The 71,941-nt window shown below is 37.3% G+C and overlaps 3 protein-coding genes across 3 annotated transcripts; 1 reads left to right on the top strand and 2 right to left on the bottom strand.

Annotated features, from left to right (window-relative positions):
• The first annotated feature begins 18,217 nt into the window (after positions 1–18,217).
• B4GALT6 (beta-1,4-galactosyltransferase 6) lies at positions 18,218–49,161 on the top strand. The gene is made up of 9 exons (XM_036378580.2): positions 18,218–18,836; positions 34,541–34,657; positions 35,013–35,126; positions 39,299–39,423; positions 39,917–40,033; positions 40,850–41,037; positions 43,265–43,387; positions 44,224–44,325; positions 45,583–49,161. Exons 1-9 carry the CDS (start codon positions 18,722–18,724, stop codon positions 45,728–45,730), a joined length of 1,149 nt encoding a protein of 382 aa, XP_036234473.1. The 5' UTR covers positions 18,218–18,721; the 3' UTR covers positions 45,731–49,161.
• Positions 49,162–50,312: 1,151 nt separating this feature from the next.
• On the bottom strand, positions 50,313–56,764 carry LOC118683943 (transthyretin-like). The gene is made up of 4 exons (XM_036378583.1): positions 56,679–56,764; positions 54,902–55,032; positions 52,202–52,337; positions 50,313–50,513 (listed from the first exon to the last, which is right to left on the bottom strand). Exons 1-4 carry the CDS (start codon positions 56,745–56,747, stop codon positions 50,406–50,408), a joined length of 444 nt encoding a protein of 147 aa, XP_036234476.1. The 5' UTR covers positions 56,748–56,764; the 3' UTR covers positions 50,313–50,405.
• A 1,998-nt stretch (positions 56,765–58,762) lies between these two features.
• Positions 58,763–66,716, bottom strand: LOC118683942 (transthyretin). Its single transcript, XM_036378581.2, has 4 exons — positions 66,604–66,716; positions 65,689–65,828; positions 61,016–61,151; positions 58,763–59,040 (listed from the first exon to the last, which is right to left on the bottom strand). The coding sequence occupies exons 1-4, from the start codon at positions 66,670–66,672 to the stop codon at positions 58,933–58,935; spliced, it is 453 nt and encodes a 150-aa protein (XP_036234474.1). The 5' UTR covers positions 66,673–66,716; the 3' UTR covers positions 58,763–58,932.
• Between the last annotated feature and the right edge of the window lie 5,225 nt (positions 66,717–71,941).

Below are 71,941 nucleotides of genomic sequence, written 5' to 3'. Positions count from 1 at the left end.
TTTGTCAGTTAAAAAAATTAATTTTCTGTTTTATTTCAAGGCTACAGTTGATCAGCCTTTGATGTGATTTTCCTCTTCCTAATACATAAGGGTGTGTTTGTCCATATACCATTCAGCTTGTGCAATACTTCCTCTTCATTCCGTGTGTGGCCTAATTGCTCACTGGCCACTGACTGAAGAAAGAAGGAAGATTGTGCAAGCAAGGTAACAGAACCTGGTTCCCTTCCCAAAGTCAGCTGAAAGAGACTTTCCTTCAGAGGTTAAATATATCCACTTCACATGGAGGGAGTTATTACTTCTCCACAGCTCCTTTTGCTGATTTACACTTGGAAATTACGAAAGAGTAGGAATATATCATTTTATTGTACCTAATTCTGTATCTATTTCAGGAATTTGGAAATACCCTCAAGCAAGCATGTTAAAAAACCCTAATTCTCCTAATGCCCCAGTTGTGCAACCAGTGCTATCTTTTGCTATGTGCAATACCTTTGCAAAAATGTTTTCAACGAGTGGCTGACAAGTCCCTTTATAAGTAATGCTCAATCTTCTAAGCAGACAGAATAATTTTTTTGTTCTTCCTGAATTTGCAGAAAGGGTAACCAAATTAAACACACATGACTGAGAAATAGTATTTCTGTTCTTCTCAGAGTTTCCATGGATGATTAGAGGAGAATTATCTGATCCCTTTCACGGCTGGAAAATGCTAGAAATGCTAGTGTTACATATTTTTTACAGGGTTAATCTGAATAACTAGTTTAACTGAGTGAAAAACAGGTTTATGACCTCAGTGATCTTCTGAACTATCCACAGACTCACCCACCCCCTTGCCTGGGGCAATACTGGGGACCCTGAACCTGAAGGAGTTTATGGATTGTTTTGGAGGACTGTTGGCTCCTCACAAATTCTACACCTTCAAAACAGGCAACACTCTTAACTTTGAACCTGGGGAACCCAGGTAGTCTAAAACAGAAGCTTTTCAGTGCCCAATAGCCAAGTTTTGGACAACATGCAAGTAACATCCCAGATTAACTTCCTAGACAAGAAAGGTATTAGTACATTTGGCACCGTGCCTTAAAACCACAGAGGGATTTTCTCAATTACTGGAATTGCCACTGGAACATTAATTGCACATTCCATTTTCATATAATAACCAGTGTTTTTGCTGTTCATTACCTTGGCCATCAAACTTTATGTGCCATTTTGAAATCTCCACTCTTGTACCCTTTGTGTTACACACTTCAGTAGTGCTGGGGCTCAGGTTGAACATTGCACCCTCACTACCTTTCAACAGCTTCATTTAACAACAAAGGTCTGAAAAAAACACATTGCACCTACTTGAGCCAGTGCTTTTCTCCATCTGTAGTCCCAATGCCACAGGTGAATTTTTTTCACAGGAATTCACCTGCCAAACAAAGTGTCCAGAGCTTTTTGCCACACTTTCCACATTTAGGCATGCATCTTGCCTACTTTTAAATTAAAACTTTACCTGTGTCCTCTTTGAAGCTGAGATAAACTCAATCCCTGTCAAACTCAAGCATGCAGCAACTTAAAAAAAAAAAAAAGTCTCACCTTTCAGAAAATTATAACCATTACCTGAAAAGTAGGGAATTCATTTTTAGTACTATCGCTTTTACACTTAAAGAGCTCACACTCAACATGGACATCTTTGTTTTAGAGCAATCAAATCCAGAAATAAATTATCAGATAATCAAATTATTTATATTTAGGGAATTTCCTCCAATCTAATTTTTAGGAAAAAGGAGCAAGACTCATTTATTTGAAAAGGATATTGTACAGCACTGAGAACAATATACTTTGTCAGTTGGTAGCATTTTTTTAAAGCAACAAAAAGGAAGAATGTACTTATGTGTGGGTACTTTTTGAATACTTTATATACTTCTGATCTGCTCTGCCTTTTCTATTTGTAAAATAAAAAAACCATTGCTTTGGTTTTCAGCTGTTTACAATGGTGTTTTCTTCATGACAGGATTTTGCTGAACAATTACTGGGAGATTTTCCTCCCTCTGAATGCTGCAGAAAAGGGTTTTTTTCAAAAAAATCAAAAGACAAGAGAAAACACAGTACAGTATTGTATCGTTCTTTTCTGAAAGGAAAAAGAAGGTTACAATATTTGGGACTTACTTAACTTCCTTTTGACACTAAAAGGCATCAATAAGGTCCTTCACATTACGCAAAAACTTATTCAAGACAAATTCCATTTCCTGAATTGCATATGAAAATGACTATTTCGATGAGAATTCAATTTTCTTTTAATAATAACGTAATAAATATGATAAGCCTGAGAAATTGGTCTTCTACTTCCTTAACATTGTGAAGTACAAAAAACCAGACTTGTAGATTTGGGGCTAACCTAGGGAATTTTATCACTTGCTTACTCCTCAGTGTACACAGTATCTCCAGTTACTTTCTTGATTTTTGCTAAAAATAAATATACATGTGGGTGAATGTAGAAGCACATTTTAATTCAATGATAACCCAGCAGCAAATAAGGTAGGTGTTCTAAAAGTTGCATAAGGATACATGGAGTTAGGATTAGCAATGTGATTCTAATAAATATTTATGAGGTATAATTTTTCATTCAGCCTACAAGGCAACCTGCATCATTCTTTTGTAATTGAATTCAAATGACATCCTTTCCTACTGTCTTAGAAATGACAATATTTCAAAGGACTCTAACCATCCAAACCATGTATTTGAGTTTTTTAAAGAAAAAAATCTGGCCTATATCTTATTTAATAAAATAAGGAAAAATACGGTCCTGCAATTTTAACCAATGATTTATCCATTATCTCTTGATAATTTTCCTTTGGGGCTTTTTTCTTTTTCCTATGGATTATAATGAGGACAGACTAGAAAAGGATATTTGACATACAACTAAAGTAGATGGTCCAAACTTTTAGGTCAGTTATGTGTTATTGGATTAATAGTTAATTTTTTTTGGTTGGTTTATTACTCACAGCACCACCTTTATAGTTAAAGACTGAAATTTCTGTTTTAGCAAGAGTAATTAAAGTTAGTTACCTAGGTTACAATGGTTCATTAATACGTGGAATCAAAGTGACATTTTGTGTTGAGTCATTAACAACTTGCTGCAGATAACTGCCATGGAGTGCTCTAAGTGTGTCTTTTATGCTTTAGTCATCTTGTAGTTTATTAAGGAGTGTGTTGAGGCTGTGAAGAGTGGCCTGTGACAATGAGCTCAATGTTCTTTCACAGGATTTCTGCAACATTAAATTGAAATGGAACCAAATACATGTGGCAAACAAAACATGCTTTTAGAAATGATTCTGCAGTATGGGAATAGGTGGCAAATGCCATCTGAAAGCAGACAGTGCAGATGTTGGGATCAGAAGAAGATGCTGTGAAAGAAAATCCTATTGATCATTCTACGATAGGACTGGCTCTACAATGAACTTCAGTCATTGTGCAGCCATTGCCAACTATTACACATAGAAGTTATTTTGGCCAATTTCAGTTTCCTTTCATCCTTACTTTGGTGATTCAGAAGGCTCTGATATTCTCTGGCCATTTATTAGAAAAGTAAATATTTCAGATGTAAAAATCTTAAACTCTGAAGATACAATTAAATTCCTAATGTTTCAATAAGTTGTCTGGGCTTTGCAGTGTGCAGAAAGACAGAGAGAGAAAAAACTCCAAAACATTTCTTGAAGACTACTTATTCATTCGAAGTTAGATATTTAAAATATTTCAAGATTCTAAACTGAGAAATATGAAACTTCATTTCCCTGTTCATGGAAGAGGCAAATAACATATCTATGATTTGCATTTATGCAAGCTGAATGAAAATAATTAAATTCAATACTTCTTTCTCTGTCTGTCTCTCCTGTTGACCTACATGGTGTAAGGTAGTGGAGACAAACTGCTGGTTTCACATTGATTATTCACTACTAAATAATTTCTAGCTTTAGCTTTAGCATCCTGGAGAAATGAGGGACTTCTCTCTCCTTCTATTCTATTTTCAGCTCTCCAGTAAAAAGAAGGCTTTATATTCTATATTTTTTCTGGTTGAGTTCTTATCACACAATATCTCAATCTAAGAACACAGTTTCTTTCCAGAGATTGAAAGCTGGATATCATATTTATCTTTGTGGGTAAATGCTCTTTTTATCTCTGCTGGAAAGTACAGCAGTATGTTAACAAGTTGCTATTTCAGAATTCACCCTCATTTTGCTCCACAATACCTTCTTTTTTCCTTTTCTCTTCCTAAAATATCTAGTCTCTATCATAGGTTTTGTTCTTTCTCACTGGGAAGCATTCTGTAATAAAGATTATTAATTTTGCTCCTACCCTGTTTTTATTTTAAAAGTTTATTCCCTTCTGTTCAGACCCTACGACATTTTATTATTTTACAAACTGAGGCAATAGCAAATATTGACCCCTGCTAAAGAGTGAATTCCTGTTTGTCTTCTATAATCTGCTGAATAGGCTGATTGATCTTTGTGTTACTGGAACTCTGACACTGCACAGCAGGCAAGAAATTTTCAACAGTGGTTTCTGGTTTCCTGTCAGGAAAGTTAAAGCCATATGTCTAGGAAATGTCCCAAAATGCAATGTTTTCAGAAAAAATTTCAACACTTAGCATATAATTTAGGAAATGCCAGTTAAACAGCATCTAATAAAGCTTTTAGAAATGTAACTTAATGCTGTGCCCATCTCCCTGTGTGTTACAGCAATGAAATTATATTAATTTTGCAGGCCAGAATCTGGTGGCCTGCAAAAGGACCCAGTGAAGGCTAAATTACCCATTCAAGGATTAACTAATTACCCTATAATTAGTGTCTGAGGAACAGATTGAAAGCTTTGTTGAATCATGAAGAAGTGATGGTTGTAATTCAAACTTTGATTTTCACAGTTCCACAGCACTTCAGGTTTACTTATTGGGAGCACAAGTTCAGATTTCATTGCTTTTTAACAGAAAAAAATCATAGTTGAATTCTGCCTGGGATTTATTTTAATAAAATCAAAAGAAAAATCTTGGTTAGTTTTTGACTTTTTTGTGGGACGGTGGTGAAATCATTAAAGGGAAACCCTTAAGCCCTTCTTAGCTTTGAAAATTTTTATGACTAAGAATTAAAGGATAACTTTTAGAAGTAGTAGCCTCTCTGAGTTCACTATAAGATAGTGAACTGATAAGACTGCATTCCTGGAAGAAAAAAGTTGACTGGGGAGTAGGACTTAAAAGGAAAAAGATAATAATCTGAGATCAATATTTTTGTTTCTTCTGCTCTCACATGTGCTTTTTAATGACAGGAATATAATCTTGTCAGAGAACAAAAAACTGGATCTGAGAGACTGAGATGTTTGTAGACATTTCAACCATTATCTGAGACCTAAAGTCTGTCCACTCTAAAGAAAATGGACTGAATGAGCACTCATTATCATCTAACTGCTCCAATTTTTGCAGCAACAAAAATTGTTTCCAGGAAAAAGAAAATTCAGAAAGCAAAAGCACATGCAGGAAGAACTCTGTTCTCTTTCTACTTCCCACCACTGAAATGTCTGAGGCCATCTGTCCTTCTCTTGCCTGGACAGGCCATCTGGAGCAGAATAGATGAGACTTAAATCACCAGCAAGGCTGACAGGCTCACTTTGTACCCTTGTAAGGAAATCAAATGCATTACAAGTGAAAATTGAGGGCTGAGAATTCCAAAAATTATAAAAAACCCTCTCTTTTTGTCAGTTTATTTCAGTGACAACATTTTCATTTCCCCATTAGTGTAATGTAGTCCTGTTTTTAAAGAGGGATAGCAGTATATAGAAGTTTTCATAGCAATAGATATCTTAATAAAGGCTTGGAAACATGGTCAAGACTAATAAATAAGCAGGATAGGTTCAGAGAGAGTAAAGGGGAGGAAGGTCTCTTGTCTTTGGTTGTGGTGCTGGTAGAGCAACCACATTACAGCACACTGTTCTAACCATATCTATCCTAAGCACAAACAAAAACATACTATCAAAAGAGTCAGAATTAATTCTCATGAATTAAAAAGTAGGGATTGAAAAACTATTAATTTTAAATTTAATTTTAAATTTTAATAATGTAACTATTTAATGTCACTGTATCATTGGCATTTCTGTATCGGGTACACGAAGTTCCTCTCTTATTTTATGGAAGTTTTAGAAAACTAACTGCAGTTTTGTCTGAAAAGTCATTGTACTTCCTCAGACTCAGGCAAAAGATGATTGCATCTACAGCAGTTTAGCAGAATTGATACCTAGATGCTGTAAATGCCTGCATGCTATTACTGTGCATGGCTCTCACTAAGGTGATTGAGCAGACCTGCAAATCTATGGAAAGAATTGTTAGAGTGTCAAGAAACTGTATTAATTGAAGAGACAGGTCTAAACATCAGGGTTTTTTTCATAATAGACAAAAGAAGAGAATTGAAAGTGAAGAGGGACAAACTCTTTTGTGACAGGGATTTGGAGGTTTTCTTCTGCTGCTCCCCATTCCTTAAAAAAAACAGACACCACTTTTCTTTCTCTGCATCACTCTGCCAGGCAGACTTGGGCATACCCACAGACTTGGAAGAAGGGGCAGTCGTTTGACACAAAGACAACCCAAGACTAACTGGTTAATCATGAATTTGAACTTTTGCACCTAAACCAATTTCTAAACAATAAAATGTGCTGACATTGCTGGGATTTTTTTCAGCTGTAAAACCATGAGGACTGCAAGCCTAAACTTTAGCCACAGCTTCCCTTTCTAAGATGCTCTTTCACAAACAACCTCATCATTTAAAGTGATTGTTTAGGCATTGTTTGGTTGTGTTTGCTGAACATAATTGCTCAATCTGAACTGTAGTCTTTAACCTCTATTTAAATTCAGTAAAACTGTAATAATTATAACCTTGGGTAAAACAGATTATTAGTTGCTGATCCTTTCAAATAAAAATATTTAAAAATGAGCATGATCCAATCACAGAAGTCACAGCATGGCTGATGGATTCCAAGAGCATAAATAATACTGGGTAAAAATTCTGTGAGTTATTTAGTCCTGCTTCAAAATGTAGAACTTCATTCCTATTTTTGTGCTCCTGGGAGCAGGTTCTCTGATAACTTCCACTGAAATTTGGGCTTTCCATATTCCAGATCTGTGTGGCAGACTCATGACATAGCTCCTCTATGTGGAAAGATCTCTATTATGCCCAAGCCAGTAAATATTTCACAGATTTTGGTTCAGAGCTAAAACATTGTGAAAGTCTATTCCATTAACTGAGTGTTTATTTGCTTGATTATCTTGCTGTGGTTATTTAGGCTAAAAAATGTTGAAATGCCCTAAATGGCCTAGCATACTGCACTGTCCCAGACACAGAAGTTATTTCAAGAGGTGGGTGGATACATTTCCTTTTCCGTGACTCAGTTTCTGTGATCAGCAGGCTAGGAGTTACTAGAACCAGAAATTCAGATTAAACCATTGAATCTATCAGTAATTATTAAATGTATCTCCTCTGGCTCTGATTAATTTTTCTCAAAATTTAATTTTTAAATGCATGAAAATATGCTTCTTTTTGTGTGCTTTAAACTTGCAGTCTGATCAGTTGTTTGAAGGATTCCCAGTTTCTGCATTTGGAGAAAAAAAAAAGGAATAATCACACAGTAACTGCCTTCTCCTAGCTGTTAGTTTCCAAAATGAAATATCCTGACCCATTTAGTTTCCTTCACACAAAAGCCACCCACAGAGCTGCCAATCTTTATTTCACTTCTTGTTGTACTTTTTCAAACTATACTTTTTGAAGGTGCAATTATCAGAACTGCAACCATGAACTTATCTTTTAAAAAAGGGGTCTTTTTATGAAACACTTAAAAAGTATATTTCTGACTTAATTCCTGATCTATCAAGGAAACCTGTGTGCACACAAACAACATAAATTCACTGCAGGACTGCAACAGGAATGCAAATATATTTTCTGGATATTTTCATATCCCCTTTCTGCAAATCCCCTATGCCTCTAGGAAAAAGAGAACAGCCCTGGAAATTTGATAGCTTAGTGTTGACTCTTAAAGCATTTGGGTCATTTAAACTCTTTCTAGACTTAGCTGAACATAAGGAGCTCTAAAATCATCAGCTAAGAATTTTGAACTAGGCCAAACCAAATGCAGGAATAACTAAAATGATCATATGATTTTCAGGAAATTAAAGCAAGAAAGTATTTTCTGTTGAACCACAAACAGTATAAATTAATCATTTTATTTTTGTTACAGGACTATATACTTTCAAATGTTTTTTCTTCTTTCACCTATTTTTTACAACCGTCCATATTTACTAAAAAGACAATATAGGAAAAATAAAGAAGAAACAAAGAAAAGAGAAAGCACTAGACATTTAAGTCATTAACAGGCTGTGTAAATATTGGGTAATTGTGTCAGTATTGGTTGGTCACTTTTGCACAGTTTCTCCAATATAAACTTTTTTCTGTGAATTTTCATTTGCTTTCCACAGAAGTTGAGTTGCAATTTTTTTTCCCTTTGTCACCTTTATTTTTGCTTTATTTCAGTGACAAACTTGGGAAACTTATGTTTAGGCAGTCAGCTGGGAACTCTGGGGAGGGTACCCAATGATATAAAAGGGTAGCTGTAGAAATCCTCATGACAAACAGAGAAAGAAAATGTTAACTCCAAAGTAAATAAAATAACGAATGTATCCCCAGTACAATAAAATAAAGAACAGAAAGATGTTAGTCTTTCAGTGTAGTACACAATAACTTAAAAAGTAATCTTGCCCTCCTAGGCTGTCAAGTCCTATTCTCTATCATCACTAAAACTCAGATTTCTCTTCTAATAGGTGTTAGAAAATAGATGCTCAGCTAGAAGGAACACTTACTTACATATATAGAAGGTATTATGAATGAAAAAACCTGTCCCTATCACAAAACTTATTTTCCAGATTGCCTGTACATGACTTTATGTGCCTTTGATTTCATGTCACTAATCCTAAATTTAACTATAATTTCATACTCATTCATCGACCTGTTTAATTCTCTCCAAAAGCATTGTGAAATGCAGAACCCATTTCCCTTGCATTTTTTCACTGTCTCTTCATTTCAGTTTGCATTAAATATTTACCATGTATTCTGTCAGAAGATCTTGAGGTAAAAAAATAGACACTTGGTCAGACAATGTCCAGATCCAAGATGATGTTGGTGTTTTAGTGGATTTATTTAATTTTTGTTTGTTTGCTTGTGGTATTGTTTCTGTTTGTTTTAATATTTATTCCTAAGTAAATTTAAAAATTTAAGAACTTAGTGGTTTTGTTATATTGAGAACACAAAAAATAATTTCAAAATCACAGCTCATAAGACTTTAATATTTATACCTGGTTTTGCCACAAGCACCTGGAAAAATTAATCTTAACAAGTTTTCACTTGTGAAAAACTCTCTGAGCAACAATACACAATTAGAGCCCCTAATTAGATTTTGGCAGACTGATTTCCACACAGTTTTCTGTTGCTCTTATTAAGTATATGGAGCTCCATGAACTTCATTTTTGTCACTGTGTTTCAGATCAAGATAAATTACCAGCACTGAGAAGTAAATTAAAATGGTCACATTTTTGCAAGATGTAGACACACAAGCATGTGTCTACATCCCTACAATGGAATCAGCAGGTGCTAAATGTAAAACAGATGTAAATTCCTGATGCAGGGATTATTTTCATTTTTTCATTTATACAGACCATAGGACTTGCAGTCTGTTCTGTGACTGGGACCTTTAGGTACCAATACCAGCAATAAATAATGTGAATAAATGGCTATCCTAAGGCTGCCTTAGAGTTTTGTAGGATACTTGGTCTTTACTGTCTTAGGGATAGGAAGTGAACTGGCAGGAAAAACCAACCTGTTGGGCTTTGGGGGCCCTCAGATAGTGCTACAAACAGTCTCACTTTCCTGTAGGGTATGCCAAAGGCTATTTTTGCCTTTTTCAGCTTTAATTTTTGTAACTGATGCTATGGCCTGGAGACTGGAAAGAAGGTCTTGTGGCATAATGCACCACATCACCCCTAATCCATAAACACACTTGGAAACATACTGCAAGGAAAGCTACCCACTGAAGGAAGTAGTTTTTGCTAACTCTAACAGATGTAGCTTAAAACTGTGATTCAAAATCTACTTTAAATGTAGAACTTAATATGATTTTTAAAAATGCAAAAAAACCCAAACCAAACCAAAATAAAACAAAAAAAGTAAGCAAAAAAAATCCAACAACCCTTCAAGATTAGTATTCTTTTTATGTAATCTGGAAAATTCACTGGAACTTTTAACTATTTCTAGAATTTCAGTCTGAGTCTTTTTGTATCCAGCACAATAGATATATAATACTCTTTCATGACAGAGCACCTTACTTCCCCAAGGAGTAACTGCAACACTGGTATAATATTTGATTTTTTATTTTTATTTTTATTTTCTTGGCCACACATATATTTACTGTCTGTTCTTAGAACTCTGAGAGGCTAGCAAATTCTTTGTCACAACAGAATATTTAGAATTTCACTTGTTCTAAGAAATCAGCTGCACTAGCAATATTTGGGAAGGTGTTCATGCCCATGACTGAGCAAATAGATAATATTTATGGCCACTATTTATTTTTCAAAATATTTGGAAATTCAGTTATGACCAAATGGTCTCGCTCTTTTTCTCTCAAGTACCAAGAGATGTGAAGAATTATTTCTTTTCTTTCCTACACAGAGAATTTTCTCTAGGTTTGGGAAAAGCTCATCTTAGGAAAAAACACTTAACACAGAATTTTTAAAAAAACTGATAAACTGATCAAATTAATGGTTACTTAAAGGATAGCTAAATAAATGAAAATTTTATAGTCAGAAATATAAGCTACAACAATTACGACAGCATCACTATCTCTACACAACTGTCATTACATGACCCTCTGCATAAATGAGGTTGTATGCATGAAAATACACTTATTAATTTTTAGGCCTCCTTTATCTTTTTCATAGCATAAGCAGAAAAGTAGGAGGATGACTCTTAGGAAAACTTTAGATTATTATTTAGGTTTGCAAGACACTGAAGAGTTTTTCTGAGGACAGAAGCATTGCTTCAGCTCTTAAGAAAATTCCAGCTATTTAAACACTATCTCACAAACTAAACAAAGCTGTTATTAAGAACTGAACAGAGCAGTGCAATTCCAACAACTGTAACCTTTGCTAAAGTTCTCTGTGACTTACGCAATTTAAATGAGGCTGTGACAGAAAGCTTAATCAGAAAACATCTGTCTTCTAAGACATAAGATTCTTGTTTCTCTCAAGTCTGTTTAACAAACTCTGATTGCTTTTTCCTAATTGCAGTAGAATGAGTGAGACCAGATTGTTTCTATTTATATATGCAAAGGAATTGCATCTCTGAGGATAAGATTTTAGCCACAAAAACAAAGCAAAGCAAAAGTCCTCAAGCTTTCCAGAAAATCTTCTATCAATTTATTCCCCCACTGAAGTGATTACCACCCAAACTGCATGATTTAGTTTTGTGCTGTTTTTTAAGACTTGAATGACATTTTTAAAAGCAAGGTTAGAGAGGGAGTGCAAGAGCGTAAACTTATCCTGCAGTCCTCTCTTATTATTTCTTAGTCACTCTCCATTTCCAAAAATGTTCTAAGGAACAGCTATTAATCCAAATGCAGCAAATAGAGATTTCAGACTAGTTCTGATGTGAGTAGTTCAGGCCGTAAAATTTCTGATTTCCATAATAAAAGTATTTGATGTTAGTTAATGATGATTATGTCTCCTGCTGCATGTATTTTTCACCTGTACAAGTTACAGTGAAATAAACCCCATGGTTCCCAAAACTACTTTTTTATCAATCCTTCTTTGTACTGCACATACAGATAAAAATAATTTTTACTTGCACCTTATCCTTGCTACATAGATTTCAAACAACTGCATATGCACCATTTTAAAGGACTATGAACATGATCTAATGTCAGATATTGTCTTTTCCACATAAGATGCTTACAATGGTATAGCAAGTATGGTATGGCAAATAGTTTTATTCATGACACAGAAAAAATTACAAATTGCCTAATCTCATGATGATAATTAGAGAACCATAGAATCATAGGTAATCCTGAGGTCAAAGGGACTCACAGGGATCACCAAAGTCCAAATTCTGGCCCTGCAGAGCCCCAGGAATCAGACCATGTGCATGAGAGTGCAGTAAGTTTCAGCCTTGAAGCTGTAGTACAAAAGAAAATACCAAACTTTCTCAAAATACTTCCAATCTGACATTTGATTTAATAGTGGGATTATAATGGATGTAATGAGGTTAGGTCACATGGCCCAAAACTTAAGTGAGGTGTTATATTTTTCATTACATAATGGTGTGAGTTTTACGTGTTTGTGCTACACACTGAAGAGCTCTAACTTTCCCAGGGTCTAGATCACCCTGACAAAACTTGATTTAATCTTTAATCATAATTAATCTTTATTATAATCTTTAAAAATGTTACACAGACTGTGCATTTTCTTGGAATTGTCAGGCTCTTCTCATGCTTCTTATCCTGAGCTTTTTAACTCCAGGCATTTTAACTCCTCGTTGACCTTACAAGAAGGGTTACTTATAAGTTACTGTGCAGGATTTTGGAATGCTGCTGCCCTGTATAACAAAGTGTGACTAATAAAAATCATGCTGCTAAATCCAAATAAATGAGAAACCAAAGGTATTTACAAAAAATACCAACAAAATAATTGCTACACGTAGGATTAATAATGAAACCATGTTACGCTCATTTATCAATTTTTATTACTACAATTAAGGAAAACAGAAAAGGCAAGGAAGAGGGCTGAAACAGTAATGGCAAAAGATTTAAGAAAAAAACCCACAGGGAATATTTAATGTATTTCTCTGTAGTGAAGAGAAAGCTGATCACAGAATTTTGCCTGTGGCTCCAAAGGGGTTGCTTGGTGCTGCAGGAGGTTTGTGCCTTGACTGCAGCTCACTGGGTTTGTTTGGGGGAGAGGTGGTGCGAGTAGGAAAGAGCTCTTGTAAAAAAATGTGAAAGAATCATTCTGCTTCTTGGACTGTCAATTACAGTCTAAATAAGGCAGTTGGGCTGGCTTAGCTAAAAGTGAAGACAAAGTGACAGTCAGCAACCAGAGAGCAAATAGACATGACAGTTCAGAATGTAAAGGTAGGGTGTAAGGAAGGCAGAATGATGTTGGTATTAATGCTTAAACTTGCAGTAAAAAAGAAAAAAATGCAAGATTTTCAAGACAGATAAGGTACTTTGGTACTTTATTGTTGATAAAAAGTGTTTAGATAGATAAATGACAAAAATTGTGACAAAAACAAGCAACCGTTCTGTCTGAAATATACAAACTATGGAGGCAGCCAGGTGAAATTTGGTAATGTGTGTAGGAATATTGACTGGAGGAGAGAATCTCGGGACACATCCTTATGGAAGAGATAAAACAGCTAGTTAAACAAGAGTTTTTTATTGCTTGTACCCAGTTCATTCAAAGACTGGGTACAAGCAATAAAAAATAACACGAGCATGTGGCAGTAGATGACCCGGGGCACAAAATGTGGATTTTTAATTTTGTACTGCAGACTGCAAAACTGGATATTACATAGGCAGCACATTCATATGTGTATTCTTTTAACAGCCAGCTCTAACAAATGATCTAAGCAATGCACCACTCTCTACCTCCCTGCATAGTCTCTGACACAGCCTCAGTGATGCTGGCATCAGGCTCAGTTCTTTCACTTGATGACAGCAGTAGTGTAAGATATTTTTGCTTCCCTCAAGGTATTCCTTCCTGGCATTCCTTCCTGCCTGATGTCTTACAGCACTCTATGCCCACAATTATAAAGCCACAATAGTGTGAGGTGTCACTCTTTCAAATAAATGGGTTCCAGAAGCAACCCAGATAAAAAATCACTAAAACTCTCCCTCCTCCCCTATAAAAAAAAAAAGTGCTGTTACTTTTCTCCAAAAGATCAGTGCCTTGGTTTTGTTAACAGAACATTGTCATGGACAACTGTGCCCATGCAGCATGGGAAACCTGTTAATTTTGTATATGCAGTTTCTACAGCAGCATTTGTTGGACTTCATGAAATATATGAACTTTTGAAATGACTGACAAATGTGTTTTTTATAGCAGCTTTGGAGACATTGATGGTTTTGCAGCAGTTGCTCTGATGAGATCTTGTTTGATTTTGTGCTTGTTGATCCATAGAAAATTCACTTTGGGATGCTTAGATTAAAAACAGGAATGAGGGAGGAGTTCTCATCTTCTTCCAGAATAACCTATAATTGTTTAAGAACCTACTGAAGAAATTCCATTGCAAGAGGAAACACAGCAGAGCAATACACATCCAATGGAATTTCCTCTTCTTACAATAATAAGTGAAGTGCAATATTGTTGATTATTCAAAGAAGGGATCTACATATTGTGCAGTAATCTTTTTACTGAAGAAAGCAATATTTAAAGAAGAGGCTTCAAGTATTATGATCAGAGCGGACACCTGTGCAAAGCCATCTACATAACTGTGAGTTATGCTGCTGCTCCTGCAGTGTCCTGCTGCTGGAGATTCAATTAAACATGATACATCTATCTTCCAAAATTCCATTTTTTATGTTTCCACAAACATTTCTATATATATGAGTTAATATACTGCTCCACAGGTTGTCTCATGCTCATCACAGTAGTCTCTTAAACTCTTACAAGAGTGCACCTAACAGCCCAAGTGATCAATCAAAATTCATGTTGAGCTGGAGACATGGCATTTGCCTTTACTTATGCAGAGACAGTGATATGCAGGGCACCACTTAATGTTCCTCCACACAAAAGTTAAGGCCAGTCTTAAGATTTCTTGTACCATGCACCTCACTCCTGTATCTGACAAGATTCTGTGAGTTGTCATCATATTGATCTTCTAATGTCATTCCCTATGCTTAGAGCATAGAAACAGATCTAAAACTGTATAAAAAAAATCTAATAAAAGTGGAATGTGGGAGAATCAGGATCCAATTAATACTCAGTTATTCCAGTTAGCAGAGTAAATCAATAGCTTTCATACATAAAAATAAAGTAGCAATAATGCCACTTCACATATAAAATAAATTTTACTTTAATGTGAGACAGCAACAAGACATAAAAATACAGTACATTTTTGCTCCATAAACCCAAGATAATGTCCTATATTACTGTCAGCTTAAGCTTCAACTTTAAATAATATATGTAAATAACTGTTCATTGTTGTATTCCTATGGCTAGTTTTGCATTCTGCTCAATAAAATAAATTACATATATCAAGTTACATAGCTGTTACTGGCAATTCAGAAACAATTTTGTGACAAAATACATCCCACAATCTATCCCTCTATCTGGTACTGTAGCTGCTCACTCATCCTCCCCCAGCAGGATCAGGGAGGAGGGGGGAGAATTGTAAGGATGGAAGTCAGAAAATTCCTGAGATAGACAGCTTAGTAGGGAAAGCAATTGCTGTGCACACAAGCAAAGCAAAAAAAAAAAAAAAAAAGAATTGATTCACTGCTTCCCATGGGAAGGCAGGTGTTTAGTCATCTCCAGGACAGCAGGGCTCCATCATGTAAAGGTTACTCGGGAAGACAAACACCGTCATTTCAAATATCCCTCACTTCCTTCTTCTTCCCTCCACTTTGCATACTGAGCATGATGACATTTGGTCTGGAATATCCCTTTGGTCATTTGTCCCAGCTGTTTCCTCCCTACCTCCCATGTACTCCCAGTCCCCTCACCATGGTGGCAGTACGAATAGTAGAAAAGGCCTTGGCTCTGTGCAAGCCCTGCTCAGCAGTAACAAATATGTATCTGTATTATCAACCTGTGTTCTGCCCAAATCCAAAACATATTGCCTATGAGCCACTGTGAAGAAAATTAACTCCATCCCAGCTAAAACCTGCACAGACACTCATTGCAATAACATCCATCAAAATATAACTGACAAGTCTCTGTTTCAGAGCTGAAGGAACAGAATTTCTCTCTCTCATACGAAAACCTTTACTGGGAAATCCTTGTCGATGCTCTGCATCAGTGATAATCAGGGAAGCCCATGATGTGGCTCTAGATTGTTGTTGGGTGTACTGCGTTCCACTGTGCAAATAAATGTTCAACATCCAGCAAGATTTTGACTAAGTAAGCATTTGCTTTTATTTTTACTATCAGTTATTTGCATGACTACCTCACTGATTAACCAATCATTTTGTATTTCTAGCCCTGACTATTACATGTCAACTGACTTGAGGTTTTACATTTGTGGTTAAAAAATACTGATGTGTCAGCCTGCAGAGTGTTTTGAAGCAGTTTGCCCAAGTCTGAAGGAAGTTATAAGGTTGCTCTGTCAGTCTAAAGGATAAGCTCTACTTGACCACGAGCTGTGCTGGGTGAACAAAATAATTTCTCTCTGTTATTACTGAAACAAGATGAAGAGCATGTATTGAAAGGATAAGGGGGAATGGCCTCAAACTGAACTACAGGTTTAGAATAGATATTAGAAATAGCTAACACTTAATATGAGAGTGGTGAGGCACTGGAAGAGGTTATGAAGTTGTAAGTGCTCTTGAACTCTGCAAGAGTTCAAGGCCAGTTTGGACTGGGCTCTAAGCAACCTGTGCTGGTGAAAGATGTCTCTGGCCATGGCAGGATGGTTGAAACTAGATGATCTTCAAGGTCCCTTCCAACCCAAACCGTTCTATGATTCTTTCATGATTACTGAAACAAGAAGAAGCCATTAGTGATACTTATTGCATAAAAACCATAGTGCAAGTGTAGTGACTGAGACAAAATTGTATTGTGGGGAGTGGGGCAACTCTGTATTTCCATTCTTTTGCCCTGTGTCTGACTAAACTCCACACATGCTAACAACACAGACCTGGACCACTTCTCGCTCAAGTGGATCCTGCTGCCACATCAAGTGTGCCCAGGCAGGACCTGGCCTGCTGCCAACCTCTTGGCACACATCTATCCATGATAGCACTCTCCAGAGGAACGGAGCAATTACTGGCTTAACCCTATCACCCAGCAACTTGTGGCAGCCAAGTTCTTTGCCAAAGCAAGAAAGAGCAGAGAATCAATATGGAGCTTCTGCTGCCAACTTTTAAAAAATACCATTTTAAAGCAATGGCCTTGGGAGTGAACTGGTAAAGGAGTGTGTAGATCATCACATTTAAATTCAGCAAATCCTAAAGCACAAGTGTAGCCAAACCTTCAGGCAATGCTCCCTATTCTGCTCTATGGAGAACTCTTGGGTGACAGAAAGACAGAACCACATAATTATTATTGTTGGGAGGGACCATCTTCCAAGCCAGGTTATACAGGACTGCATCCAGGTGGGTTTTAAATGACTCTCTGAAGAGGGAGCCTCCATGACATCCCTGGGCACCTGCTCCAGTGCTTGGCCATCCTGAATGTAAAGAGGTTATCCCTCTTTTACATGTTGAGGTGTTTTAGTTTATGGCCATTATTCCTTGACCTGTCGCTGGGCACCCCTGGGAAGAATCTGGCATTCTCAGATATCTCAACTATTCTCCTGACAGCCACCTTGAGATGTTCACATGCGTTAACGAGTTCCCCTTTCAGACCTCTTCTCTAGACTAAGCAGGCCCAGCTCCTGCAGCCTCTCATGTGAGAGAGGCTGCCAGCCCTGACTCCCGTTTCCAACCGCTCTGCATTTAAACAGCTGGAAGCACAACGACATCAACCCGTGGCACAGCGGCAGCGCCACCTGAAGAAGGGAAGGGAAGGGCGGGCACCAGCGCTCGAAAGTAGGCACGGGCAGGACAGAAACCCGGCCCCTTGTGCTCTGCACAAGGCCGAGGTGACTGGACACGGAGAAGGTATGCACGCACGCCGGCCGGACACACCGGGAGCGCCGGGCAGGCGGGGCGGGACGCGGGGCCCGGCCGAGCCGCCTCACGGCTCCCCGCCCCCCTTCCGCAGCCCGCTGATAGCAACGGTGCGCGCGCAACAGCCAATCGGCGGCCGCGGGCTCGCTTCTCCCTCGCCTCCCATTGGCCCGCAGGGCCGCGGGGGCGGGGCTGGCGCGCGCCCGCCCGCTGCAGTCCCGCAGTGCCGCCGCCGCGCCGGGGCTCGCGCGCGCCACAACCGCCGCAGCGGCCGCGCGGCTCCTCCCGGTGCGGGGCGGCTCCTCCCGGTGCGGGGCGGCGCGGGAGCCGTGGGGCCGGGCCGGGCCGGGCCGGGCCGGGCTGGGCGCAGCGCGAAGGTGACTCTGCCCGCCCGCAGCGGGGATGCTGCTGCTGCTGCGGCCGCCGCCGCCGCTAGTACGGGGACTGCAGGCGGGAGCGCGGGTGGCCGCGGCGCCCGGCGGCATGTGAGCAGCGGCGGGAGCGTTCCCCGAGCCCCGCGGCAGCGCTAAGGGAGCCCCTCCCTCCGGCAGCGGTTCAGCCCGCCCGGAGGCGCAGCGCGGAGGCGGGCGGGCATCGCCGCTGCTGCCGCCCGCGAGGAGACAGCAGGAGCGGCCACAAAGCGCCGCCGCCCGCCCTCCTCCGCACGCCGCGGCGCTGCCCCTGCCAGCCCCGCTCCCGGGGACGGAGGGCGGGAGCTCCCCTCGCCCCCTCGTCACCTTCTCGCCGCCCGATCCATGGGAGGAGCGGGCCGCCTCCCCCTAGGAAGCGCCGCCGCGGCTCGCCGGGACTGAGCGGAGCGGCCGGCGGCCGGCGCGGCGGGAGGATGCCACTACTGCGGAAGGTGCTGCGCGTCTCCAACCGCTCCATGCTCGCCTTCATCTTCTTCTTCTCCTTTTCCTCGTCCTGCCTCTACTTCATCTATGTGGCCCCCGGGATCGGTGAGTCCGGAGCCGCCCCCGCGGGTAGCGCGGGTGAGGGCGGTGGTGGGGGGCGCGCCCGCCTCCCCCGGGCTGTCACCGCGGCGGGGAGGGCACGGGCGGCGCCGGGCGAGGGGCGGCTCGGCTGTCGGAACGCGATCCCGCCCGCCCGGGAAGGGTCGGGGCGGCCGGCGGGGGCGGCGGTAACGTGCGCGGATCCCGCATCTTTGTTCTGCTGCTTTCAAACGCTCTAGAAGGTTCATCTGCCATCGCGAGGTAGGTGGATGCTGCCCTTGCTTCTCCGGCTGGCAAAGCGAGGCACTGAAGCGGCTCAGCGTTTCGTCGTGTTACAGTGGTATGAATTGGGAAAGAACTGCAAAACTGCTGGAGTCACTTAAATGGACTAATCTTCCAGATTGTTAGTAACTGCATTAATAATAAAGCCCATGTGAACAAAAATGAAGAACCAGTTTGAATATTTGTTTTTACTTCTGTCAGAGGGATCTCTCTCTCTCTTCACAGGTTTTACAGTTTGGTAACTCTTCCACTTCTGAAGGAACTACTTCAGAGGGAGACAAACCCTCTGATTTAGAAGAAGCTTCATAAAGCAACTGCTCAAGTTTGTTTCTAACACAAACCAAAAAAAATTGCTGGTTTCCTTAGTTCGTTCTTCTGCTGTTACTGGGAGACCATCAGGCTTTCTCTCAGTGGATGATCCTTTTACAACTGGTTAGCATTACCCTAGAGCTAAGGCCAGTGATATCCTGTATGGTGCTCTGTGGGATTTCTTTGTGTTGTGTTCCTTGATTAGGGAACGTTTTCCTTTTTTTCCCCAGGGAACATTGCCACATATTTCTGCACATCTCCTTGCTTATCAGGTGTTACCTAAATACTTGCCAGATCATCTCTCTCTTCATCCTTAGTGCTTAGAACTTCTCTCTGCAGTCATGACTACAAAATATCCACACTGATGTGATCACTGAATATTCAGGAATTGTTTCCTGTTGATTGTGTCTTTATGCTGTTTGGCTCCCTCCTATTCACTATCTCATATTTAACTTGTAAACACTTTCAAGGTGCAGTTGTTGCTTCTATACTTAAATAGTTCTAAATAGTCCACCTATCATTCTGTGGTTTTTCTTATGTACTTCCTACAATATTGACAAGTCTGCCAATTATTTTTTTAGTTCAAGTAAATACAAAAAAAATACTAGGAAATATATAATATATATAGGGTTAGAGTTCAGAACTTTCTTGTTTGTCTGTTTTCCTGCTGAAAGGGATCTGATGTAGTCTTCCAAGTGAGAATGATGCTGATGTCCACTTAGACATCTTAGGTCTTTGAGATGCTGGTGCAGGGCACACATATAAAGTAGACTTTAATTGCAAGTAATTGATACATTATTTAAATAGCAGAGTGCAGTTTATACATCTTTGTAAGTGAAACTTGTAACATCTAACATAATGTATGCAGCTGTAGTTTTACTTTATTACTTAAATGTTTCTTGCCAATGGGTACTTTGTTAGGAAGAACCTTGTCTCACTAAGCAAGGCTTATGCAGTACCTTGCTCAGAATCAGAGCCTTTAGTGATGAGACTTTAAATTTCTGACTTCATCTTTCTGCTCAGCTGTTGGGCATTACATATCTTTTCAGCTTCCTTTGTACCAGGAATGAAATGAAATCAATGGTATGTACCAAAAGTGTTCCTGGGGTAGGTTAATTAGATCTGATCAACCCTGAGGGAAAAAAGAATCATACTCAAACTAGTCTCTCTTGTTGTCTCAGACACAAATACTGTAGTTGGCCCTTCAAGATGTGGTTTTATAATGCAAAAATCTTGGGTACTTACATGAGTTTGTGAGATTACAGCTCTTTCCAGCCACTGATCAATGCTGTGCTGCCCTAACTGTACCCACTGGTGGTGTGAACTCATCCAGCTTAAGTCAAAACCAGGCAATAATGAACTTATTCCTTGTCTGTGGCACTTCTTAGGTCCATCTTGAAGTGCTGCTGTCCTGTGCGGGTCTGAAAGATCCTGGGGAAGAGAATATAGAAAATGGTGAAGGGCAGTAGGAAAGTCTTACATCTCAGCCTATCAGCCTGCAGATGTAAAATGCTGATTTCCCAGGAATTGCTCCTTAAAATGTTACTGTGTGGAATGGAGAGAAAGAAAGTCAGATATTATCTTACTTCCTGGCAGTATAGTGGAAATGTAAGTTGCAAGAACAGAAGATTCTCAAAGCACTTAGGAACACCCAAGTTTACAGGCAGATGATTCATCTAATAATCTTATGCTCTATGCTCATGGCATTTGCATATTGTGATAGAATAGAATATTTCACTGTACTTGCACCTTTTTACTGTGTGTAATGAAATAGATGCATCTAAGTCAAGGCTGAGTGTGTGTGTGTGTGTGTGGAGAGAAGGAAAGCTAAAGGTTTCTTATTGAAGCTCAGCTACCTTACCTGTTAGCAGCTTTTCATTAAAAGTGTTCTGCATCTAAGTCATAAACAGGTTGGGATCTGTTGTAATTTATATGTAAAGATGTGTTTTACTGAAGATATTTTAGTTCACCAGAACGTTTTCTTCCTCAACAAGCTACAAGGCACAATGTCAAAGACAAAGAAAATACTAATTGTGTTTGGGAACTGGAGCTACTCCGTGGCTAGCTTCTCTTTGTGGTAGTCAGAGGAACTGAAAAGAGAGGGAGAAGTTGGACTCCCAAATGTTTTATAGAGCAGCAGTGTACTGGAAGGTGGGAGAGGAAAAATACATGAGTTATGCAGCAGAATGGTTTTGTGAGATGTCAAAGTTGACTGAAATTTTGAATTCTTATGGGCTAATGGAGTGGGAGTCCCCCACAGTAAGCAATTCATGGCTTATCAAGGGAAAAGACATCTGCACATGTAAGCCCTTAGCACTGGAAGAATTCTCAAAGAGGTCACTATCACATTCCCTTTGACCTTCAAACTATTTAGAAAGTAGAGTTACTGCTTTTTTTTGACAAAACTGCAAATTTTGTAACAAATGGCGTTTAGATCAACTTGAAGTATTGACAATTTGTTTAGAAGAAAGAAATTGTAATTGCTTATATTAAGGTATTTAATTATTTGTCTAATATTTAAAAGTTTTCATTTGCACCATAATTCCAGATATTGCAATAATATCACTGTTCTGTTTTTGAAAAGACCTCTCAGAATGTTAGTTCTTTGGGAAACAGAAGCTTTTATTATTCCATGTACTTCAGAATACAAGGGGAGGAAAACCACATTTTCATGTTTTCAGATGTGGTTCTGTGTTTTGAGATGAAGACCTATAGTACTGTAATTAATATAAAAATATATGGTTTAAATGGTTGAGAAGAATTCATACACTATGTTGGGATTGTTCATGTGCCTGCTTTTCCCTTTCTGTAAGCACAGATGATTGGATGAGGTAGAGGTGATTGCAACCCTACCTCAGCACCCTGGTAGTCTTTTGATAGTCAGAGAAGCTGAAACACAAGAGCAGATTGATTTCTAACTATTAATTAGAGAAGACAACTATTTTTCTAATTTTAATTTTTCCTGTTTAATTCAGTGGATGTTTCAGAGGAAAACCTTAATAGATAGGATGGCAAGTTAAAATGGTCAAAAACATTTAAAATGCTTAAAATTTAAAAGAAATCATTTAAATGTTTAATGACACTTCTGTGAGATAGTCTCAAGTATTTAATAAAAGCAGATAAGAGGTGCTGCTTCTCCAGAATGACCACTTTTGTGACAGTAGTTCATTTTGTGCTTCTCTGGTTAAGCAGAAACTGAAATTTCTGATCTTGAATTACTAGCCTGTGATTCTGCAACTTCATTGAAAGTTGCAAATATTCATGTATTAGTTAAAGGCTGAAGAGGCTAGATAAGAGCAGGAATATTTGGCACCAACATGGGGATTTTTTCAGTGTTATAGATAAAAGTAGTAATAAAAGGGACTCAAATAATTTATGTCTGGTCCTGACAGCCATCCAGAACCCATTTGTAGGTTTGAGTTTACATCGTGGAAAGGATCTAAAGATTAGGAGAATAAGACAAATTAACAAGGCAATGGTGACCAAGGGAGAGCATTTGCTGGTCTAATTTCACTGCCAAACCAATCTGAGTATTGCAAGAGACATTTTTTTTTTCTTTTTTTCCTGTTTTTCCCATTTGTTCTCAGCATTATAACTGAAATTACATTGGACAGATCTCAGAAAATGATCTCTTATTCATCCCTCGGTTATTCCTTTCTGTCTTGCTGCAGCAGAGAACCTTTGCCAGACTGAGAGGAAGAGTATCTTAGAGCTCTTCATATTGTAGTTGATTGCAGTCTAGTTTTTCAGCCAGAGAGTGCTTGAGTACTGGAACAGGCTCTCCAGGGAAGAGGTCACAGCATCAGGCCTGACAGAGTTCAAGAAGTGCTTGGACAATGTTCTCAGGCACATGGTGACATTCTTGGAGTGTCCTGTGCAGGGTCAGTAGTTGCACTCCATGGTCCTGATGGGTTCTTTCCAACTCAGCTCATTCTAAGATTCTAGCTTGTCTACCTTGGATGTAATGACCTATGCAGTTCAAATAAGAACTGGTTATGAAACAGTGCAGTGATCAAAGAAGATGCAGTCTGCTTTGACATCAGTAACTAAGAATTGTGAAGGGTGAAATGAGTTTGAAGAGGAAAAAACAGCTAATGTTTTCTCTCTTATGGTCTTCTGCTTCTTTTATTAAAATCTTGCTGCTTTTTTGTCAGTCCTGACCAAAAGGCAGCTGTGCAGCTTGCATGGAACTTCGAATAATCTCTATTGGTTTTAGCTCCCAATTCTATATAAATCTATTTCCTGTTCTGTTGCTAGTTTTCGTAATAGGAAGAATGATATCACTCCTTTTTGAACTTGTGCAGAAATAGAGAAGAGTCCTGAAAATGCTATGAGCAAGATAAATGCTTATCATGGCTTTCAGGTGCTGAGCCCATAAATATGGGCACAGCCTTTGTGCTGGTATTCTTTGTTCCTGGCATCTGTGGCAGTTGTGGCATTTCTAAAGACTTGCTGTTTGATTACAGAATAATTTAGATTGTCAGGGCCACCTGGAAGTCACCTGATCCAACCTCCTGCTGAAAGCAGATCCTACTGGATCAAATTGCTCAGTGTCGTGTCCACTTGAGTTTTTGAATAAATCCGGGGATGAAGATTTTGCTGTCTCTCTGGGAAACCTGTTCCAGTGTCAGACAACTGTGAGAAAATTGTAATATGTAATAGTAATATCTCACCTTATGTTCATTGCCTTGTGTCTTTTGACTGACTACTTTCAAGTGTTCAATTTAGTCTTCTCTTAACAAGAATACTGTATTGCTGAAGACAGGGAAAAAAAAAAAAGTACCCTGCTCTTAGCCATTTCTATTTCAGACTGAGCAAACCCATCTATTTTAGTTTCTGCTTGTACATAATATGCTTGATTTTGGAAGGTTTCCTCTGGACTTGTTCTGGTATTAATATTTGGTTCTTACTGGGATGTCCAAACTGGACAAATATGATTTTACAAGCTGAAGAGACAACAGTTGCTGGTATGGATGTGCTGGTTATACTGTTGCCAGTACAGGGCAGGATACTGTTGACTATGCTTGCCACAATGATAGGGGGCTGGTAATACCCTGTCTGAGGGTTTTGTAATAGAGCCTCTGTATAGGTTTAATGCAGATCTAGGGCTGCAGTGAAATAGGACTAATATAACTTGCTTGTCTCTCGTGCTGTGTGGAAGTATCTGATAAAAGGCTGATGAGTTTTTGCAGGGTGTGGTAGATGTTCATGTTAGTATTTTTCTTTCCCTGTTATTGCCTTCTTTTATTTCTTTCTAGGGAATTATTATCATGGGTCTCTTACAAGTTTCTTGAGTAAATGAAACTTGTCTGTCCCATTGTTTTATAATTTCTGCAGGGAAATGCCTGTACTACAGAACTGGTTGTTGTTTGGGAGCTATTTTCAGCTATATTCCATTATTAAAGTTCTCCTGTTATTAAAGGCTTCATTTGGAGCAGGAGTACTTTCATTAGTTGCAGAGGTCTTCTTGCTTGCATTGCAGTTTTTCATGTCACTTCTGCAAATTACCATCAAATTCTTTACCTGTGAAATTGTGGTTTACTTTCTGATTAATAGGGACTTTTTTTCTCTTGTGCAGAGGGGAAATGGAGATTTAAACACTCTGCTTGATCTCTGATTTCCAGTGATCAAATGTTCCTCAGCATTCTGACTAAGCACTTGAGCTCCTTGAACCCACTGAACACGGGCAGTGTCATGGGTACATTTTCTCCCTTGGTCTGGGAGGTGCAAAGACTTTTCCATTATGTTGGCCCAGCACAGTCATTCCTAGCACTTGATGCTGAATAAATTATTGTAGCTCTGTCATTCATGACTGTCTTTCACTTTTACCAACAGATTAACTTTGACTAAACATGCATATTTATTTCTGAATCAGTTCTTCTGCATTTTTATCTGATAGTTTTCCTAAAGCCCTTAGGTATTACTTGTTATTTGTCAGGGAACTTGCCTGCGTAAGATTTCAATCAGTATACATTTTGTGATGTTGTTCTTAGTCAGAAAACAGAAATAAGCCAGGTACTTATGGTGTGCAGCTAACTTCACAAGGACAAACTAATTATGAGACTTCATGTGAAATGAATTTTCACTTTAGCCAGCCAGTTATTTGAATGCATTCTTCTCATGGGTTGAGAAAGAGAGATTGTATACCCTGAGGACATTTATCTGAATTGTGATGCCTTACTGACAGGGCCAAAGCTTTAACCATTTCCACATCTGTCTGTGGTGAAAAATAGCTTATCTACTGGCTTTTGATAAATAAGACTATTTCTACAAGTGACTATTTTTACTTGCTTTTCTATAGCTCTTACTCTTAGGTAATCTTTTGTATTCAAATTATGCAATCGTATTATGGGGAGCAGCATGAAATAATTATGCTTTGTGTGGGATCCACTGTGAGCACAGTGCAGAGATTGGTTTCAGGACTTTAAAATACAAAAGATGCTTTTTTGCAAGGTATTGCCAATGGCCAGTTCACTTTCTTAGATTTGTGCTCGTCCTTCTTTACCTTCAGTTCATTGTGTGTTTATTGAATTATTCTACTGCTTACTGTGTAATCAACTAATAGCCTGAGAGGATAGAATAGTATCAAATATGTTAGAAGTTTTATTGAACATTTTATCCTTTATTATGCCTAAACTACTGTTAGAAAAAGAAATTTTGATTCAATTTTTTCACTGTAAATGGAGATCCCCTCATTCGCTGTCTCCCAATAAACAGTGAACTGATATTTATCCAATTCCTCAGACTTGCAGTCAGAGGACTCATCCATTGACATATCCACTGTTGCAGGGAATATACAGAGGTTGTCTGAAGTATTAAAAAACCAATTTGGAACTTCTCTGTTGCAGCTGATACAGATTTGTCCATCTACACCATTTGAAAGATCACTGTTAGCCACCAGAAACACTGGTAGCTTTTGTTTTTCTCAACAGATTGAGGTGATTTATGTCTTTCTAAGATATTTTTCTTATAAGGAGGTATACATATACAGACTCAAATGCAGTCTCCCTATCCCTCTGAAATCAGATTGGATTTATTATTATTTTACAAATAGTGCAAAACTGCCATTGAATATTGAAAAACAAATGAAATAAAGAATATATTTCAAGGCATAAAGTTTTTTCTTTTTTTATGCTGTTGTATCTGTTTTAAAAACAACTTCTGATTAACAACAAATGTGTAAAAATAAATACAGTGCTAAGGAAGTTGGACACTTGCAATAGTATTTATTGATGTTTGTTGTAGATTTCCATTTTTGAATAGGAACCAGTTTACAGCAGTCTTATATTACTTGGGGTATTGTCCTTCACAGCTAAATTGTTTAATGAATCAGTTTCACAGACTAAAGTCATTATACTGCAGAAAATATTCTAGCTCCTGGAATTCTAACTGTTATATTTCAGAAGCAATCTCAGCAATCTATTTACTGTTTATTTAGATTAATCATAGAATTTAATCTTTGACACTTCTATGTTAATTTGCCATGTGTGAACTCTGCCAATAGCGTATTTCTAACTCCAGTATTGCTGAGAACAATATCCCGTAACCTTGTGATAAGAAGAGACCCATGTGGGACTTGTTTTAGAAATGCTCCCATGAGATGATTTCCCATTTACAATTACTAGTGGAACATAGATGAACAAGGACCTTCTGTGAAAAAAACCAAACACAAAAATAATTCAGTGGGAGGAAGTAATCTCAGGGAATGTGGGAGGAATACAGAAAAAATACCTGAGCATCCAGGGATGCAGTTAGGAAAGCTAAAGCCCAAATGGAACTGAGTCTGGCCAGGGATGTCAAAGACAACAAGAAGCATTTCCATAAGTACAGAGGTGATAAGAAGAAAACTCAGGATAACGTGAACCCATGCTCAGTGAGAAAGACACACACTAAGAAGTCTGCAATACTGAATGTCACCTTTTCACAGTCTTTATTAACAAGACCACTCTGCACAAAGTCCAACTCCCTGAGACCAGTCTGGAGCAAGTCTGGACCTTTCTTTTAACCTGTTTGAATCTATACCAATTTTTATGCAATATGTTGAATGTGCTTTTCAGAAGTCCCATGAAAACAGCTGTTGACTAGCAGATGAGTAACTTCAGGGGCAATGGTCATTTGTCAAGACCTGTTGCCTGTAAAGCCATATTTACTGCATTTGGATCTTGCAGAATCCATGGGTTCTCTATGAAATATTTCCTATCTGAGTTTTTCAGCATTTTTTTCCCCCAGAAAGATCAGTGAATGATGTTATAACTGCTCTGATAGATTATCTTTTTTTTTTTAAGAGGCATGTTAACTTTTTGCTAATTGCTTTGAAAATATTCTTGACATAGTGCTTTTTTCCATGTTGTTGGGTTTGTTTCGCCTTGGATTTCTGGTTTTGCTTTGGCATTGAAAAGCAAAAGCTGCATTTGAAAATCAAATTTGTGGCCTCCGAGTCTGTCCATTTTTGTTTGGCATTTAAAAATAATTTTTGGCAATAATTAATACTCTTCTATGTTTTTAAAGTCATCACATTTCTAACTTCCTAGTCCTGTTCAGAATGTCAGTCATTGACCCAGTTTCAAATTCGCTTGTCCTGTTGTATATTTTACTACATTGGTTTCTTCTAAGTGCGTGGCATATTTTTCTGTGCTTCAGTGTACGAGTACAGCATGATAACTTACTAAGTTTCTATATAAAAATAAGTCTTGTGCTTTTCCTGTGAAATTGTGGGATGATAAACTAAAGCAGTATTGTGAGAAGTGCTTTGATTTTTTGGTGTACTGCTTGGAAGGAGCTTGATTCCCTAATAAAGAGTAATCTGTGAATGATATAATTTTCTTTAAAAAAAGGGGTAAATAGTCTTCAAGTGAATACTTAAATAACAAAAAGTCATCTGATATAAAACACTGAGCCATTTTTACTTTTTTTTTATACTTTTAGAATTCATGCATTGCCCCCCCCAACAGTCTAGCACATAAAACTATTAATAACTAGTGAGCTATAAAAATTTGAGAGAAAAAATGATTCATCTGATACTTTTAATATGTCCTCTGAAATACAGGATGATGTCTTTAATGCCGTAATGTGTGTTATTAGAATAAGTTTTAAATAATGCCCTAAAACTAGCACTTTTGATTATTGACATGTGGCTGTGTGTTCATGGTTGCTGATGCAGAGCTGGATCAATTGATAGGAAAACTTCATCTGAATTAGTTATGAGCTCTGAGCTGACACTTGAAGTTGTTTGAGATGGAACACAGTATAGTATTGACTCCAAGGTGTACTATAGGTGTGTGTTGTCTTATATTTCTCACTGCACTTTCCATCTGATTAACCTGTAAACTGTGTGACAGCCTGGATTCTATGTTTCTTGAGCCAGAAATTCTCTTTCTTACTTATTATGAACCATGTACAGTGAAATAAGAAGAATATGAATAAAATTGCTTCTAGGTGTTACATTGTTAGATGTTTTCTTTGGTTACATGTGAAATTTTGCCTTTCTGGTTTATGCTTTGCCTTGCACTGTGACAGCGATGGTTGGTACAAATGCAGAAAGATGAAAGTAGATGAAAAATCACAGATTAGTTGAGGTTGAAAGGGATCTCTGGAGTTTATCTAGTCCAACCTCCCTACTCAAGAAGTACCACCTGGAGCCAATTGCTCAGGCCCTTGTCCAGGAGGCTTTAGAATATTTCTGAGGGTATTCTCCACAACCACTGTGAGCAACTTGTGCCAGTGCTCTGTCCCACTCACAATATAAAAGTGTTTCCTGGTGTTCAGATGGAACATCCTGTGTTTCAGTTTGTGCCCACTGCCTCTGGTTCTGTCCTTGAGCACCACTGAAAAGTGGCTGGCTCTGTCCCTTTTTGCACCTTCCCTTCGTAGACATTGTGTACATATACACCTGCGCTTTGTACACATTAATGTGACCTCCTGAGCCTCCTCTTGTGGGCTCAGCAATCCCTGTTCTCTCAGCCTTTCCTGACAGAGGTGATGCTTCACTCCCTTTGTCTTCTTCATGGCCTGTTTTTGGATGCTCTCCAGGATGTCCATGTTCTCTATTACACTGTGAAGATCAGAGCTGGACACTACACCAGGTGTGGCTTGAACAGTGCTGAGTGAAGGCTGTGAAGGACCACCTTGACCTGCTGACAGCATTCTTCCTAATGCAGCCCAGGATGCTGTTGGCCTTCTTTGCAGCACACAGCTGGCTCATGTTCCGCTTGATGTCCATCAGGACCTCCAAAGCCTCTTCTGTCAAGCTGCTTTCTGGTTGGATGCCCCTAAGCATATTTTGGTGTCCGGGTTTGTTCCTCCCTCCCCAGATGCAGAAATTTGCACTGTTCCTTGTGAACTGCATGAAGTCCATGTCAGCACATTTCTCCAGCCTGCTAAGGTACCCCTGGATGACAGCATGGCCCTTTGGCATATCAGCTACTTACCCCTCTTTTGTGTCATAATTAAACTTTGTGAGGTCTTGTTCTGCCTGTCATCCAGATTATTAATGAAGGTGTTAAACAGGAATGAACCTGGTATTGACCCCTGGGCTACATCACTGGTCACTGACCTCACCTTTTGGGCTTGGTCAGTCAGCTTTTGATCCAGCTCACCGTTTGCCTAGCCAGCCTGTACATCAACAGTTTGTCAATGAGAGTCTTATGGGATACAGTGTGAAAGGCCTTACTGAAGTCCTGGTAGACAATGCCCCTTGCTCTTTCCTTATCTATCTTCACCAGAGAAGGTTCCCAGTTGGTTGACTGTTTCTGATGATTTTCTTGTCATTTATGTACCTGAAGAATGGTTTCCAGGATTAGCTGCTCCATCACCTTCCCTGGGATCAAGCTGAGACTGATCAGCCTGTACTTCTCTGGGTCTTCCTTCTTGAAGATAGGAGTGACATTTGCTTTCCTCTAGTCTTCAGGTATTTCTCCCACCCATCACGATTGATCAAAGATGGTCAGGAGTGGCTGTGCAATGACATCTGCCATCTCCCTGCACACTTGGTACACCTCATAAGGGCCCACGGACTTAACCTGTGCCCTGTTTGCTTAATTCTTCCACCAAGGGCAAGAGTACAGCTTCCTTGCTCCAGACTGGTCTCAGGGAGTTGGACTTTGTGCAGAGTGGTCTTGTTAATATAGACTGTGAAAAGGTGACATTCAGTATTGCAGACTTCTTAGTGTGTGTCTTTCTCACTGAGCATGGGTTCACGTTATCCTGAGTTTTCTTCTTATCACCTCTATACTTATGGAAATGCTTCTTGTTGTCTTTGACATCCCTGGCCAGACTCAGTTCCATTTGGGCTTTAGCTTTCCTAACTGCATCCCTGGATGCTCAGGTATTTTTTCTGTATTCCTCCCACATTCCCTGAGATTACTTCCTCCCACTGAATTATTTTTGTGTTTGGTTTTTTTCACAGGAGGTCCTTGTTCATCTATGCAGGCCTCCTGGCATATTACCTGTTTTCATAGTTGTTGACATGGATCTCTTGTAAGCTTAAAGGATATTGTCCCTGAAAATTACCCAGCTTTCTTGCCCCTATCTTCACTTGAAGGCTTTATCCCATGGGACCCCACCACACAGATATTCGAAGAGGCCAAAGTCTGCTCTCTTGAAGTCCAGGGTTGTGAGCTTTCTTTTGTGTCTTCCTGCCCCATGGATCCTGAACTTCACCATCTCATGATCTCTGCAGCCAAGGCTGCTTTTGATCTTCATATCCCCAGTGAATCCCTCCTCCTTGGTAAGTATGAGGCTCTGCAGATTACTTCCTCTCACTGACTCTGGCACTTGTGGCAGGAAGTTGCCATCAGGGCACACCAGGATCCTTCTGGAGTTTTATCTGGCTGCCCTCTGCTGTCAGTCATCCCCCACCGCACTGGAAGAAAAGCTGTGTTTCTGTTGCTGTTTTGGCGTGTGAGGGTTTAATACTTTGTTGCTGTTGCTGCTGGCTGGTGTGACACCTCAACTGCACTCTTTGTCACAGCTCTTTGCCAACCAACCTGTTCCAGTAGATGAGATTTGTTTTTAGGACTAAATTAATATCTTTGATTTTTGCCTAATGTTTTAGCTTCTGATGTAATTAATTGGCTGCTCAAGCATCTGCTGCTACCTAAGCAGCTACTGAATGATGGTGGCATAAACTGAGGAGATCTGAACTCCTTGTAACTGTGATTGCGCTGCAGAGCCAGGCAGTGGGAAAAAGACTGCCCAGAAAGGACAATGTTTCATTCCTCATGAATTCCTGTGTTATTTGTGTAAAGTTGGATAGTGTGTTGACAAGCAGCTCAGCAAGAAAGAGGAGGTAGACTACAAGAATTACTTGATAAAAACATGACAAGGTTGGATCTTCCTGGCAGCAAGAGCAGCTCTTGCATACTTAAGCCAAGGTGGCAGCAGGCTTTACCTGGTTGGGTTTTTTCAATTTTGTCTTTTCATGATGTCTATTTTGAGACAAATGCCTTTTCTAACTTTCACAAAGGTCTTGTGTGTTTGTTCAAATTTCTACTCTGTGTCAGAAGGGGTAAGTACTTGACTTAAGGGAAGATGTAGGTGCTTTTGCAGAAAATCTTATTTTTCCAAGGTTTATGTCTACATTATCTGGACTGCAGTAACATTTCCCATAAAAATTGAGAACATTTACATGGCCTCTTGGTTTTATTGTGGACTTGTTTGAAAATTCTTACTCTCCATTCTTTACTATATCAGGTTCCTAAGACTTTTGCCCTTTTTATTGTTTCCTCCATTTCACTCCAGGGGAGTGAGCAAGCAACTCAGTTGGGACTTAGCTGTTAGCCACATTAACCTACCACACCTGGTTTATGTGAATTATCCTTCTATAAACCTGCTGAAAGCTCTATAAACCTTCTGCAGAGTTAAACATTCAAGTGACTTTAGCTTTTGGTATCACATTAAAAAGAAGAATAAAGCACACAGTCTTCCAGAGATTAGCTCTGAAAACAGTATTTACTAACAGATTTATATTAAAAAACCCGCTTTATTTTAATGTTGAAATAGGAAAATATTGACGAGAAGAGCTGTACCTATGGGATCTGTACCTATGTATCTAACTTACTTGGGGGAAAAGATGATACCAATTTAAAATATATTAAAGTTTGTAGAAAGAAATTTTTTGTTATTTAAGAATTTTTGATCCTATTTGAAAGGCAAATATGCCCATGGTTTTACTTTCAGGAAAACCTTGAATTTTGAAATTGTTTGTTTGAAGGTAAATAATTGTTCTTGGAGGAACAAATCAAAATGCCTTTATTTTGATTCCAAAAGGAGGAGGTTTCTTGAGTAGGTAACTTCATTTATGAATTCATGAATTGTACAGATTCCTTGAAATGCTTAGTAGAGACACCCTAAAACTCCCAGTATCTGAATGGAAAGCTACAAATGGAATGAAACAATTGGAACCACAGTGTGTTACTTTACATGAATTGGGTTAAAATTTTGAGAAGTTTTTGTGTAAATTTTGTGTAAGAAATCTGAATATTATCTCTTGTCTTGAATCCTGGTAAGAATCTTTCTTCTGGGATTTCCTACTTGTTGTCAGGCCAAGGTTGTAGCTTTTTTTTGTTTTTTGCTTCTGTTCTGGTGGCCAGAAAGTGTTGAGACTACTTCAGGATTGTAGCAGCTGAGTAACTTTTACACTCATGTAAACTCTTGTTAACTCATGCAGTTAGTCATGCTGGCCAAGGGTTTGAGAATTACATGCCATGCATGGCACCTGGCATGTTCAGAGCCTCTCTTTTAGCTGTCAACATTCCTTGTTTTAATAAGGAGTTCTTTGAAAGCAAGGACAGCCCCCTCAGTCATTAATTTAAAAATTAAGACATTATTGTAGGACTTAGAAATATTTTTCCTTGAAAGATTAAGCTGTTTTTTTATCTCTGTGGGTGTTGGTAGTATTGTTTGCTAATGTGGTGGAATTAACCACTGTGTTTTCCTCTGGAAATGCCCCCAGTCCCTCATACACAGCTCTCTGTAGCTCTGGACTCGCTGTGTCGGGCTATAAGAAATTATTGGTTGATCTGGAGTTACTCGTGTCATGCCACTGGTGCTGAGTCATCTGATGGAGTTCCTGACATAATTTTCTAATAATCTCTTTAATAATTCCTGAGATAATTTTCTTTAATCTCTTTACTTATTTGTCATCCTGGTATGTTTAGTTCTTGCCCCCAAAGATGCAGAGCATTTTTTTGTTGTTTGGGTGGTTACGAGTTACAGGGAGCCAAATATTCCCCAGACAACTGAGTGCTTAATGTAGGTGAAGTGAGAGATGATCCCTTTGACCCTCTTTGCTACCTTCTGTAAAGGACATTTGTCCTTCCCTTTGCAATATTTTTTTAGCTCTTTGAGTCCTGAGTAGGCATTTGCTCACTCAGATATAAATGCAGCTTCATTTCTACCTTACTAACTTCTATTGAATACAAAGAAACGTCTTGAGATTGTATTTGGGGCTTTGGGTGCAAGACTGAGACAGAGAAATATTTCATGCTGTTGTTGTTAGTGAGTCACTTAATTACTCAGAATGTTGATTTACTCACTCTTGATGTCTATAATAAATATTTCATGTATAATTATAAAACATTAATACTTTGAGATTGGCAGAGATTTGTAACAGTTGTATAACAAAGCAGCTGTTTGGAGTGAATGAATAAACAGTACAATTTGACTGGAAGTTGTGTTAACTAGTGAGTAAAGAAGGAACCATTAGATGGGTCTAAAAGATTTTCTAGACTTTTTTTTGTCCTATATTTCAATTACTTTTTATAGATCTATATATGAGACATGTATCTACATATGAAAATGTTTTATTGGTAAATTAAATTTTCTTGTCACTCTCAGTTGCTTTTTGTTAGTTAAAGAGAAATGAAAGTGTCATATAAAATGTGTATTGATAGTCTGTAGTTTTTGGGTTTGAATAGAGCCATGGTTATGAATCCATTTTATTCTTTTCTATTGTTGCTGTTAGTTTTCACTGTGTGGACCTTCATCTCAAAAAATTATTGTTCACTGACCATGGATTCAGACACAGTAAAAAATGTTGAACACATTGTAGATGTATGTTAGAATAATTTGGAAATGCAATATTTTAATACAAATTCAAAATTGTTTTTTTGTTTTATCAGCAAACACGTATCTCTTTATGGTGCAAGCTCGTGGTATAATGTTGAGAGAAAATGTAAAAACAATAGGACACATGATAAGACTGTACACTAACAAAAATACTACATTGAATGGCACAGGTAAGAATATTTTTAATGTATTTTTTAAAAGACCTCTTTTTTCAATTTTTAAAAAAGCCAATCATTAATGACATAGCTCGATTATGAAAATTTAGACCCAAATCCTACTTCTCTGAAATTGGAGTCAAGGTCAAATAGTTACTTTTTATCAGTTCACTTCAGTAGGAAATATTTCTATTAGCTATAACAAAGATACTTGTATTTAACCATTATTCCTCTACAGTAATAAAATGCTTTTAAAATCATGCTGCTAGGAATTTGTTAACTAAAAATTAATGCTCTCACCTGCATGATGATGAGTTACAATTTCAGTGGGTAACATAGGTTTTTACAAAAATCAATTCTTCTTTTTAAGATTATCCTGAAGGAAACAATTCTAGTGACTGTGTTGCTCAAACAACAATGTATCTTCCAGAGAACTTCACCTACTCTCCTTACCAGCCTTGTCCAGAGAAACTGCCTTACATGAGTAAGTTTTAAAGTGACCTTAATGTTTATCTAGTAAATTAAATTGTATTTTAAACAAAACACAGTTATTTTAATATAAAATATAATTGTTAGGAGTCTAAATATATAACAGAAATTAATGAATAAAATACATCTAATAATGCACAATGATGCTTAGCAGAAGCATCCTGTAACTAATTACCTGTAACTAATGTGTTACTGAAATTTTGGTCTCTATTAATCACCTTTACTAATTTGAAATAATTGAACTACTGATTTGTAAGAGAGAAAATGTCACATAGTTTCTGAAGTTATTTGTAATGCATTCCAGAATTCTAACCTCTTGTCTTTTAGACACCTGGCTTAATCTGTGGGCTGTCATTCAGCATGAGCAATTAATTAAATATCTAATATAGCAGTTCAGACCCATATCATACCAAAACATGTTGCTGGCAGCTGAACTGAAATCTGAGCAATTTTTTTTCAAAGAAAAAGAGTGGATTTTATTAGGATAATCTAGATTCCATTATAATATGTTTTTGATCCCAACTGAGATTATCTGTTGAAGAAAACAGGAACAGTGCATGTTACCTGTGTTTCTTCTCAATAATGTCAGATTCTAAGCTTTGTTTTATATTTTAAATATACAGACATGGAGCCAAAAGTGTGGAGCAGTTGCTGTTGCTTATGAAACTAAATCATATAGAAAACTGTCTTAAGCCAGGTAGTAATCAGCCCCATGGTATGATAATATCCTTATTTCAACCTCTTTTCCTCCAGACGTAGGGTTTGACTTTCAAAATCACCTTTTTGGATATTATAGAACATCTAAACAAATAAAACCAAATTATTTCAATAGCAAATTGTTAGCTACTTTTGGAAACAAAAAGTTCAGCAAATGGCAAATCTGGATAATCAGAGACACAAGATGTGATGTTTTTGCTGATTGAAAAATGTATATAATTAGTATTTTTAATGTCACTTGCAGGGTATCTGGCAGTTGGAATTCTGTCAGATTAGTTCAAAACTAAGTAATTCTACCAGTAATTTCTCTATAGATATCCTTGTTGCTGCTCTGCTTTTACCACCTTTTTTTTGTTGGTGGTGGTTTTTTTGTTAGTAATTGTTCTGTACTTCTTCTATCCTGTTTAATTTAGTAGAGAAATAATTATTTTAATAGAAAATAATTCACTGAATAAGTTGCTTTTCAACCAAGGGATATGGGTTTCCCTTTTTGATTTCTATGTATGATTTTTTAATCATCATCTCTCTTTCTAATTATAATCTAAATAAAACATCTCTGAAGATCTTTTACTTTAATGAAATGTTGTAGGAAGTGTGAGATAGCCAGGCAAAAAAGAGTGTTGAATCGTGTATACTTTGACATGTTTAATTAGTCTAAGGTTATTATAGAAGTCATCGTCTCTTCTTTGCATCAGCTTGTCAAATTTATATCATGAAAGGAGCATGGTAAAATCATATTTGTTTTTATTACATAAGTACATAGGCTCTTAAAATAGGAACAGCTATTGCCTTTGTTGCATGACTCAGTAGAACAGGTTATAACCCACTTGTTGGGCAGTGCTGTTGTAATTTGTAAGCAAAACAACTTTTTTTTGATATAGAGCAGTGCAAGAATCTCTGTCTGTTCCTTTGGAGATAAACTGATAATCCCAACCTTTCTAGACTGCATAGTTTCTAAAGCTCTTGTCATTCCTGAATTTTTGCATTGTAGACTGTCCTTAATTTGGTTTCTTTCTAAAGTATCATAACTGGCTTAAATCCCGGTTACAAAACAAATTCGTTTTGGAAATTTTTTTTTTTTTTTCACACAGCAGCAGTTAATACATTCCAGGATGAGATCTTCTGGTTTTGTACAATTACATTGTGGTGGCTTATATTAATGTGCAATCCATTACAAACTGTAAAATTACCTGGCAGCATAGCCAGATATTGCTTGTTTTGTTGTGCATGCTTCATTTTTCCTTCAGTAAGAAACCATCCTTTACTATTTTAAATTAATTTTACTTTATTGGTTTCTGTGTCTACCTCATTTGTTGAATTAATTTTTTTTCTGATTTTCTTCTTCAAAATGTTTTTTACTTTCTCAGCTTTCTTATTTTGTGGGTTGTATAAATATGTTTTATTGCAGCCTGCTATGCACTGATGGAACTAGTGAATAATAAGAGCAGTTATTTACAGAGATGCTTTCTCCTGCCCCCCACCAGTGACAGGGGAAAAAATGCTGATTTCTATTCACTCATCTCCTCTGTGCTTTTGGTAGTACCAATACTTCAGGTTTTATTATAGCTTCTTTTTAAACACTCTGGATGGAACTTCATCATGTCCCATGGAGTTAGAAGCACCCTTATCTAAAGGCTTTATCTAAATACTGTTCTACCATTTGATGTTTCTTTCTAATTTAAACTCTGTAGTCATCTGATCACATCTGAACTTTTCTCAGAATACTGAGGTATCTGAATCACATCATGTGCTATTTCCTTCCCTTTCTGGTGTGGTAATTGACCTTTATTTATCTTTATTTTTCTTTCAGATTCTGTATTTGAACTGAAAGGCTCTTGTTTCTTTTCTCTTTCTTGCTAGTAGAACTTGATTTTTAAAAATTTAGTTTTTAGTTTTAAAAATTTTATTTTGTACATGTTTATATACTAGTCCTTTGTTGATTGACCTTGATTCTATATTTCATAAGATTTCTTTTTTGGGTTTTTGAAGAGTTTCAGATGCATTATGATATTCTAAGCTTATTTTTAAATAATTATTTTTATTTTTATTATTTTAAAATTTTTATTTAAATCTCTGTAGGACTAGCTTGTTCTTGTGTCTATCTATACAGGTCTTTTAGCAACTGCCAGATTTCCTTTTTTCCTAAAATAATTAAATTGATATGGGTTTCTTTAAATCTTCTCTTGAAATAGCTCCATAGTGTACTGTTGTTGATAATTTTTCACCTATGATTTTACATTAAAAAAGGTTGCCTTCTTCATATGCAAGTAGTACTATATTTAATCATATCCCAAACTAAAATAGCTCTTGCAGTATCTTCTACGTTCTTCTGAAAATGATAGTTATTCCTAGTTTGTTCCAAAAATTTCAATACTTTCAAAAGATTTACACAACTAGTCAATTTGGTGACACAAATGGTCTATTTGGCACAAAAAGGATCTTTTGTGTATGGGAGAAAATGGAGTGATTTTTGGACTGACTTTAAACCATCCCTCACCAAAATACTTAACTTTGTGGACAAAAATAAGAATAATATTTTATGGTGTTTGCCAGAAAGTTCTTGCAAGATTTTTATGTGATGATTTAGAGTGTAGTAGTTGCTGAAGAAAAACTTGAACTTCTGGTTAATGAGTATTACATTAGTCTTCTCCCCAGATTTCCTTGCTTCTTTCTATTGCTTTTGAGGGTATTTACTAAGAATCATTATTTCCAGTGTTGAACTTTTTACACATGCATAAGCTAATGACTGACAACTTTCAGCTGTCAACTAATGTTAATATTTTCTCATAGTAAGTACTAACCTGATTTATTTCAAATTGTATTGTGGTCTTTATTCAATAACTTAATGAATTTCACTTTCATGCCTTTTCCAAATGCTTTTCCTATTGCGGTCATTAGTTCTACCAATGGTAATTCTCACATCCTGCCCATTGGTATGAATTGCTTTGAAGCAAATATTGGTGAATTAGTGGATGAAGTCTCTACATGAAATGAGCATATAATCTAAAATTTAAATTGAGGAAGTTTGTTGAGGGCAGTGATGATACATTTTCCTTTAATGTGGAAGTGGAGCAGGAAGGCACTCAGAATTTGAGTAAAGGTTCAGTAGTGCAGGTGGTGTAAAATAGTTAACAGTGGTACTTGAAATGAAAGGCAACCCAAATTTTCTGTAAGAGATGCAGAATTTAAATTACTTTGCTTGTTCTGTGTCCTTTGAAATGAGTATTTTGTTTATAGGTTTCATGGAAGGAATGTTTGTTTTTGGAAACACTAAAACTTCATTCTGTAAGAATTAAAGATAAGAAGGATAGTATTAATTGTTTCTTTTTTTTCTGTAGGTGGTATAACTACAAATTTCTGATGCTATTTGTCCATATTTGATATTCATTGTAGCATTATGTCAATTTTCTTAATTGAAATTAATATAGCAGTTTTTTTTCCTTTCTTTAGGAGGCCTTATTGATGTTAATATGAGTGAAATTAGTTTTGATGAAATTCAGCGACTGTTTTCAAAAGATTTAGACATTAAACCAGGAGGACACTGGAAACCAAATGACTGTAAGCCACGGTGGAAGGTTAGATGCTGATTTTCTGTTTTGGTTTATTATTTCTTGTTGGTATATAAGAATAAATTACCATTGCAAGCACTCAGTCTTTGGTGCTATATATGTAGTATCTTATAGTATTTGTAGTATGCCATCTGTGCTCAAGAAGAAACTCCAACTAGGAGAAAAATTTGAAATGGATCATCAAGAACTTTTAAAGGTTCATTAGCTGTAATTACTGAACATTTAATTATATGGATGCAAATCTGTCCTATGTGTCTGTTGCTTGAAATATAACTAGAAGCAAGTGAACATAAAAGGAAAATCTTATTTACATTTTACTCAAATTTTTTTTCTTAATTATTTGAGCAAATTTTCAGCACATTTTCCTAGGGGGAACCAACATGTAAAACACTGAGCCAATTTAAATGTAAAAGTTGAAAAGCCATAGGAAACTTGATCTATATTGAAAAATTAAAATTTTAAAATGCTGATATAATAGATTTTTTTTGTTTTTCTGAAGGTGGCTATCCTTATTCCTTTTCGGAATCGTCACGAGCATCTTCCAATTTTTTTCCGTCATCTGATACCTATGTTGCAGAAGCAGAGGCTGGAATTTGCCTTCTATGTTGTTGAACAGGTAACAGCATCTACTTGAAAAGTGACTTTCAAGATTCCTTACTAAAAGGGGTTTGATATTCTTACCAAGCTTTGGATGAATCCAGAATTTAAAAATTGTTACTCTACTCTTCTACTCCTTTAAATGAAAAAGTAAAGCTCTATTTCCATTCCTCATCTTGAGCAGTGGCCAGATACACAATGATTTTCTTCAAATATAGGCTATATAAGGTAATATAGAGGTAATAAGATGGCCTCTTAGAATCTATTGTAGTTGTAAGTTTTCAAGACAAAAAAGTAGGTCAGCAGCAGTGTTCCTCAGGGCTCAGTTCCAGGGCCTTACATTCACTGGATGCAGGAGCTGAATGCACCATCAGCAAGTTCCTGATAATATCCAGCTGGGAGGTTGTGGCTGACTTTTAAAGGATGGGATGCCTTGCAGAAGGATCTAGATAAATTGGAGCACTGGGCAGTGATTAATGGGATGAAATTTAAGAAGTCAAAACGCTGGACTCTGCACCTAGGATGGAGTAAAGCCAGACACAAGTGTAAACCGGGAGAGGAGTGCCTGGAGAGCAGCCCTGCCCAAAGGGATCTGGGGGTGCTGTTTGGCAGCAGGAGCCAGGCTCACTCCTGGCTCACAGGAGTCAGCAATGTGCACTGGAAGCCAGGAGGGGAAACCCCATCCTCGGGTGCAGCCAACCCAGTGTGAGCTGCCCGTCAGAAGAGGCATCATTGTCAATTGTGTGTGTGTGTGTTAGAGTATGTTTTTCTCATAGTAAGGAATTTTTTGTCTCCTCTTGATTTTTACAATGTCTCCTTTGTTTTCTGTGTGAAGACGGGTACACAACCTTTTAATCGTGCAATGCTCTTTAATGTTGGCTTCAAAGAGGCTATGAAGGATGCTGTCTGGGACTGCATAATATTCCATGATGTGGATCACTTACCTGAAAATGACAGAAATTACTATGGATGTGGAGAAATGCCACGCCATTTTGCAGCAAAGCTGGACAAGTACATGTACATGTAAGTAAATAGTTTTATTCACATTATTTCTTAAATACTCAGAAATATTTAAAAGTATGAATTTTGTGACACTATATATACTATACACTATATACACCTGTGACATTATATACTATATACATAGGTGAAAACAACAAAGCAGCCTCCTACCATGCTATTTACAGAAATGAATAGTTAATAAAAGAAAGATTTAAATTTAGTTTCTACATTTGATGTGTTACTAATTAGGAGATAATATTTATTATTTTCAATGTTGAGCTTGTTGCAATGATGTTGGTCTCAAAAAAAAAGGCTTTGTATGTCAAGGGGGAAAATCTTACCTAACTTACTAGAAATGATTTCTGGCTACAAAACCACTTCTGCTGGCTGTTACCAAAGAAAAGCAGAAAATCTGCAGCAAAATATCACAGGAATAGTGTCTTTATTTTCTGATAAATGCACACTTTTATTTCTGTTTCATACTGCTTTTTAAACTGAAGATTTTCTTACTGCTAGACCATTTTTTATGTTGTCTCTCAGTCTCGATTGACATTGGGTGAATGTAGTGGGACCTGCACTTTTCTTACCTCTTTCTCCTCTGTCAGTTTACATTAATGATGTGCCACTTGCTTCTTAACACTCTGCTATCTCATGACATTCTTGGAATCACTTCACAGAAAGCTGCAGCCTATTGCTTGCTACATGTATGTATTTGCTATCCTGGACTTTATTTCTGAAATTAATCTACTTGACAACCTGGCCAATTAACAGATAAAAAACAATGCCTTGAAACCATTGCTCTGTGTCTGGACTTCAGGTTGTCAACCAATCAGCAGTTCAATATTTAAAGATTTAATATGTATTTAAAAATAAATAAATAAGCACCTATGAATAAATAAGAGATTTCATCTATCTTTGTATGTACTTATAAAACATTTAATGCATTTATATAATGTCTACATAGGTAAATATTCACAAAATTGATACATTTTGTATAAACAAAACTAGATTTATAAAATAAAAAATAACCTCAAAAAGTCCCATTAGCTGTCATATTCCAGTCGGTTTTGGTTTTGGTTGGTGGTCTGGTTTTGGGTTGGCAATGCCTTTTTGTTGGTTGTTTTGGAGCTATGTATGTGGGTTTTTTTGAGAAGCAGGAAGGGGTTAAAACACCTGCTCTTTCAGTTACATGTTGAAAGGCAAATATAATTGCAATCTTCTCCACATGCTATTAAGATTTGGTTGAGTCCTGTGTTTCCACAGAGATCAGAAATTACTTTATTGTCTATTTCTATTTTCTTTCCCCTTTCATTCTGGAGTTATTCAGTGTGGCAATTGTGTCCTAAGCAATGGTAAATCTTTTTGTAGATGGTCTTAACTCCTTGAAGGTTCCAAATTTGGAAGTGTCTCCTGAGAGACTTTTGTTTTCTGAAACTGTATGCTGCCTCTGAAAGAAAACTACTTTACTCTAGCAGCTTCTGGGTTAAGGATGCAAGTTAATATTGATGGAAGTAAATACAGATACTTAAATGTTTTAATTTTTTTTAGATTGACAGTGTTTGGAGGACTAGAAATCACATTGTCTGGGGCATAGTATGTTATATAGATAAGCTGTTCATGTTGGCCAACTGTTTATTGCTTAATTATATGTGTTAGCAAATACTTTTGCTTACTGACAGGAAAGCCTGTAGATCCTTTTGATTCAAAAGTTTATCTTTTAAAAACTGTAAAATGATTTTTTAAAATCAGCATGCCATTCACTGTTTAATATGTACTGTTTAACTGTTTCTCTTGAGTTTTAACAGTTCTGTAGAATATAGTAATAAATTGAAATTATTTAATTGATCCATTACTGATTTGTAATTTTTCATTAGATTAAAGAGGGGTTTTTCAGTTGAATAGTGTCAACATAAATAGTTTGAGGGCTTCACTTAACACTTCAACTATGGGTCTAAATCAGTCATCTGAAATTCCTGGTATACTTCTGTTTCATATGTGTGATACTAGTTGCAGCTACAGTTTAAGAGCACCTTTTATGCAAATCAGACATTACTGCAAACCTTTTGTTCAGCTTGCTGTATGTTACCTAATGCTGGCAATCCATGAACCAGTTTCCCTTGGTGAATACATTCAGCCCCTGGTCATGTCCTTAGCTTGAGGCTCTTGCTTTTATGGAAAGGTATTGTAGAAAGAGAGGCCTACCTATCAAAGTGCAGCTAACAATATAGAATTTGTCTTTTGTTTACAGCCTTCCATACAATGAGTTCTTTGGTGGTGTAAGTGGCCTCACAGTGGAACAATTCAAGAAGATCAATGGTTTTCCAAATGCCTTTTGGGGATGGGGTGGAGAAGATGATGATCTTTGGAACAGGTGAGCTTTGAGTGCTTAGGTCTTTCTGTACCATCCAACCTTTGAGACCAATTAGGTGCTTTTTGTTCTGTTCCTTGTTACATTTTTGTAATTTCTTTTAAATTAAAAAATTCTAGAAAGTTTGCTTCAGAAATATCAGAATGCACCATTTGAAGGAATAAGTATCATGTTCTTTTTCCTTGGCCTGGGGGCAACTAGCAGATTCTTAAGAGCTAGATCTTGTAACAGCAGATAAAACAACAGGTAACCATACTAAGCACATTGCATCCCTCTTACTGCTAACATTATGAAATACCATCCACAGACATGTAGTGTAAGCATGAGTTTCATGTCTTAGGGGCAGTGCTTGAGAGAGGGGTTAATTTGTGAGTATATTGATAAACCCAGAGTGGACAACAGACAACCCTGCTCATGGCATTGCCAACTGCTCGCAGTGAATGAGTCTAAACTGTTCTAACTGAGCTGTTGAAAGTGTCTGCATCATTTTTTTAGATAAAGAGCTTTATAGATAAAGAGGTTTTTTTAGAGTTTTGTATATAAAGAGATATATTTTAAAGGACAAGTTTGTTTTTATACTTTTTTCTTGCTATTTCCATGCTTTTATGCTGGAACAAGCAGGAAATATTAAATATGTAATTATTATTATTATTTTGCACTTTGTTTTGCCAACTTTTTTAGTTGTTTGGTTTGGAGTGTTACAGGTTTTTTTGGGAAGGGAATGTCAGTGAACATAAAGACTTAGCTTTAAAATATTTGATGCATATTTTTCACTTTAACTTGTATGACAAGTTGTAAGAAGATGTTTTTACAAATGTTTTTACAAATGTTCATTGCAGGGTTCACTATGCTGGATACAATGTAACGAGACCAGAAGGTGATTTAGGGAAGTACAAATCTATTCCTCATCATCACAGAGGAGAAGTCCAGTTTTTAGGACGGTAAGAAAAACCTAGAAATAATCAAATACTACAGCTAAAGATGTAAAATTTTTTTCTTGCATTCTTGCACACATATGAATAAGCAGTCAGTTCTTATCAGTGTTATTTCCTCTTTGGTGCTAAAATTTGTATTTTCTTAAATATGTTATGTTTTCTGTTCAGATATTTTTTTATTTAACTATGAGAGAGACTAAATGCATGTCAGAAGATACTATCATCATAACCTTTGATCCATAATGTTGTTGTTCCATAATAGTTTGGGCATTAGTGCTGGCAGGGCTCCATTAGTTGGTTATTTTGGATATTTTGCAAAAGGAAGCAATGCCACTAGGGTAAAGGACTCCTGCATGAAAAATGACCTTAAAAGTCCTCAAGGATTGGTTTCTTCCCTCATATTTCATTATTTTTTGAGATACAGGTCTTCTCATTTCCTGAGTGCATTGATTTAAACTTTTTCTTTTGGGGTTCCTTTCTTTTGCTACAATGATACAAAACACTTAAACTGGCTGGTAGGTTCTGGCTGCCCTGGAATGGAATAGAAACCAGAATGCAACAGATGAACTACACATAAAATTTAGAAGGTGAAACACAAAATAAAGGGTTTATGATAAGTGTTTTCAGGCAACTAGAAATAGTGTTCAATTCTGTCATCTTTTTCTGGGAACATATTTTTTCTCTTTTATTTATAGTTTTGAATTACGAAAAAAATTACAGACATGCACAGTAGAGATGAGTAAATCAGTTACAGGACATGAAAATGTATATATGGATAATAGGGGGGAGAAGAACTTTTTTTTCAATCACCTCAGATTTAGATGTTTGCAAATGCAGGAGTCTCAAGAGTGAAATGAAAATAATTTCAGACATTTAAATGTATAATGAAGAATAGTGAAGATTCCTAAATCTTCCCTGAACTCCTTAGTTGAATTTTATAGCAAAAAAACATGAAGAAATTGAATAATTAAAAATCTGTTTCATTTGGGACCATGAGAAGCTTACGTCTTGAATGCTTCCTTTGTTATTTAGTCCTAATGTGAACTTGTATATGTGACCATAAAATCTAATTGTATTAAAAATCTTTAAAGCTTGTTTTTAAACCTAAGATAGGTTATTTGGTAATTTCAAGGATCTGAAAAGTAGTTTAAGAATTTAAGGTATACTTGAAAATTAAATGACTGTCACAGTATCATGTCTAACATCAGCTGAATTGTTTCTTGCAAATCTTTCTCATTTTTCTTCTTCCAACTCCTTCTGCAGATACAAACTTCTGAGGTATTCCAGAGAACGTCAGTATATTGATGGGTTGAACAATTTAGTATATACTCCTAAAATACTTGTCAGTAGATTGTATAAAAATATAACTGTTAATCTCCTACCAGAACTCGCTCCTGTTAGAGACTATTGATCGAAGTGGATTGGCAAGAATCCTACCAGAATAAACTTTTAACACTGGAAGCTACTGATAAACACTGTAAAGCAAAACAAAACCAACAAACAACAGCTTAGAATTAGAGTTTTTTGACCAACTGATGATGCATATTTGGGATGAGAAGTGATTGTATGTACCGTGCGTTTTGATCTGAAAGAAAAGCCAGCAGCTACCACTCAGATGTTTACAGCATGAGACTACTGTTCAAGCCTTCATTCTTCACACTCTCTATCTTAACTACTCAACTATTTAAACTGCAGAAACAGACTTGTAGCTTCTCTGGAAGTAAGGACAGAGGCCTCTTCCAGGAATTTTTTTATACTAAACTGCCCCTCCTCATATTTAAATGAATGCTTTTGTTTCTTTTTAAAATGTGTTTTGTAAATATGTGATGTAAATTAATGTGTGTACCTTGCTTTTCAGTTGTTCAATATTTTATGCTTCAGTATGTATTTGAGTGTGTTCTTGTTTGATCTCTATAGGAATGTTTTTATTAGCATGAAAGAACAAGTGTAAAATGTAAGTATGCTTATAAAAAGGTTATACCTTATGTGAAATGAAGGAAATATTAATTGTTGGCCAGCTATGACTGTAAACTGTTATACTAGTTTTGAGCTCTAGGCCTTCTGCATATCTATTTAGAATAATCAAATTCTTATATAAACGTGCTAGAAAGAAAGCTTTTGATTTTATTTATTGCCAGTGAAATTGTATGATACCCTGCCTGCCATCTGAATTGTATTTATATGCATATTGCATGTGTATTACAGAAAATCTTGCAGTTGTTGCATATTATGATCTACAGGAACTCTTAACTGTATCCAAGTGTGCCACTAGTGTCAATGTCAGGGATTTTAATGCCTAAAACAATGTGTCTGGGTGCGTACAGTATTTTAGTATTGTTCTTTTTTTTTTTTTTTTAATTCTAGTAAACAGCACTTTTATTCCTCCAAAATCAGAAGAGCCAAAAATGTGTCTTCATTGGAAGAATATTAAAGTTAGATTTTTAAGAGAATAATAAAACATAATTCTGATAGTTCAAATGCTTGCAGTGTGGGATTCTCAGAAGCACGGTGTTGGTCGTGCTGTTCTGCTGATGAGGATGGTGATGACATAAGCAGAACAGAAAGCAGGCCAATCTCAAGTGCTTTTTAAAATTCCACTCATAATATATTATTCAATATAGTTATTTAAGGGCCTATTCTGGTAGAGTGCTGAGTGCTTCTATGATGCACTGAGGATCCTCAAGTCGATGACTGTCAATGAGATTGAGGTTGTACAGTCCCACTAAGGATTGGTCCTATCTGTTTCTCTATTTTTGTGGTGTTAAATGTATGAGTAGCTAGCCTCTTTCCTTATCTTCTTATTTTCTCTTTGCTTGTAATGTTATGCTACCTAAAATATCCCACTGCTAAGCATTATTATCTTTACTAATATTTTTTTACATCCCTTGTTAATACAAAGGAAAAGGACTAGGTCATTTATTTTCTATGTTAATGCAAATATAGTGACCAAGATATACGAAACTGTTTCGTTTGTCACAGTTACTCAACGCTTTAGGAACCAAAGACTGACTTCTGCTCCCTAAAGAATGGAAAGCAGTATATATAATAAGGATTGTTTATCCATAGAGTGTTCTGTAAGAGTGTTGACAAAGAATCCTAACTTTTAAATCATTACTATATGTTGGTTTCTTAAATTGCTGCCGCAGATGGTGTGGTTCTTTTTATATTTTAAGTTTGTTTGCCATAAACACCCTTGATTTCTTTGGCATCCCAGCAGCAAATTTTACCCTTAGCCATCCTTCAGTAATGTTATGAGCTTAGCTGTAGGCATCCCAAATATTTAGTAAAAATATTATTATTTAACTTAGTAGTTGAGAACAATTGTAAGGGATATTTTATACCATACAGGAATTACCTTAATATCTACCAGTTAATCTAATATGCTTTAGGAATGTTGTAATACAATGAAAATAACTAAAAGCATAAAGTGAAGAAAACATCCTTCAAAAGCATGCTTAAGAGGTTTGCTCACCTCCTGACAGATTTTTCTATAACTGGGTGTATAGAACATTCTGAACCATATGGAGGAAGCCGAGATAATATACTGTATGAAAAATTATATCTTCAAAATAATATTAGTCTTATTTAATAGCAGGCTAATACAGTTCTTTAAGAACAATTGAATAAATTTTTAAATCCCTCATGTAATTTTGAAGTGATTTCTGGTTTCTAGTACAGGTGGACCTACAATTTCACATCTACAGTTATGAAACATCCTTTGGTATTGTAGGTCTGTACTGTTTTCTGAAGCATGCTTTTGTTCCCTTTTCTTAGACATTCTGTGAAATTTATGTGCAATTTAAAAAAATCTAATGCATATATATGTATATATACTTACATATATACATACTATATTACACATATGCTGTGGCTGAACTAATATAACTTTACAGCTTTAAGTGATTGATCATGTATGGTCCTAGAAAAATGTGAATTAAACCGGTATGTGAATGGATTGTGACATATAGCTGAGTTCTTAAAAATTTTGCATTTTGGTGCCCCAAAATGATGGATGTTAAATTATGAATTGTTGACCAACACTCTTCTCTAAGTACCTTTTATCACTTTGTTGAGAAGTTTTAGAAGTTGCCATCTTAAATTACATGAAAATAGTGTTTGTATACTACCTGTCTGAACTCAGTACTCTTCTGTAGTGAATTTTAACATAGACAGTGCCTTCAAACAAAATAAATACAATGCAGAACTAAGAGTTGTGCACATTCCTTTTGATAATTTCATGGTTCTGGTAAAATGTAGAGAGAAGCTAATCACATTGGCTTTTGAATTGCTGACAAGGCAAATAAGAGATGTCTTCAAGGAGTGAACATGGAGGGAGAAGAAGGAGGAAGTATTTTACAAGATTCTGAAGGTCTTGCAAATTAGCAAGTAAAAACATTACAGAACTATTAAAAGTAGAATCTGGTTAATATGCTAAGATACTCTCAAGCCCATTTTCTATATTTCAAATTTAAGTAGGAGAATAAAATATAAAGTCCATTTTGCAAATACGCAGTGTGTTGAAAAGCAAGTGCAAAATGTCCTTTTTCTTGGATCTTGCCACTCTATTTTTCTATTCTTATGTTTACTAATTGTTGTAGTGGGTTACTAATGAGCCAGCTGTTTAAAAAATTAAAAGGATCCATTGCATATCAGCAAGCGGAAGTGTACTTAAGATTATTTTATTTGTAGAGGTATGTAAGATAGGTTCAATGAAAAAATGCACTGAAACAAATGCTGGGAATTTCCTGTGTGCTATCATAGTTTTGGGTTTTTTTGTTGTTCATGAAAATGTTTGTACTTTTTTATCATTGTCTTTTATGAAATATAATGTTCTAAAGATTGTGTTGGTTTGGTTTTTCTGAGATTCTGTGGAAAAGATATTATCTTTGTGTTTTGCTTCTAGACAAAATGCTCGTTTTTCTAGTGCTCAGTACCCCAAAGTAACAGCAAAAAGAATGGACACACCTGTCCAAATTCATCAGGTTAGGCTGTGATGGGATCAGGCCTTAGGCAGGCAGGGCGTTTTCCCTTTCTTTGTATTTATAGGCTTTCAGCTTTGGGTTTTATTAGTCTAAGTGACTCAACTTTTTCCATACTTTTCCAAGACAGGGTTGTTCTTCTGTTGAATTCCCTAATGGTTCTACCCTATATAGGAATTACTAGAATGGGAATAGAAGGATTCATCCATATTTCTCCTGGCATTAAATAGGAAACTGATTTTCTCAGGATTCATCAGTTATCCTTATTTTTGTTTGCATTTTACAGCTTTTATGAAGATGTCTGATGGTTTGAGGTATGCAAGTAATTCTGGGGAGCACTTTAACTTGGGAAAGTATTTGCAGAATTTTCTGCAAATACATGAATAAGCTTCTTCAAGTGATATACTTTTCTGAAACACAGGCTTCTGGTCTGTCCTTGAAAATGTCACGAGTTATGATATATTGGAAAACAGGAAAGAAGGCATTTTAAGTATCTGTAGCCTGCTTAGCATCTGTAAATGCTGTTCTGCTATTCTGTCACCTTTACCTGCTTTCGCTTCTATGTCTCCAAAATCAGAATTGAGAGGTGAGTTTATCTTGATAATTATGTGAGGCCCTGAGTGAGTAATCACATGTGATTTCATCTGTTGTGAGCTTCATTAATAAAACATAGGAGATGGTAGTGGTGGACTGTATTTTCCATCTGCTTGCTTTTCATGAGACACCTTTCACAGATGTGTTTTGTTCAATTCCTTTGCAAGAATAATTTAGTTTATCAACTTCATGGAAGACTGCTTTATTCTCCGAGTCCCCATAATGGGATTTCAATACATTTTTTTTCTGAGGTTAATGTGTTTTTTTCAAATCCTAAACTTTTATTCAGAAGGGCAATACTGACAATACAGAAATGCAGAATACTTCAATTCAGAAGACTATTTGAAAACAAAGTCAATACACTTTCTTCCTAAAGTTAACAAAGTGAATAAAAAACTTACTGTTAGTGATTTACTATGAAATCTGAAGCTGTTGATACATTCAGATACTAAGTTCTTCTCATTTATGGAAATTTTAATTTACACAACTGAATTTTCATGTTAATGTCAGTTTTTATGCCACTGGCTCGCTAACTACTGCTGTGGTTGAGTAAGAGAAGGGACTGAGGACAACAGCAATCTTGTAACGCCGATTACCAGCATCATTAGCTGTGAACACCACCTGGAAAAAGGAAAAACAAATATGAGACAAAATGAGAAGTGATCTCTAGATTAGAGCCTGGATGGAACCATTGTGATCATTGTATCTAACTTCACATGAGACTTCAGAAATATTCTCACTCTGAAGTGTGACTGCTTGTAACACTCAGTTTTTCCGCTGGTTAAATACCCTTTATTAAAAGTATAAATGTCACATTATTTAAGACTTTATTCAATTTATTTATTATCCAGATTGGCATTTCCTTGTTGGTACTCATAAATAACAACAAGACTTTGTTTCTTGTTTCCTTATGAAGGTCTTCTATGAACCCCAGTGATTTTCCTTATTAAAAAAAAAAAGCTAGCCCATTTGCCCATTCTTTCAAGTATTGGAATGCTTTTGTTACTCTTACCATGTTCTCTACTTCAAGGAACAAAATTAAACAGTGCTGCACTAGCTATCATTAGGCCAGAGTATAAAACAATGAGTGTCTTTAGTTCTGATTCAAAATCTAGTAGTTAGAGAAAGACTGCATTAGTTATCTGGCCACAGCATGATAATAACCTTACATATGAATGATTTACCACAGCCCTATTAACATCTCCCTGACCAGCACATCCTGTCCTTTGATTTCTCACTCCACATAATACATTATTTTGTGTTCTGAGATGAGAGGTGTCAGCTTTTAAAACAGACAGTTTAATGGCATTCTGTGATGCACAGCTTGTGCTCCTTTCAACATTAATAAAAAAGATGCATATGAAACCACCAGTGAACTGAGCAAAATGTGTTCCCTACTGAGGCTTATTTTTAAGAAAGAAGGCACTGTAGATTAAATTAATTTCCAGTCAACCATTATCTTGATATACAATCAATTCACTTACATGCTGTAAATCTTCCTTCTTCCCTTTTTTATTTCAGTTCCCACAGAAGGCAAGGCTATCTAGCCTTCTAACCTTCATTATTGTCTAGTATAAGAATGTCATCTTTCATTTGTTGGAAGACAGAGAATTTTATCCAAGCGTTAGCCACCTTTTCTTCACGGAGATAAGGAACAGCTAAGCAGATCTCTCACAGTCCAACAAACAACTAATACAGAGCTGCTGCTACTGAAAGGTCATAGGAAAGCACTAATGCTGTTGGGGGGAAGGAGACAGTCCCCAAATCCCTCAGCAGTACCTGGTTTGGAACAACTTCCTCTAACCAGTTTGTCCCAGGCAAATTAAAGAGGCATGTTGTACTTTTTTTTTTCTCTTGTAAACTGGGGCTCCAAGCATCCAGAACGTAGTACATACTTTTGTTTCTTTAAAAATCTAAATTACGAACTTTGTCTGTAGCCATGAAAATGTTGTCTCCAAAAGACAGATCAATACTTTTCCTAGGGGACTTCACAGAGTACTCCACTTGTTGTCCCTCAAACACTTAGAATAATCACAAAAACAATCATGGGCTTACGTAGAGGTAGAAGGAATGAAAACCTCTCCATAAATAATGCACCGAGGAGCTTTGAGACTTGTGGGGGAGCTAGTAACTAGGTTCTGTCATGACTGTGTTCCTACAAAGCTTTGAGACTGTGGATTTAAAGTGTTAATGTGAAAATATTTTAAACTGAAAATAAAGTTCATCATACGCAGTTAGTAACCAAAGTCCACACATAGTAAGTATCTTTATTCTTTGCAACTGAAGTAGAGGAAAAAAGGAATACTCACATCAGCGTGTTGGTGGAAGGGATTCAAGCCCAGACTCTTCCAGTAAGAGGCTGTATCAAGCTCAAGCTTGTATAACCCTGCTACAAATTGTTCTTTCGTTGTAAGCTCTGGGAGGCCTCCTTTTTCATTGGTTTGTCTGTGTAATGGTAGAAGAACACACTTTTATAGTTTGGTTAAAAGCCTGAGAAAGATGCAGTTGTTAGCAATTGAACTTGAGTGGTGTGTGGCTTAAATAATAGGATGAATACTTCTATTGATCTGGAACGGTTTATGTCCATCTGTATTATGGATGCCTCAGAGCTTATCTTGGCATTTGCTACTTCCACAGTGACCACAGCAGATGACTGCCTGCCATCTCATTAACTCTGCATGGTTTGGGGGCGAGCCAAAAACTGGCATTATTGTTCATAGACTCTTGGCAGAGTCTTGGAGTTCAATTAAATGAATCCACTCAGAGGGAAAACTTCACCACTGCTGTAAGCAACATGGAAGCTCTATGATGCACTCACTGTGCAACTAAGTAGGGTCAACTGTCTTGATTTTTCCATGGTTTTCTTTCTTATTTAAATGCATTGAGTTGTTTTATCAGTATAAATATTGTTTACAGTTGGCCATTAGAAATTTGAGGTCTGCTATTTGAAATGACCATAGGTCAGCTAGCAGTGAAGCCTCATGGAATTCCTTGTGGTTTGTACTGGCCTCAACAAAGAGGCAGTTTTGTTTGATTTGAAGATACTATCAGTGTTACCTAAAGCCCTAGTAATGGTATGAAACCATAAATCTTTGAACATCTGCCCATTTTGGGGTCCAGAAGCAATATTGAATGCTGTCTCTCAGACATGTCCCTTTTTTGAAACACCTTTCTGTGAAATAAGTTTTGTAATACTAGGAGATTTTTTATTTGGTAGGTTATTCACAAATAACAGAGCTACCAGTGCCTGATTTTGGTATGTAAAGACCACCGTCTTTTGTTCTAGCTGCCAATTTTTTTCTGAACATATTTTATTCAAATTGCATGTAGAGAAAAATAATGTCATTGTGCAGTGCAATACTTAAGATTTGTTTTTTCATGTAGCTTAGAAAGTAAGGTATAGAATTCCATTTATACCTTACAAGATGCTCCATAGTCAGTTATCAGAAGTTTTATATGTATTCTATTGTCTCTTTTTTTTCCTTTGTCACAGATTGATCATTGCTAGATAACTGGTCACTTCTCTAATAAGCTTTTTCAGATGGTATCAAATGCATCTTTGACTGAGAATGTTTGTTACAGGACATCTTGCTAGCATTCAATTATTTACAAATTATTAAGGTTGGAGAGGTTGATTTATTATTAGCATGACTTTTGCTTACCTTATCCTGAGGTTACTTTGCTCCTTGTTTCAAATGTTACTTGTGTTTTTGAGACTTCAATCAACATCCAGCTGTTATGAGTATCTTTATATAGTCTCTAAGCTCAGAAATGAAGATAAGTGAACTGAACACCCTTACTGGAAAATTTCACGCATTTACAGTGATAGAATAGGTGTGAAATTGTCTTCTCACTTGAGGGAGTGAGGCAATTTAAGCAGGACAACATGAATAGATTGTTTTCCCCACATTGTACATGTGGCATTCACTGTACCTATATTTCTCAAGGACACATGAGAGCAGTGTTGCTTGTGCCAGTCCACTGCTCCGTGACACCCAAGAGGCATTTGAGCAGTTTCTGCAGGAATTTATAGAAATAGATCTGAGTCTGGGATTCCACTGTTGAACTTCATGTGCTATGCCAGCTTGAGAGCCCTTTCTCACTATTTTTCAAAAGTGTAATAGACTGTTAGCATACCTGGAAAGGTCTCAGGTGAGACTTTGCAACTATCATGAGGAGCTTAGTGTGGAAGTGGAATATGGCTTGGTGAATAAAGAATGCTCATTCCGTGTATCCCCTAAGAATTTTTTCAATTTAATTTCAGGCTATACTTTAAGTAAAAATTGCTTTTTATTTTTTTTAAGTCTTAATATTTACTAAAATAGAGGGCAATTAAAAAAAGTCATCTGCATCTTAAATTCTACAATTATATTTTTCAAAAGACATGGCAATATTTATATTTATGGAGATTATTTTTTATTATTTGAGGCATGATTGCTTCTTTGTGAGGGAGAAGGTGAGAAAGAATTATCCCCAAATTTTCTCCTTTTGGCTAAGTCCTTTATCTTGAAGTAAAGTAGGCTAGCAAACATGATGTGGTATATGTTCAAAACAGTTTCTTTTTAAAACTGATGTTGTAAGAAACGAAATTCCATTTAGAAAGATAGAAAATGGCCAATAAAGGTAGGATGCTCAACCAGAGTCTTGGTTTCAAAATGTAAGAGTCTATCTGATACTTCTGGTTACAATGCAGCAGTTCATTGCTGGGTACTTAAAGGTAATATAGACCTTTGCAATGAAATTAAAGAGAAGTGATGACTGAATTAAAGGATACCTTAAAATACTTTCTTGTGTTCATAAGATTTATAAAACACTATAAAACCATTTTTGTAGTTGAAACTGAAGTACATTTAGAAGACAGCCTGCAGCAAGTTAATTCAATTGTATGTTATCTTTCCTCTGAGGAAAACAGACATCTCATTTTAGAGAATGTGGAACTGCTCTTTCAACTATTTGGCCTCTTCCCATTGCCTTTCTCATCTTTCACTCATTATTTTAGTGTGACTTACTGTGAATTTAACAGTTCCCAAGATCCATCTGCAGCTCCTTTATATAATTTAACTGCAACATTTGGAGCTGGACTTCCTCGGACGGAATCCACAACTTTTACAGAAAGAGGATGCTTGGCATCAGGAGGGTCCTGCAATAGGGAGAGAATTTTTATGTTGCAAGAAGGTTGACATTGCATCATAAAAGAATAAAGAATATAATTCTCCAGATCTACAGTAAAGACCATATTTTCCATGAGAATATTGCTGTGTACTGAGGAAACATAATCTGAAGCTTTCTGGGGGCTGGATATGGTAGAGCCAGGAAGGAAGATTTCAGGAGCTGTTGGGCATGTAGCCATGTACACCAAGGAGGCACTGCAGGTGTGAGACCATATTTCTATTTCTTCTTTGGCATGTCTTAGTACACCTCATCTCCAGCATGAAGCTGTAACTAAATTGTGGCCTCAACAGGAAATAATTACATCCTTAAAGGTAGTAGGAAAGTTTAAATATCTGCCGACTCTTCCCCTGTATTTTGGTCTGGAAATCTGAGCACAGTTTTCTGGATTTGAGAGCCTCTCATACCTTGTTCCACAGAGCTATCTTTGTTGCCACAAATTTACAGTTCTGCTGTAAACATGATAAGCACCACATACAGACTCTCTCTTAACAGCATGTTGAATCAGATTTGTCAACCCTGGCAGCTACATAAGGACAGGAGAGAAAAACTTTCCTTCAAATACAGGATGGCTATAGTTTCACCCCGATACATCCATGGCCTGATGTTTTACCTTTTCAAAAATAGAATTAAATCAGTGCTTTGACCTTACCCAATTCTGCAGATGAAGAGTGAGAAAATAGAGCTTCATAGAAGGTGCTAATCAAGGATGATCTCAAAATAGCAGTCACTGATATCCATTTAATCATTGTAAAATTAATTGTGGTGTAGATGGTTAAAAATTAAGAGCCCTCTCTTTCACCTCTTACAATCTGGGATGTTCCACAGGCCAGGAACCCTGTCTAGTATCATACCAATATATCAGCATGTATCTATACTGCCTGTATGCCCAGATTCCTCATGCTCCCTTTCTGGAATGCAGTGGCTCCTCACTGGTGATACTCATGAGGCCTTGAAAAGAAGGGCTGCACTGCCACAGCTGATTTTCCTGACTTTTGCACCCTGGGAGTTCAATGAAACCCTAATTCCTCAACAGCCTTAGTCAGGTACTATTTTCCCAAGGATCAGAGTTGAGAGGAAAAATGAGTAGCTGAGGAGAGAGAGAGAGACAAGGCTGTTGTAGGAGAATTTCAGGCTGAAGCATCTGAGTCTTTAGCTTGCTTTCCTGGGATAAATGAGCCCTCTGGAAGAAGAATCCTGACTTTAGCTCTGCTCTTTACTTACATGGGATTAAGCTGTAGTGGGTAGGGCAGTAAGGCAGAAGTCTAGAGAAGACCTTTCTCTAGCATGGATTTTGCAACAGGAGATGAAATTCCTCATGACACAGCTTGTTCATTATGTTATGAATGCACGAGGTTTTTTGTCTAGTGAATACAATAGTTTTTCCTGTCTTGTTTTACATTGCTTTTCATGTAGTTGCTGTGTCTAATGGCAAGTGCTACTTCTCTACCCATAAAGTCCTCTCTCTAATCACTAGAGAAGGAGAAAGAAGGACCAGAAAAGAGTAATAGCAGAGAACTACAGTCAGTACATACTGTAAAATCAAAATAATAATGAAAAAAGAATAAAAGAATTGGGACTACATCAGTAGAAGGACTTCAGTCCTTAGACACTTACCAATGGTGCAGCTTCAGAGCAAAGTGCCAGGCCAGCTAAGAAAACGAGAAATACAGAATGAAAAGCCATTTTGCCTACCACTAGGAAGTCTGTGTCAGCAAGCAGAAAATGGTGGGAGCTGTGATTTTTATATCAAGGCCTCTGAAATGAAGCTACTTATCAGAAAACCTCTATGACTTTCAACACGTAGATTCGTACTATTTACTTAGTAAACAATGAGAAAATAAGTAACCCATACAAACATGAACCTTGTCTGTGAAAATAAGTCTTTTCTATTCTAGAACCTTGCCTGTGGAAATCTTGTGAACATTGCCTAGTTCAACTGCTGTGTCAATTTTCTTCAAAGAAATGTCTATTTTCTATTTTTCCCTTTTTATTGAGGAATAATTGCTGTATATACCTGAGAGAAATACAAATTTTAGGTCAACTCAGCAATTTCAGTGAGAAATTCTCCATGCCTATGGCTTGGTTTAACTGAGTCAGCCATGCTCATATATTAAGAGATTTCTCTCCACGTCGCTCTCCTCCCCACCTCTAATCAAATGTAGGTGGATAATCTGTGGGCTACTTCGTTATCTTACACTTTCCCTAGGAAGAAAAATATATTACTTTTGGTTTTCAGCATGGCATCAAGATACTTACACACCAACTTCTGAAACTCATTTTAACAGTATTTTAAGTTGTGTCTCTTGTCCCTTAGATTCAGTACAAGCTCAGGACTTTCCCCATATAACTGCAAGTCAACTCTTACCAGAAGCATCTGGTTCAACTGAAGGAAATGTGGCTTGAAATTCAACTTCATCTTTCTGATCTTTGCTCAGACATATGTACATAAACTCTTTTACTAGGTTTATCCTCTCATCAGAGGGATGACTACAAGCAGAGTAGTTTTTTCTCTTTGTTTTGGATTTTTTTCCCCTAGTATATCTATATGAGTAAATTTAAGTCCTATTTTGAGGGCTTAGCATAACACACTTCAAGTGAAACCTAACAGTTTTCAAGCTTCAGGGATAGCAAGATCCCATGAAATCTCCATACTTTATGATGAGTGCTGTTTTGAAACTGTTTGCACTGCTTACAAGAGTTGTGTAATTATGCTAGCATCTAGAAATCCATGAAAAAGTAACCAGTGAAATGTTAAAGGCAAGCTTTTGTAACTTGTGAATTCACTTGCCATGCCGTCATCCCAGCAGGCTCTGGGTATAAACTCCAAGGTCAGTGGCAAATGAGTGCTGCAGGTTTCTGGCTGGCATGATTTCAGTTTCTTTCTCAGTAGTTTATGTAATCCAGGTAGAACCAATTCCTCTACTTCAGGATATTTTAAATACAATACAGAAATCACTGCTAACGCCCTTAAAGCCTTTAGTCAGTTTATCAGCAACTTTATTCGAATCACAGTCACTGTACATCTTACCTTTTCCTTTTTATAAAAATATGAAGAGACTATTAAGAAGCTGCTTCTCTTTTTGGACTTCTTTTTAATGATGGCTACAGATTTGACTTATTAGGGATTTGACTGGAATGCACTTATATAGGGTAGTCAGCTGCGTTATGTCAAATATTTGCTTTAATATCAAAGATGTTAAAAAGAGTGCTAATTGAAATTACTTCAGTACTTCCTAGATTGATTGAGCAGCCAGCTTTCCTCTTGAGACATCAGCGTGTTGAGGTTTACTTGAAGTTTTAAGTAAAGGTACACAGATTTTAAGTCTTTCAGCTCTCTGATCATACTTATTTCAATGGTTTCTGTATTGTTTGTTCTGCTGCTAGGTATTCAGAATTTCACCTATTCACCTTATGACCTGGTTGATAGTGGGACCATATTTTCTGTGTGTAAACTTTGAGTAGCACAGATGGCTTTCTTATTTTGAGTACATTTATTTGGTAATTTTTTTAAGGTAACACAACCCTATGAATTTCCTGTTTTGAGCCAATGTATTTGGTGAGACTTCTTTAAGCCAGTGGAGGAAGATAACAAAACTAAATCAAATGTCATCCCATGTGTGTTTTTCAGATGTCCTTTGCACTTTAATGCAAATTATAATACTTTAGAAAACAATAAAATTCCACTAATTGAGTCAAAATTGTTTTAAAGAAGTAATATTTTATTGACTTGTCTGAGGTTTGCCAGGTCACAAAATGAAAATAAAACAACTAATGTAGCAAAAAGTTATGCATTAGCAATAGGAAAAACCTTCCTCCTAAAAGCCTATGATAGTTCTAGTGGAGGAAAGTGTGAAAAGACAGTACATGTTTATTCCTCGGGGGCAGTGACAACAGCAGTGGTTGAGTAGGAGAAAGGGCTGAGGAGAGCGGCGATGGTGTAGTGGCGGTGACCGGAGTCGTTAGCAGTGAACACCACCTGGAAAAGGGAAAACTCGTGGTCATGATGAGCAACATACAGCCAAAGCAGCTTATTAACAACTAAGCAGCACACCCCACTTCATCTGCAGAGTGCTTTGCTGGTTCTGTTCAATGCTTTTACCCTTCTGAAGGGTAATGCTTCCTGCTACTTTGTGATTGCCAAGGACTGAGATATCTGTGGGATTTGGGCTGAGGTCCACAGAGCGCCTCAGCTGCAGTGAGGCTGAATGGAATACCCACACCTGAGCCAGGCAAACTACTTTGTGATGTGGAATAGGAGGGTAAGGGGGAGGTATCTCAAATGACCAGTAAGAAAGACAGGGGTGAAATTCCACCCAGGGAATTTAAATACAATCCCTGTGTGACATGGCCAAACAAGGCAGGCAGCTGGAGCCCAAAGCCATTTTCTGTACTTCAGTGCCCCCTCCTGTTTTTAAGACCATTGGTGATGGGTCAGTTTTTGCATTAAGAACTGAGTGGCTAGACTTGCCAGAACAAGGAGAAACCCTTGCCCTAAGACAATTCAAATCTACTGCTCTTCAAATTAGTCCAATGGGACTTGGGACACACAATTCCCAGGAAAGTATTGTCACCTGGGTTAAAGTCCAGCTTTCTTTAGCTTACTATTTGATCTATTTTCTAAATCAATGAGGCACTTTCTATAAGTGGACTATAGAGTTCTTTCCTATGACCAAAGTCTAAGCTGCTGGGACATGAGGACTGTAGGCTTCAGCTATCCTGTACACTATCAGTCCCTGAACTCTTCCCACTTCCCAGGCTAGCTTGTTGGCCTGTAGGCTATTATGTCAAGGAAAAGCCTTCTCAGCCTAGCTGGAACACTCTCAGTCAGGTACTTTTAAGCACCTTCTGAGGTGTACCCCTTACAACTTTCAGACATCCAAAGTTAGGGAATACTTTTGAGGTTTCTTTTTTGATCTAAATCACCCAAACAGCACCTCAGACTTTAAGGATCTGGGACACAGTAATTTGTTTTAGTCTTCCACTAGAGCTCCATGAACTTGTGGTTTGAAATGTTCTACAACACCACCAGTAGCTGTTCCAGACTACTTAAACTGGGGAAACTTAAATTTAATGACAGATTAAGCCTAAAGAATTTAAACAGATTTTGGATGTGCTAAGTAAATGTAATAGAAAATTTACACAATAGTAGTAGAAGTAGAATATTTATACAATAAATCAGTGTAGGACTGAAAGCAAGGAGAGAGACATGACATGATCACATTTCTGGCCTGCTTGTAAAATTTGAGTATCAACAAAATAGTCAACTTTTCCTTTCCCACCATGGTTATGTCTTTACTTTTTTATACTTTCTTTTTTTTTTTTAGTTGTATAGTTTGGTACTGAACATCATTTAAAAAAAAGGCACACCAGAAAGAATTGTTTTTTTTCTTGTAATTATATGTCATGTTAGAATTTAGGGATTTTCATGTGACTGATATGGGGTAAATACCTCTGATTTAAGCATAACTTATTTCCTATAAAATTAGGGTTTCCAAATCCAAATCTCTCCATTACTTCATCATCAATAAAAGCAGTTTCTTTTTTTGGTGGTTTTTTTTTATTTTTTTAAATTTTTGGTTTTTTCTTGTTTGTTTTTTTAAAAACTGTCTACTATTGAATAATGTAGCTCTTTTCAAGCAAGATTCCCTGCTGGTATGAGTAGGTGAATGGGAGCAGCTACACTTTGGAAGAGCTGTGTCAGCATTTGCAGAGAAGTTGGCTCCTTCCTGTGGCTTAGCTGGATATTTACTGCCTCTATTTGCCCAGTGCTGTGTGGCAGTGAACCACTTCACTGAGTGTTGCTGCTCCTTCAGTATTAAAGGGCTGTGTTTGCTCTTTCCAGCTGATGCCACTACGCAGGCAGTGTGTTCTGATTACCAGTGTGTTCTGGTTACCAGTGTGTTCTGGTTATCAGTGTGCACTGGTTATCAAGGATATTTGCCACTACTCACATCGGCATATTCGTGGAATGCAGAAAGCCCGAGCGCCTTCCAGTAGGAGCTGGTATCAAACTTCACCATGTACTTTCCCTCTACAAACTGTTCTTCTGACGTGAGATCATGAATCTCCCCATACTCTGTGGTTTTCCTGTAATGATTAAATATCTATATAAATATTTTATACTATCATTTAGATGCTAAACAGAAACAGTCAGTGTGGAATATTAAATAGCAGAGGTGCCAAATTCTACATTGAGCAGCCTAATCCTCTGAAATAATTCTTCCCTTTATGTAGTGGATGTTTCCACACATTGCAGAATCTGTCCTTGCTACCAACTCACCCATACACATAACAAATAAAAGCTGGCTGGTCCCTCTTTTAGTATCATGTCTAACTTGTACCCAATGTCCTCTGGAACCAAAGGTTACTGTCTTAGGAGAAGGAATGTCATGATGAGAGGCAAAATGCCAAATCTCAAAATGAAACTAAGCAGAGAAGAGAAATTTTATTGGAAAATTATTTTGTTTTCCAGTTATTAGCACTGAGGCTCTGGAGTTTATTCCTATACAATGATGTTATTTTATGTGACACTTAGTGATAATGTCTTGAAAAAGCAATTTAGCATCATAAGATTTTAATAATTTGAATTACCTTGGTCAAGGAGCAGGGCCCTCTTGCACTGAGTACCATATAAATGAGCAATAGGAATTCCCAGCTCAGCGCTTATGTGCTCAGCTCAGAACAAAAAACTGTGGATGGAGAAATTCCAGTAGCAAGAAGGAAGTATAGCTGGCACTGCACCCTATTTGTTTGAAAAGGAGGCTTTTCAAGCTTTGTATGACAGCTGTTTAAATATTTACATACTTAGCTTCTAAACGCCATTTATCTCTTTTCCCTCCTTTTACTTAGTTTCTGATTTTGTAACCTTTTGTGTTTGTTTGTTTTTGTTTGGGTCTTTTTCTGCAGAAAATATTTATTTGATATTTATAGCACTTCATAACCACATGATTTAGTTGAAGGAAAAATGAAGAAAGTCTTAACTGGGAGAACTAGTGGAACTTTCCTGTCTTATGGCAAGGAGTAACTGTCTAGGCAGAAAACAAACTTGAGGAGGATGAGTGGAAGTGGAGGAAGCAGTGACATGCTGCTTATCTGGGACAGGATCAGTTGTGTTATTGGGCTTTTCTTTCCCAGTCCCTTTCTCCTCCTTCACCTTATTTGTAATCTTTGGTTAATGGTGGTAAATAAAAAAAGACTGAATGACAGAGCTTTTGCTTAAGTTAAGAGGTAGCAGGATGGAAAATCCCATACTAATTTTAATTTTTCTTATTTGTCAAGACTGATGAAATCTCACTGGTCCAATGCAAGTGTAATCAAGTGTATCCAGAGCAGACCAAACCTGCAGAGAACCAAAGTCCTATTTGAAACAAGTATCACAGTCAGTTTGTAAAGTGTATGCATCTGTTTTCTTTTAGTTTAATTAGTAATTCCTGGTTTGATCTATATTGCTTTAATAAAAGAAGAAAGAATTCATTTCTGAGCATTCTTGAAGCTGTGAAAGAGAATTACTGAGATCCTGCAGAAGTTAGTGAATCATATACTTCTGCCTATAATCTTGATAGTCTAGATGAGCAATTAAAAGGAAAAATGGTGTCTGCCTCAAAATCTTTGTTCAGGAAAACAAATTAGTTTTAGTTTGAGAAAAGTGTGGATGGAGCTGGAATGGTGCTTTCCCTAAGGGGTAGTGCTCCAGAGTATCAGATGTTAACCATCCAGAACAGCTGGGAAACTGGAAACAAGAGCTCACTTGAAAATGCATGCCCGCTACCAGAAGTTAATGGCACTTTCTTTATTTTAATTATTAAGTGGTAGCCATTCAATGCAACTGGTCACACAAGGAAACCCTTCAGCATTACTGCTGCACAGACAGCCTACAGGACAGTGTGTGATTCAGAGCCTGGAGGGGATGAGCACAAGGCAGGGATGCTCAGCATTCAGCACTGGTAGCAAAATGCTCTGATTGCTTCTGAACAGCACTTGTATTTCTGTCTGAGTGGGGGACTAAATATAATATGGTTCCTTATTCTTAACAGGATGTGGACTGCCAGCATCTGCTGTGAGATGAACAGCTAAGTTAAAAAGCTGTGCTTTTCCAGTAAAGTTACTACAGTGCCAGCCCATACTGCAGTTCTGATCCTCTTTTTGACTGTCTGGACCTTAGTTGTATATTGTTAAATCTACACTGCCTGTACAATGATGTTTATGGACTCTTAGGACGTACTGCACTGAGATAAACTGCTCTCAGATGCAGACTGATGAGGAAATATCTCAGGAACACTAGCTCTTCTTTTGGAGTTAAAAAAAAAAAAAAAGGAGGGTTGGGGAACCACTTCAAAATACACAGAAGTCTTTTCTTTCATGACTTGTAACCCAGGTTACATGAAAACTGTGTTCGCTGACTGCAACTCTTGAACCACATGATAAGACCTAGATTTCAAAAAACTTGTGAGGAGTGAGAAGATCAAAGCTAGTCATGGGAGGATCTCATATAGAATCTAAATGACATGTTCTGCACCCTAAACCCTTCCCCAGTATGTCTTAGCCCAAGTTATCTCTTCTTGCATATTTTTAGCTAGAGTAATTTTCAAATAAGCCTCTTAATAAAGTCAGCTCCTACTATTCTAACTTCCCCACTGCTCCTTAAACACCATTACTCAAATTCAACAGTTGCTGAGTACAACTTAATTCCAGTTGCTTAATTCCATGAAGCGTGCTTGCAAAGTAAACATAAGAAAACAAAATGGTAAAAACATAACTACAACAGATATTTGTACAAAATGTAACTTTCCCATATGTATCTGCTATGTACTGTATCTTCAAAATGTTATTCACCTTACGAGAGTATTTACAGATTGTGTTCCAGGATTCATTCACATTTTCAGCTGTTTTAACACAGGGAAATTCTGGCTTCTCCAAAAGAATAAAATTGTAATTGCATATGAAAACTTTGTTCAAACAACCGTTTGAAAACTTTGTTCAAATCACCTAAAGTCAATGGTGTCACTGAAAGCAGCCTTGGTTGTGATGCAAGTCAGGAAAAATGTCAAAATCTTTACCTGCAATAAAAGTTGTGATTTAATGTTCCTTCATCGCCATCCCACAGCAAAATGGCTCTCACTTGCCTAGGCTTAATCTTCCCAATTTATGTTTAAGAAGATGTGATTAGATTTTCTTGAGTGCACTAACCTAAAGTGTCAGCAGAAGTTGCCTAAGAACTACAGGATTTGTCTCTATGGGCTTGTTGAGAGCAGGGCTGCAAAATGAACAAAAAAACCACTTTTTTTTTTGCACCAGAAGTGAGGGCATTTAATAATGTAATTTCTCTTATTCTTCTGTAAATTGTATTTTGTATTAGCTGTTAAACAGTACTTGATGAAACATTTTAAATAATTTGGTTTTCTAATAATGAAAGGAATGCTCACTAGGGATAAGATGTTATCCTTGTCTCTGCTTTCCTTGAAAAAAATGTGTCACTTTTCATGGAGTTTCTCTGTTCATTAAAGTATATAAATCCATTTTAGGAGTCATTTATTCCTAGGTTAACATTCAGCATGGGAGTGGAGTTTGTTTTTTTCAGTCTTGTAAACTTTCTTTCTACTTTTCAATGGGGAAAAGCATTTTTGGTTTTCATTATATAAAAAGAAACCATTCAGATGGAGAAAAAGTTATTTCTCCTTATAGTCTTCTTCTCTGGGGTTTTCTTTCTTTTTTTTTTTTCCCCTGCTGCTTATGTGTAAATCATGCTATAAAAACTCCTAATAAAAAACAGTTAGATGTACAGTTGACTCCTGTCCATTCTTGTGTTTATCATTCTGTGCTTGAATATTCTGCTGCTACTGGAGACTTCTCTTGAGTTATTTAAAAATCTGATTCAACAAACTTTTGCAATGAAAGTTAAATGTCTAAATACCTCAGCTACTTGAATTTTAGTAAACTGTGTTCTTCTGTTACTCATACACCTGTCACAGACTGAAGGAATTATTGTCTGACCCTCTAAGGTATTTGTAAGGATGCTAGGTATCTATTGGTATTGGTCTGTAATTCTAGAAAAACACATTCAGAGCTCTCAAACTGCTGAGATTTTGCTTCAGTGTTATGTTACAATAGTATTCTTAAAAACTATCTGGTCAAGGAGTTTCTTCCAACCAGCACATTTGATACGCAGCAGAAGATGAATAATGCAATTATAATTTACATGTGTGCAGACAAAGCCTACAGAGAGGATTTTGTATGTGACTGCTGCAAATTAAGCTCTATATCCATTGCACATGAAGATAGGTTAGTCTGGATTACCTATAAAACGCTGGTAAATAGGCTTTTTTTCTTTTTCTTTCTGTAGAAAGGAAAGATAATACTGAAGCTAGGAGAAAAAATAAGTATCAAAACTAGTCCCTTTCAAAGATAAGATGAGCATCCGAACATATTTTTGCAATTAACATTTCGGTCACTGAAAAGTTCCACTTAAACGTAACAGATTTGGAATCAGAATTCATGTGCTATGAACACGGATAGTGTGGCACGTGTCAGAAAACATTTCTCTTTTGATCAGAGCTCCATTCCTTTAACTCCTCAATTGCTTGCCCAAGGCACCCCGAAAACAGCTCCAAAAGACCACACAACTTACCCAACAGCAAAGTCCTGCCAGCTTCCATCTTCAGCCTGTTTAAAAACTTTAACATTTACATCAGATGCAGGGCTTCCTCTGACTGCATCCAGCACTTTCACCATAAGAGGGCATTTGGAATCAACAGAGCCATGGGAGACCTTGGGGAAAGGAGGAGAAGTTGTATAGGAACTGTTCACCAAGTCTGCAAAAACCTTCTCCCAAAGAAAAGATAGATTCTAATTGCAGAATTACCATTCACTTAAAAACAAGTTCTCTGCCAATGCTATTCAAAGCTAATTTCCAAACATCTATTTCTTAAGCAGAATATCTTAGAGCTTTATACTGATACTTTATTACACACACACAGATTGCTTGATCAATATTTAGAGTTGCTCTAAATGGCTCTATGAAAATGATACAATGTTATACCATTATAATATGATCACAAATATGAAAATAGCAAATTCTTTTAAGTGCAAAGTATGTTATCTAGGGAAACCAACAAAGAAATGCATATGACATCCTAAGGCAGAAAGAATATCCCTCTCTTAGACTTTATTACATTATAAGGAATCCTTAGTCATACCTCAAAAATAGTTTTTATTTGCTTTAGAGAAGCCCTTGTTTGGTGAAACTGCCTCTTTATTGAGGATATGGAATGTGAGTCATAAACAGATAGAAACAAAGCAAAATAAAAGGTCACACCACCTAGATCCTTGACCCTTCCATAATACCTTAAAATAGGTGGGTAAATTACAAGAAAAGAAAAAAGTTTTAAGAATTCTGAAGAATACTATAAAAAAAAACCCCAGAAATTGCATTCTGATAAAGCTCAATGGTTGCAGAATTTCATGGATGAGGAGGATGCTAGTCATCTAGAAAATCTAGATTATCATTCGTGTAATGATTGAGTTTGAAAACAAAGAAACTCACCAGTGGTGCAGCTTCAGAGAAAAATACCAGTCCAGCTAAGAAAACAAAGAGTGCAGACTGAAAGGCCATTCTGCTTGCTGTTAGTGAGCCTTGGTGCCAGCAGCCAGGAGCTGAGGGGATTTGAGATTTTATAGCCAATCCAACAACAAAACAGGCTGCTTATTGGGTGCCCATATGACTCCAAAACTGCTGATTCTGATTATTTGCTTAGTAAATAGCCCAATCCTAGAGTCAGTCCATTGCTTCATGGCACTGCCATTGAAGTCAATGGAAGGACTGCAGGATCACTAGAGAAAAGAAAATAAGTAACGGACACAAACATGACCCTTGCCTGGGGAGATTACACTCATAGAAAGCCCTCCACAAAATAACACAAATGACCTTTTTTTTGCCCAGAAATTCAACTAGTTCTAGGAGAATTTCTTTATCTTGCCCTTAGGTTGGGCATGAAAATGCCCCAATGCTTTCTCCGCAGCCACCCCATGTTTCTTCTCAGTATATTCACTTCTTTCTGAGGATCAGATCCACGTATGGATGCAGACTCAGTATATGGGTGATGGAGTTTGTTCATAGTCTGGCTCAAGCAGTGCTGGATTCCCAATCAGTCTCCCTGCTTGTTGGAAAGGAGCAATGTCTCTGTTTTGAGACACAACTTAGATGGGTTCTGACACAATCTGTCACCACCACAAGCTTCTAATTATTCATCTTGACCAACTTTCAGGTAGACACTGAGGTCTCTTAGTCACTGGGAAAAGACTTGTAGAGAGCTGTCCCCCTGGGAAGGTAAAGATCTCAGAAAAATGAAATGAGTCCTCTCTTGCACCATGCACCCCAAAAGGACCCAAGGCAGCCAGGAAAGACTGGTAGCTTTTGCTAACATCTGGCAAAGGTTCCAGTTGCCAAACCTTTATTATGCTGGAAATGTTATTGTTACATGCATGTTTGCACATTTCTACATTTGTAAATGTACAAATATACATTTCAGAGGTTTTCAGGGGTGGACAGCCCCAGCCTAAGCTGGGAGAAGTAATCTGGGGGAGTTGGCATTGTATAGCTGGTTTTGTTCAGGTGCATCACATACACTGTCCATACTGTACCTTTGCTAGTTGAGAGACAAAGAAACTGCCCTGTTTAGCAGATCCTTTTCCCCACATTCCTAAACAACCCTGAATCTACACTTTTCAGGAGCTGGCACTCATTTTTTACTGATGTCACAGTATCTAAGAAAAAGCAGTTTTCTTGAATAGGATTATGATGGAAGTCTTAGAGAGAAATCACGGATGGTATTCTCCAGAGACTTTCATGCCTTCAGGCTGCTTTAGGCAGTTTTTCTCTCTAGGCAAAGTTGATTTTTGAGAAAAAAATCTATCATACAGTAATCTCCTGCACTGGGATCAAAGTGCCCTTTGTCCTTACAGCAAAGCAGGCTGATACGTAGGTAACATTCTACACACACTTTGCCTGCACGTAAAATTCAGTGCAAGGTGCCCACCAGTAACAAACCATGCTCCAACCTAATGCTTGGGGGTTGTATTCAGATCTTGGAAAGTTAAATGCTGCTCCTAGATCTGTGCCACAACATATTACCTCATAATTTTTTTCTCATTATTAATGAATATTTCTCTGAAGCAATGAAGATTTTTATGTCTGGAAGAGAAATGATCTGTATTCTAGGGCAAGTAGACTGTCCTGTGTTTTGCTGTCAGCTATTCTGCAAGGTGATAACACCAAGGAGTTAATTATATTGGCACTTGGCTGCATGAGAAATTGCTCTCCTATGGGACAATTACTTAAGAAATAATGTTTTTCTTCTAGGTTTTCCTGCAAAGTAGCAGTTTCTGAAAAATCATGTCTACAGGGGTAGTACATTTCAGCTGTCCATATTATTTTGTTTCCCTCTTTCATAACATTGATTGACCTTTTGGCAGCTGCTTCTTAGAGTGAATAATGAGCATGAAAAATTCTAACCCCAATATGATTTTTATCTCAATGTCCTTCGTTTGCTGTTTTTTTCAACTCTCAACATAACCCAGACAGGTATTCTTTGACTACAAGCAGGGACACCAGTTTGAGTGGAAAATTAGACTTTGTGTGTTTGTGAATCTCCTTTCACACATTTTGCACACAACTAGATCCTTTCTGTAAGTTCTAAGATACAGGTGGACTCAGTGAGATTGCAAAAAAAGAGTATCTACTACATCTCATCTCTGATCATGAAACATCCAGAATTTATACAGAATTCTATTAAAATCCATGGAGACCTAATTTAAAATTACTATAGCCTAGTGAAAGCAATGCTAGGTTGTTCTTCCCACTTCCATTGTCAGCCTCAACCTAGAATCGCAATGTGGTAATATTTTCCATAAAATGCATGTGAAGGATCAGGGATTTGGAACAGCTGGTGGAGAAGGATGGTTCTCCCTTGGCAGAGAATCAAAACATGATTGTGGGAGGGAAAAGGAGAAGGAGGATGGATAACTGCTGAGCATCCAGCAGGTGCTGTTTGACTGTCGTCTCTCTGTTGTTAAATGTTCTTAAACATTTTCTGTGCAACGAGATTCTGAAACTTATATACTGAATAACTTATCCCAGATACACAATAAGAGAAGGTGAATGAAAAGAGGCTGAGCTCTGAAATGTAAGTGGGACTGGCAAACTCTAGGCCTTCTGAAGAAGGACGAAGCTGCTACGAAGAGCTGGAAAGAGGGCAGCTCCCAGAGACTGCTAGCAGGGCACATGCCCCAGGAAACGTGGTGCAACACAGAGCCTTAGCACAGAGCAGTAGCATAAATGCCCTTTTGTGAAAAAAGAGTAAACTGAGTTACTGAAAACTCAACAGAAAGAGATATCTAGGAATCCTGGTGTGTAAGTAGCTGCAGGGTAACACAGCTAAAACAGAGATAATATGAGGCTATATAGTGCAAGCATCTGGGGTCTAGGGGACTCCAGAAACCCAGAAGAAGGGGTGGTCACCCAGAACACAGGGTTATTAGGGTGTTGAAGAAGAGAACAGCCAAGAGTCCCGGGTGTACCCAGTAACCTCAGCTTTATGGAAGCCAACAAGTGTGAGACCCCCATTTACGGAAAAATTTAGATAATCTTCAAATATTTGAATGCTTTGAGGCTTATCTGAATTCCAAATCAATTGAAGTTCATCTCTGAAGAATTAGGATTAATGCTTATTTCTAATGAAAGTGTGTTCCCTGTTTGAAAGCATTAGAGTGTTCAGGTCAAGAGCAAACATGTCCTATGGCTAATACTCTTGTTTATGTCAAGGATTTTTCCCACTATGCGATGGTATTTTTCTCTCTCTTCTGTGTAGTCTCACACACTTAGGCTTGTTTTACACAGATAATCTCCTTATTCTCTGCAGCATTCCCTTCTATTTGACTTCATTTAGAAAGCCAACGGCTTCCACATAGCAGAATGCTCAGACAGGCTGGAATACTTTGACCATAAAAACCTGTAAGCTTCTCCTGTGACATTGGAATGAAAGGCCCTGATAGATGATAAGCCATTCAGTAATCTGGATAGAATTCCCAAACTCCCTGTTTGAAGAATTAATGAATTCCTGGGCTCTGAAAAAATCCTTTCTATAATATAGAGACCTGAATGTGGCACCTTTTTTCACTTCTCTGGAATAACATTCCATAGGGACTTACAGGAAAAGACCTGAGATTTACCTCTCAAAGGAGTTCACCTAAATATTCTAGGTGAAAAAAGAGTCAAGAACTTTGTGAGTTTTACTTCAGGTGTCTGTCAGCGCAGTTGCTGTGGCAGAGCTCTGGCACATAAGGAGAGTGCTCAATGCAGTAACTGCTTGAAGCCAGTGAGAAATCTTCTGTTGCTTTCACTATTTGTTAATTATATAACATTCCCCCTCTCTGCAAAGCCAGGGATAATGCTTTTCTAATTAATAAATGTGCTCAGGGAAGTTCATGTTTGAGCTTGAATTTCAATCTGTAAAGAATGGTATTAAAAATTGTGGCATTCCAGGTATGTGTGGTGTTTGCATGTTTATCAGCCTTTTCCATTTTAATTTTTGCTGAGGAGTATGTCTGTATTTTGAGTTTTAATGGTCATTATCAGATTTTCACAGGACTAACACTGCCCATTTATTTGGAAGTAAGGAAACATTACTGATCTTATGCAGAAAAATAAGGAAAACATCCTTATTTTGTATCTTAAATTAAATCCAGTTACTTCAAAAGTGAGGAGTTGGATACTGTTAGCAAACAATTTTGAAGACAGATGGGTTGGGTTGGTCTTGAGGTATAAAATCACAGGGTTTTTTATAATTTCCAAGGTTGTGTCTGAGGAGCATCCTGGGGCATAGCTCAAAGTCCAAAAAGGAGACATAAATAGATGATTCTTGCTTTAGGGCATTTGTAATGTATGAATTCACCTGGCACCTGCTCATCTCAGCAGGCTCTGAAGCATTTAAACTCCAAGGTCAGTGGGCACTTATTATTACTTCTTCATTAGCTATCCCTATAGGTCTTGTGATCTCTCAAAAGCAAACTTCTGTTATTCAACTTTAATATGTACTCATGTCTACATACTGATCTATCAGTCTAGACAAGTGATTTAAAAAATAAAAAAACTAATTCAGTTTATGCACAGAGCTAACTGAATATCCTTGTGATAGAATTAATATTTCCTGTGTTTTAAAGATGCTGGAACTTGCCATGAGATCAATGTTTTTAAAGGTCAATCTATTTATTAGTAAAGTTATTAGGTGGTTTATATTTTAAATTTAGCTTTTGTGCCATTCTTACAGGAAGCCATGCACAATAAATCTACAGCATGATGCAAATGTTCCAATAGCAAAAAGAAACCTTAACACAGGTCACTATTTTCCTGGGGTCTTGGCTAGGCTATTTTGGGAGTGTATTATATTTTAAAGTGAATTTCCATCAATTATCCATTTGTTCTCAGTGGACTGCAGATATCAAAAGATTAATTAGACCACACATATCAATCAAAATCTTCCTCTAGCAATAATGACCAAAAGAGGTTCTATAGGGTTAAACTATAATCTTTTCTAAGGTTATATATATTTGCTAAGCTATTGCAGCTATGTACTTTTTTCATCATCTTGCTGTTTAAGATTGTAAAATGCTGAGTCTAGGGCACTTCATTCTGATACCTAAATACAAATAGGTGTGAGGAAATGCCTGTTTTTCCATCATGCAGGGCCACCTGAGCAGGGTCTTGAAAAGCTTCTGCAAATTTGCACAGGGCCAAATTAGCCATTGGTTAATGTCTTTTGAATTACTCAAGTCTCTGTTTAGCAGAGATCATTGTAGATACAGGCAGATCACCACATGGACTCACA

This window comes from Molothrus ater, chromosome 1, assembly GCF_012460135.2.
Source record: "Molothrus ater isolate BHLD 08-10-18 breed brown headed cowbird chromosome 1, BPBGC_Mater_1.1, whole genome shotgun sequence".
NCBI classification, from domain to species: Eukaryota; Metazoa; Chordata; class Aves; order Passeriformes; family Icteridae; genus Molothrus; species Molothrus ater.
This window is presented reverse-complemented; position numbering and strand designations above follow the sequence as displayed.

Excerpts from the sequence above, each read along its gene's own strand:
- LOC118683943 (XM_036378583.1), bottom strand. The coding sequence starts at position 56,747 with ATGGCTTTTCATTCTGTATTTCTCGTTTTCTTAGCTGGCCTGGCACTT. Across the intron at positions 52,338-54,901 it reads TGGGAACTGTTAAATTCACA|ACAAACCAATGAAAAAGGAG; the intron begins GTAAGTCACACT and ends ACCATTACACAG. Across the intron at positions 50,514-52,201 it reads CCTTCCACCAACACGCTGAT|GTGGTGTTCACAGCTAATGA; the intron begins GTGAGTATTCCT and ends TCCTTTTTCCAG.
- B4GALT6 (XM_036378580.2), top strand. The coding sequence starts at position 18,722 with ATGCCACTACTGCGGAAGGTGCTGCGCGTCTCCAACCGCTCCATGCTC. Across the intron at positions 35,127-39,298 it reads AGAGAAACTGCCTTACATGA|GAGGCCTTATTGATGTTAAT; the intron begins GTAAGTTTTAAA and ends TCCTTTCTTTAG. Across the intron at positions 39,424-39,916 it reads ACTGTAAGCCACGGTGGAAG|GTGGCTATCCTTATTCCTTT; the intron begins GTTAGATGCTGA and ends GTTTTTCTGAAG.
- LOC118683942 (XM_036378581.2), bottom strand. The coding sequence starts at position 66,672 with ATGGCCTTTCAGTCTGCACTCTTTGTTTTCTTAGCTGGACTGGTATTT. Across the intron at positions 61,152-65,688 it reads TGGCAGGACTTTGCTGTTGG|GAAAACCACAGAGTATGGGG; the intron begins GTAAGTTGTGTG and ends TAATCATTACAG. Across the intron at positions 59,041-61,015 it reads CATTCCACGAATATGCCGAT|GTGGTGTTCACTGCTAACGA; the intron begins GTGAGTAGTGGC and ends TCCCTTTTCCAG.